The sequence below is a fragment of the Phyllopteryx taeniolatus genome, chromosome 7, assembly GCF_024500385.1.
Source record: "Phyllopteryx taeniolatus isolate TA_2022b chromosome 7, UOR_Ptae_1.2, whole genome shotgun sequence".
Classification (NCBI taxonomy): Eukaryota; Metazoa; Chordata; class Actinopteri; order Syngnathiformes; family Syngnathidae; genus Phyllopteryx; species Phyllopteryx taeniolatus.
In genome coordinates this window covers 28,294,550-28,366,638 of record NC_084508.1, presented here as the reverse complement: position 1 = coordinate 28,366,638, position 72,089 = coordinate 28,294,550, and the positions used below count along the sequence as shown (strand labels likewise).

Genomic DNA, 72,089 nt, shown 5'->3' with positions numbered 1-72,089 from the left:
GTCGATGAGGTAAAATGTCAACATGGTACAAAGTTTGTTCTGTGCATTCTGCAAGTCAAAATTTAAAATTTACACACTCAGCAGTACTTTGTGTAGCTTTCTATTTTTTTATACCTTAGGGTGTTGTAACTTGTCCAACAATAGTTTCCAGAAATTTATTGAAATGTTCAGACAAAACACCCATTGAAGTAATCCTTATGTGAGTAAGGTCCAACAAAAGAAGAATGTAGAAATCTGATCACCATAGTGGAGCGTATTGTCAAGAGTACTTAATAATTAATTATCTGATGAACATGTTTTTTATTGTTTCTGGTAGACTGTTATCGATTCTATTCTATTTAGACTATTATACAACCCCAATTCCAATGAAGTTGCGATGTTGTGTTAAACCTAAATAAAAACAGAATACAATGATTTGCAAATCATGTTCAACCTATATTTAATTGAATACACTACAAATACAAGATATTTAATGTTTAAACTTTGTTGTTTTTAGCAAATAATCATTAACTTAGAATTTTATGCTTGCAACACGTTCCCAAAAAGCTGGGACAGGGTCATGTTTACCACTGTGTTACGTCACCTTTTCTTTTAACAACATTCAATAAACGTTTGGGAACTGAGGACACTAATTGTTGAAGCTTTGTAGGTGGAATTCTTTCCCATTCTTGCTTGATGTACAGCTTCAGCTGTTCAACAGTCTGGGGTCTCCGTTGTCGTATTTTACGCTTCATAATGCGCCACACATTTTCAATGGGGGACAGGTCTGGACTGCAGGCAGGCCAGTCTCGTACCCGCATTCTTTTACTATGAAGCCACACTGTTGTAACACGTGCAGAATGTGGTTTGGCATTGTCTTGCTGAAATAAGCAGGGGCGTCCATGAAAAAGATGTTGCTTGGATGGCAGCGTATGTTTCTCAGAAACCTGTATGTACCTTTCAGCATTAATGGTACCTTCACAGATGTGTAAGTTACTCTTGCCATTGGCACTAACACAGCCCCATACCATCAAAGATGCTGGCTTTTGAACTTTGCGTCCATAACAGTCCGGATGGTTCTTTACCTCTTTGGCCCAGAGGATACGACGTCCACAATTTTCAAAACCTATTTGAAATGTGGACTCGTCGGACCACAGAACACTTTTCCACTTTGCATCAGTCCATCTTAGATGAGCTCAGGCCCAGAGAAGCTGGCGGCGTTTCTGGGTGTTGTTGATAAATGGATTTTGCTTTGCATAGTAGAGTTTCAAGTTGCACTTACGGATGTAGCGCCGAACTGTATTGACTGACATTGGTTTTCTGAAGTCTTCCTGAGCCCATGTGGTGATATCCTTTACACATTGATGTCGGTTTTTGATGCAGTGCTGCCTCAGGGAGCGAAGGTCACGGGCATTCAATGTTGGTTTTCGGCCTTGCCCGCTTACATGCAGTGATTTCTCCAGATTCTCTGAACCTTTTGATGATATTATGGACCGTAGATGATGAAATCCCTAAATTCCTGGCAATTGTACGTTGAGGAACATTGACCTTAAACTGTTTGACTATTTTCTCACGCACTTATTCACAAGGAGGTGAACCTCGTCCCATCTTTGCTTATGAATGACTGAGCAATTCAGGGAAGCTCCTTTTATACCCAATCATGGCACCCACCTGTTCCCACTTAGCCTGTTCACCTGTGTGATGTTCCAAACAGGTGTTTGATGAGCATTCCTCAACTTTCTCAGTCTTTTTTTGTCACCTGTCCCAGCTTTTTTGGAACGTGTTGCAGCCATAAAATTCTAAGTTAATGATTATTTGATAAAAACAAGGTTTATCTATTTTGAACATTAAATATATTGGCTTTGTAGTGTATTCATATATATATATATATATATATATGAACATGATTTGCAAATCATTGTTTTTATTTAACACAACGTCCTAACTTCATTGGAATTGGGGTTGTATATAATTTTTACATTGTTGATTTTTTTTTTTTTTTTTTTTTTTTTTTTGCCAAGTGGCATACGTTCCCAGTGCTGAGATAGGAGCGATTTATCATCTGGGAGCATTTACGTACATGGCACCCTGTTTTTAGGGCAGATTCTTGGCAATTTGTTTTTCTCTTAGAATGCTTATTTTGTCCATGTGGTTTGTAATACTGATGAGCTTTTGTGTGTGTGTGTGTGTGTGTGCGCATATCTTTGCAACGCTGGGACTTGACCTTCTGATTGACACGGCCTTTGTCACGTGGGGGGGAATTAACTCTGGAAAATGATGACCACTCCTCTGCACACTGTATCATCCCTCGTACGTGATCGACAAACGGTAACATTGTCTCTGCTCTTATCGGCTCATACATCTCTCACCTGCCCATTTCTTGGATTACACCACTTTTTCTATGGTAAATACATAACTGTAACTACCACCTGTGCAACCTTTTTGTTTGTGTTGCGCTGTACTTTACTCCTCCTACATAACGAATGGATAATTAAATGTCTTAATTCTATTTGCGGGGTCACTGTTGCATGTGATGTGCCATGGTGATATTGCGTTTCTCTATGGATCACCGTTGTTGTGCCTTGAATTGTCTCGCCTGGCGGCCATAAAGAATTCGATACGCCTGCGGGAAGAAGCGCTGGCTAAGGAAGGGGAAGAGAAAGCTAAGAGCAGTCAAAGCAGTGCTGAGAAATTGCGTAAGATCTTAAAAGAGGAGAAGAGGTGAGTTACTTCTGTATCTTTAAAAGGATGTTTATTAAGTATACTGCGACAGAAGGAATATAAGAACCATGTCTTAAGTATTTGGAGTAAATTAATAGTTCTCAGCGTGTTTCTTTTTGCCAGGATGAAACGGAAACGAAAGAGATCGTCCTCTTCCTCGTCATCCTCTTCCTCCAGGAAATCTTCCACTTCATCGTCCTCATCCTCTCGCAGGAGATCCAAAAAAAAGAAAAAGAAGAAGAGGAAGGGAGTGCGAGAAAGCAAGCGCCATCACAGGCTCTCTCGAGAGAGCAGCAGGCGGAGTGATGAGGGTAAGCATGTGAAAAAGAGGCAGGAGAGAGAGGATGAGGAGTTGGAGTGGTATCCGGCACCTCCCAATACCTCTGCCACCTTTCTTAACCAAAAGGCATGGGAGGGGTTCGGAGTGGTAGATGAGGAGGAGGGAGAGACGAGCAGGAAGGGTAAAGATGGTAATGGTCCAAGGATCTGTCTGTACTCTTTGTCAGCAACCTCAGAAGATGAAGAGTGTGAGTCGCCGTCCGACAGAGGAAGGCAAACAAAGGATAGAGAAGAGAGGAGAAGGAAAAGTAGTAGCATAAGTTCAGACAGAGAAGATGGGAGAACTAAGAGCTGGGAAAGTAGTCAAAGGAGCAACAAAAGAGGGAATGAGGATACAAGAAAGACCAGTGGACCCGATAGAAGTAGCTTAGATGAGAGGAAGCGCAAAGCATCCTGCTCGTCATCCGAGTCAGTGTATTCCAGAAAATCGTTTCAAAGTAAAGATTTTTCCACACGGAATTCCTTTAGAGGTGATGAAGATGAAACACAGAAGGAGAAGGACATAAGTAAGGGAAAAGCTGAAGAAGAGAGACCAGGTTGGAGTAAGTCAGATGCAGCTGAAATCCAAGATGAGCTGGATGGGGAGATCTCGGTACCAGAAGGAAAGGCTAAAAAAGACCTTCCTGCAAACCTGTTAGATATCTTTAACCAGATTGCCAAGTTTCAGAAAGAGAAAGGCATTGGACCAAAAAAGTAACAAGTTTCCATTTGAAAATGGAATATCAATTAGGAAGGTGTAGGAATGTCATGTTCAACTGTAATGGAAAGAACACATTGCACGTTTTCTTTTCTTTTTTTTCCATCTCGTGTTCAATTAATAAAGCACAGACGTTAATAAAAAGGTTTTTTTTTTTTTTTTTTTTTTTTAAATACAGTACACCCAATGATGGGTTGACCACAGTCTCTTCCAACACTGGAAGAGAGGAGCAACTGTTGTGAAAGAAAGAGAGTGAAAGAACTGCTGTCATCTGTGGCCTTAGAGCTGGCACACATATTGTTAGGGTCAGGTGTAATCCTCCATCTACATCTCTCACTTATCAGGAAACAAACAAACAAAAAAACAAAAAACAGCATGTTTGTTGCACCATGAACATTGCACCGTCAAAGAAAGCAAGCCATTTACAACACTTGAAATGGGTCAATAATTGTACAAATAACAAACACTTTTGGAGATTGACCAATAGTATATATTTGTGAAAAAATATGAAATCGACCAAATTTGGACATTGGAAGTTTCCGCCTGCTGCCAATCATATGGAAGAAACCCAGTGATTGGCGGACCAAGGAATAAGCAGGGATATGCCTGTCAAAGACACAAAAACTTGCAGGTACTGTATACAGTACCTTTCAGCATGAATGGTGCCTTCAATTTGTGCCGTGGAGACTGAGTTGAACTTGTGCTTTGCACACCTTTCAACTTGTATCTGTTTTAAAATAAAAGTATATAGGAAACTATTGCATGTGGTTCTCGTACTTTGTTTTTGAAAGGATGTGAATGGTTGTCTACATGTGCCCTACGATTGGTTGGCGAGGAGTCCAGTGTGTACCCTGCCTCTCGCCCAAAGTTAGCTGGGATAAGCGCCAGCTCACCCGTGACCCTAGTGAGGATAAGCAATACAGAGAATCATGGATTGGCATCACTTAGTGCATTCATTAATTTTTTATGTTTGATATTTGTGCGTCGTGATTATTTCTTCCCTGAGAGCAACTGTTGTGAAATATAGGACAATTTGAATAAAGTCTTACATGAATAGTTTGGGAGTACTGTGTATTGTTTTTACATTGTTGTGTATATATATATATATATATATATATATATATATAATAAAAGCTGCAACAGACTTGTTGTTTACCCTCATATATTAAGTATCGTAATGTAGGTCAGCCAGCCTAACAGCACAGGTCAAATGTTTGTGCACCCTTTCCCATGATATTGAATGTGTCAGGGTGTGTTAAAATTTGACTGTTACTGTGACTCTGCACGTGTCTGCATGGATTATTTTGCAAAACCGTGTGATTGTTTTTTTGTTAGCAAGATTATAAAAAAAAAAATAAAAAAAACATGCCATTTCTGTGAAACATTGTGTAAGGATAGGCCACGTGAACTCATTGTTTTGGTGAGGATCCAACTAAAGGTGCGAACGTGATCATTTGCAGTCTTTTCCCCAACGATGGTGCAACAGTGCTGAAAACCTGAGTCATGACGGAACTTCTTTGTGGATGTTTCTAGTGACTATCAAGAGTTCTAAAATTTCACTTGGATTTTGAAGATGTGTTCTCCCTTCTGGCGCAGCATGTGTGGAAGAATCCTTTTCAAGCAGAATATTGATCTGAATAAGCATGGAATTGAGACTGTTTGAAGTGTAGGAGGCACCGAATGCTCTGCATGTGCCCCATCCCGTTCTGTGTCAGCAGGCCTAAACATCTCACAAGATTGTGCTTTCAGAGGTTAGAAATGCAAAGGGCAGCAGCACACCACATTGGTCTGATGTGGGGGCTAGTTCAACCAAATTCGATCAAGCTGAACCTTTTTAATCCTATTTCACAGTCATGCAGATACTGTAAGTCTGCAATTAACCACTTGTGCATTCACACTTAAAATGCAGGTGAACTGGTTGCTTACCTTTAATCTTTTCTTTCTGTTCTCTGGACAGAGTTTCAGGTATTTGATATCAGAGGGTGTATTCTGAGAAACCAGAACAGATTTTCTGGTCAGGTATGTCACTGCTTTTCAATGCAGTGGTAACCTCGGCCGAACTATTACACTTTTTAACCACTTAGTAAAGATTCCCACGCTTTGTACACAACAGCAATTTACATGATGCCAATGATTAAAATGGAAATTGTGCATTCATTTGTGACAAATTACAGATGGGACAGCAGTGAAGGCATCTTAAAGGAATGTTGATGGGTTTACTTTTTGAAGGCCTTTCCATTTTGTACTGTATATGTATCATAGCTACAGTATATTAAAATTATTGCCCAAACATTTGTACACCATCCTCTATTGTCTTGTTTGAGTAACCCCAAATAGGCTTTACGGGCTTACTGGTTTCCTTAAGCCACTTGATGTCACATACAGTATTTGATTCAATAATGAAATACACAACAGCGCGCGTGTGTGTGGCCAGCTGTTTGCCAAAGTAGCTTACTTCAGGCTTAGCTGCCAAACCCTTCGCTCCATTCTGGATCATTACTGGGCCTATCATCAGTAATGCAGCATAGGGGTTTTGTGTTCCACTATATCTTGTATGGCAGATTAACACTAAGTCTAATACTGAAAACGCCGTCTAATGATTGTAGCTTCTGTCACATGAATTTTTTATTTTTATTTTTTTTTTAAATAAAACTTTATAAGTGCTTACTATCAGTCGATCCTCTACTGTTGGGTTTGACTGATACTCTGTAGGTCTGGAGGAGTATTCCCTCTCACTTATTCTTCTGTAGATGGAAAGAAATAAGAGACAAAATAATATCCAGTTTTCTGTCATCCAATTTCAAGCATACTGCCATTCTCAATACATTCTTCATTAGTGATATCGCTATACTGTGCCGTTGGAGTGAGAAGTTAACTAACATACATACTGTACACTTAGTGTAGCATGTGCAAAGACTCAGAACAATATACTGAATTGTTATAGCTGAAAGCCTTTTTTCATCATCTCAGGTTTTTAGGCGTGACAAAAGCTGGCTGGAGTGTACAGGTACAGCTCAATAAATTAGAAGATGGTAGAAAAGTTAATTTACTTCAGTCCTCATATATAGATTCATGAAATACTTGGGAATGTATTTTTCAAAGGGCAAATTCCTGCCTCATTTCTACATTCAAAATAATTTCCATTGTTTCTTGGTTGTTTATCTAATATTGTAGTCAAGAGTCAAGGTGAGGCTTTCGAACACAGTCCCAAAAAATGGCAAGCCTGGTGGTGGTAGCATCATGCTGGGGCTGCGGCTGCCAGGGTTAATGGTGCACTGCACAAAGTTGATGAAATACTGAATGAAGACGACTACCTCCAAATACACATCAAACATCAATGTTGGAACTAATGTTGGAATAGATAAATCAGCCCCTGGAATGGCCTTCCTCGAAACCCAATTATGGGTTTCTATCTTCACCTAATAAAAAACTTGAACATTTCATGCTGACGTCTCTCCTTACAAATAATAATAGAAAAAAAAATATTTTTTAAGAAAGCAGAATTCCCCTTCTTGACAATTACTGTATCAGAGCGCATCAATGATATAATGGAATGCATATCTACTGTTGTCCACTGGAGGGCAGTGCAACACTACGGGAACTTTACATTTTGTAGGAACTCATTACCTGTGTGCAAAAATGTATAACCACGTCACAGACACCGAGTAGGCTTTTCTTGCATTTATATACTGTATTAATATTATACATTGTACCAGCTTGCATGTTTTCAAACGTTTTCTTTAAGTATTCACAAGGTTTTCACACAGTGTTGCTGGTATTTTGGCCTATTCCTCCATGCAGATCTCTGTAGCAGTGATGTTTTTGGGCTGTCGCTGGGCCACAGACTTTCAACTCCCTCCAAAGATTTTCTATGGGGTTGAGATCTGGAGACTGGCTAGGCCACTCCAGGACCAGGATTTGATATTCTCCCAATCCACTTCTGGATCATCCAAATGCTCTCTAGCAAACTTCAGACGGGCCTGGACATGTACTGGCTTAAGCAGGGGGACACGTCTGGCACTACAGGATTTGAGTCCCTGGCGGCATAGTCTATTACTGATGGTAGCCTTTGTTACTTTGGTCCCAGCTCTCTGCAGGTCATTCACTAGTGCTGTTCTGGGATTTTTGCTCACCGTTCTTGAGATCATTTTGACCCCATGGGGTGAGATTGAGGGAGATTGTCAGTGGTCTTGTATGTCTTCCATTTTCTAATAATTGCTCCCACAGTTGATTTCTTCACACCAAGCTGCTTACCTGTTGCAGATTCAGTCTTCCCAGCCTGGTGTAGGTCTACAATTTTGTTTCTGGTGTCCTTTGACAGCTTTTTGGTCTTGGCCATCGTGGAGTTTGGAGTGTGACTGTTTGAGGTTGTGGTTTATACTGATAACGAGTTCAAACAGGTGCCATGAATACAGGTAACGAGTGGAGGACAGAGGAGCCTCTTAAAGAAGAAGTTACAGGTCTGTGAGAGCCAGAAATCTTGCTTGTTTGTAGGTGACCAAATACTTATTTTACCAAGGAATTTACCAATTAATTCATTAAAAATCAGACAATGTGATTTTGTGGGGGGGGGGGGGAAAATCTAATTTTGTCTCGCATAGGTGATATGATGAAGATTACAGGCCTCTCTAATCTTTTTAACTGGGAGAACTTGCACAATTGGTGGCTGACTAAATACATTTTTGGCCCACTTTGTGTGTGTGTGTGTGTGTGTATATAATATAATAATTTTTAGTATATTTTAAGAAAAAAAATGTTTGAAACAAATATGCAATACTTTTTTTTCTTACAAACCCCAGTTCAATTTCATTTTGAAAATAAACCTTAATGGTCAGAGTTTCGTAGTTTTTGAGAATAATTCAGAATCAATAAACAAGTACTTCATTAAAATGCACCTATTTTAGACTGGACCCTTGCTAGTTAACACGCATTAAAGGGTAGTCATCGTAACACATTGTTTCTGCTAAATATGTTAGGGTGACAGCTGAAATGCTGAATCTACTGTAGTACGAAGAATGCAGTAATTCATAACATGTTTAACGTCATCACGCTATGCATTGTGACACTGAATGGTTCCGAAAATTAATAAGAAAAACATTTTCGGGGCCGTTCTGTCACTCCCCGTGTGTTCCTCAGGGTCAGAAGACAAATGTAAGAGAATCGAAATTCTAGAACCCAAAAACCCAAACATTCATAACCATTTGTGTAAGAAGAGCAAAATAAGGTATTTTTCCCCCCAGTGTTGCATCTACTGTAATTGTATATTGCCTGTTTTGTCTATGACAATGAAGGACTTTTGTGTTTCCGCCTCCAACTTCATTCCGACAAGCTAATTCAAGAAGTTGTGCGTACTGTGTTCCAACTACATCGCTGTCATTTAATGCCGACCTCGCTTTATTTTCCAGGTAGGTTAAAATCCTGAATACGCTGAGCGTGTAAAAGTGGTCAAGGAAGAAAATAGGGAAGGCCAGAGGGAGGCGGGCTATTGTGACTGCTGGAGGCTGGAGCCAAAAGAATAAGAGCCTTTTGTCCTTGAAGGTGAGGGTCTCTCCGCTAGTTTGGGAGGTCAGCAGCAGCAGCTGTCCTGCTTGACCGACTCTGATGAAGCTGCAGATTCTAGCCTTCATGAATCATCCCGCTCCATCCTCCCCCTCTAATCCTCCACAGCTCCCACCTGAACACCTTTTCATAAAGAGGGATTCCTCCTCCTAGGTTTCTTTCTTCAGAGTCAAGGCAATCAGCCTGTTGAACATGCACAGGGAGATGAGACATTTTAAATTAGTGTTAGCACAGCGGTATGGTGAGAGAAGGGGGAAATGACATTTTTCATTTTCCACAATGAATGGTACTACATTGAATTCTGTGAGCATGACAATACAGGGAAGTAAGTAATGGAATAGGATCACACGTGCCGTCTATGTGTTAGACCATAATGAGGAATTTAAAAGTGTACGGCCCTCTGCCGCCATTCAGTCATTCACCCCGTTGCTGTCACTTTCTCTTGTCTCCAAGCTGACAGATTGCTGAAAAGCCTCTCACTTCTTCAGCAGACAGACAATTTGAGAACAAATTCAACAGACATGACTGACTGCTCAACCAAATAATTGTTGCTACGCTTCTTTAGCATAGCACGAAACGGTTTGGGTTGTCCTTCGAGGAGTCCTCAAAGTTACTCTATTCCTTATTTATTACTGGTTTGTGACCATTTTTAGTCTACTGAGGTATTTACTCGACTAAACTCCTGTAACAAAAATGACTCATAAACTCTCACGAGATCTTTTGAGGCCTTACTGAGAGTGGTCGGTGGCGGAGGCCAGCCAGCAAGGCCTCTGCTTGGCCTAAATATTATCAAAAGCACTGTCTCACCTTTACAACATAAATATAAATAAAGATTTGTTCCCTGAAATTGTATTCATTTACTCCCAACAGTCTACGGTCCTCTTGAGCTGTTCGTGGGGAATACGTACACAAACATTTATGTGTAATTGACGGTCACCCAAAAAGATTTGAAATTGCCTATAGATGCAACAAGATAGCGACAATGCACTTTTTTTCTTTTTGACAAGGCTATGGCCTGACTAAGTGAAGCTGCTCCCCTCATTTGAACATAGTTCCTTGGCGCCAAGATGCCACAAGATGGCGGCAAAGCATGAAAGCAACATTTTTAAATTAGACATGGCTTTGACCTGAGCGCAAAAACTCAACAACGGACGATTGGTTCCCCCCAAAATTGTGAATTTTCTTACCGTTTCTCTTGGCTGCACTGCCAGTGGACGTGGATGTTACATGTTTTTGTCCGATCAAATTTCAGTTTCAATGTGCTGCCATGTTGGTGTAATCTGTCCAAAGACTTCTAAATCAATAGTGCTGACTGATTCAACTACATTAGCAATGGGACACTTTCTTTTACGACGTAAATCAGAAATGCTATTAGATTTGTGATTGGCTCATCGAGGATGTGGAGGTGGAACTTCTGCCGAGAACGGATTTCTGCTATACGGCGCAGAGTCGACAACTAGTTTTCAGCTTCCGTCCAAGCGTTATGCACAAAGTCAATGTTCGTCATGCAGCGCGAGTAGAAGCACAACATACTGTAGATCCTTCTGTTCGTCCATACCAAACCCGCAAACTGAAAATAAAACGTAACTAGAGCTAAGTTTTCTATGGAAATTTGCTATGTAAACCAAATTGTTCGTGAACAGTCGTTTGTAACCGTAGGTTCCACTGTGTGTGTTTTAGTGTATCGCAATACTTGGTTATTTTAACAAAACGATCGGCTCCATTCTTGGGGGCATTGTGACTCTTTGCACTTTGTCCAGCCGACCTTTTGCTAAGACCCGCCCCCTTTCGTAAGTCCATCATGATTTCTGAACCACTTCCATTGTATGCACTCCCTGGAGAAATATTATCCATTTTGGAAAGCAAAAGGAATTTCAGAGTGAAACGGAATGAAGGGACTGCATTATGCCACACAATGTCAAACTGACTAGGCAATAATATAATAATTATAATTAATAATAATAGTCCTCCCACATCCCAAAAACATGCATGGTAGGTTAATTGAAAACTCTTAAATTGCCCATAGATGTGAATGTGAGTGCGAATGGTTGTTTGTTTATATGGCTAGCGACGGATGGATATAAATAATGCAAAACGCAAACAGATGATTATTTCCTCCACTGTAGATAATGCTCGGTTTTGAACGTTACAACTGCCACAGGGATTACTTTAACAATATATATTGTTTTCTATATGTTAATCCGCCCTGAATATTGATTTATAATGAGAGCTGTTCGTGGGATAAAAAGGGGATGACATTTTGAAATTGCCCTTTTTAGGTGTGCTGAAACACACACCCAACATCACTGTAAGCCTTCCATATGTCCATACATGATTAAATCCCGTATACTCCTGTCATATTATACATTGACAAACTATAGGTTGCAGGCATCAAATGGTGTAAAGTGTAAACACAATAATACTGTATGTCTTCAGAGGTTTTGTTCAGTCCTCGAACAGTAATAATGATAACAGTGGTATAGATGATGTAGCATATAATTCTATATATAATATATATAATAATAGAGACAATACATGGAGACATAATCACAAGATGCCACAGTCATTTCAACTTCAGCGCTCAGGCATAAAGCAAATCTGTCAAGTACTAGAGGGCCTATTTCCACAAAGCAGGAATACACCTTACTGTTACTACTATTAACACTATTTTGACATAATTGCAGACTTACGAATGCATGGAGTAGGATACTGAACTGCTCCGAGAAATACAAAACAAAACATTCTTGTGTGTACTGCACGTTTGACTTCATGAATTAGTTAAACTCAATAAATGTGTTCGTTGATATGATTTTTGAATTGCTTTATTAGAGCCCAACTTTAATGTTTTTCTATGTTGACAATATGATCCGTAAGAGTAGATAAGGTATGAATAGAGTTGACAACACCATATTCAATAGTTCAAATACTCCTCCCGCGATCACTTTTTTTTTTAAATCGCTTTTACACCTGACCTATACACTAAAGTATGTTCTCCATCTGTCTTATCAAAACAGATGCAAATTCCAATTATGACTGACTTTTCCCCTGCCTTCAGCATTTAGTTTTTGCGTCAGCTACTCTGAACATGCTGGAATAGACACATTGTATACTCAAAAGATGTTTCTTATATACAACACAAGTGTACTCTCTCGCTCGCTCTCTCTGTACTGTGGCGCGTACACATGCATTGTCCCCCTTGGTACACTAGTATTAGCAAGTAAATAGACACTCATAGGGGTGTTCTCAAAAAGCTCACAAATTCCATTACTCTATTAAAATCTCCCAAAAGGATTTGGTTTAATTTAGTAAACACAGGGTCATAGTTGTGACAAAAACTGAGAGGGAGCGAGGCTTGGCTGCATGAGCGTGTGCGTGTGTGTGTGTGTGTGTGTGTGTGTGCATGCAGGCACGTGTGTATGAGCAAGAAATGCTGACTGTGTGAAGCAGAGAGTCTTTGCTGCAGAGGCAGCAGCAGTCTTAAAGCCAGCCACTCTCCCTCCAGAGATAGCGCTTCTTTCTCATTTGCTCGGGCCCTATTTTAATAATAGCTGTGCATAAGTAATTTCTAAAAGGCCAAGCAGGCACATGGGCATGGGTGGGGGGAAAATTAAACTCATTTTATCTGTGAGCAGGTGGATTTCTATTTATCATTAACATGCATAGAATTTGTCATTTCTTGCTGCTGCTACTGATGGAACGTCATCCAAATAGTGTCGGTGGAGGGTCTGCCTTTTTTTCCCCCCCGTTTGCTTATGCAGGAGTGAAATTCTTAGATAAAAGTACTAGGGTTTTTTTTTCTTCTTCTTTTTTTTTTTTTTTTTTTTTTCCGCAAATGAAAACTAATTCTGGAAATCCTCTTATTACAGTGCAGGCTCATTTGGTTTGCATTAAAAGGGAAGAGGGGGCGACGTGAGGATTTCTGCCAGATTTCTGGGCGATGCTCAACATTTGCTCTTATGTCATTAGTAACGCCCCTCCTCTTACATGTGGAGGCCAGTTCCTCTTTTAACTGGTATTAAACAATCTGTGCTCATTACTAGTCCAATAATACAACTGGAATAAATTTCAACTTCCTTATTTAGATCGTATCAAAATATTGGAATGTACAATGTGTAATTTTAAACATAATATGGAGGTAATATTATAGTTATTGTGTGTCATTTTCGCATAATTCAGATGGAGGCACTATATACGTGCTGTTGCTGTTCCTGGTTTATACAAAAGGAGGCCTTAACATTATGTTGTTACTGTATTGTCATCATGTATATCACAATTCAAAACTCCCAAACCTTTCGGGCGTGATTTACGAAAGGTTTGCAGACTTGATCACTCACGCACCTGGATGTGGAAGATGAATTTTGCGCATTGTGCGAGGGGAATATGCAACTAGATGAATTTAGCATGCCCAGTGTGATGTATCAAAGACAAAGAGACAAATTGCACTGGCTAGCGCTAAGGAAAGATATTGCAATATATTGTATCGTCTATTCAGGGGTAACATTTGGGAGCTTCTGAATGACCGAAGGGCTGACCTGGAGCCAGTCACATGAAGGAGCCATGCCATATTGCCGAAGACAAAACTCTTTTCAACTGTGCATTTCCGTACGTCTGAGTCATTTCTGCGCACTGTGAAAATTGGATTGGATTGGAAATGTGATTGCTGGCTTCCCCAAAATTACCACAGCAATCGATTAGTAATATTTGTTTGCCTCTTCCTCTTCCACTTCCAATTCAACCACTTCAAACTTCATTTTGCGCTTGAGGTGCACTCTCCAAATTTCCATGGTGAAAACCATCAGAGCTACCTAAACACCTTTTTAAATATAGCAGTCTCCACGACTTAAACACCTGTTGCCAACAGCTTGCACAATATGTTAGACTGATTCATCCATCCATCCATTTTCTGGAGCCCATCCCAGCTATCTTAGGGCGAGTGGCGGGGTACACCCTGAACAGGTCGCCAGCCAATCGCAGGTGTTAGAGTGAGTAAATGCGCCATTCACTGCCCGCTATTTTGGATCTCTGTAAAATGTCAGTCTTAGTCAATCAGGTAATTTAGTGACCGCTATTTGTAATCCTAGTAAATCAGAACCATAGAGTTGAAAAACAAAGAAGAAAAAAAACAAAGCCCTAAATGTGAAAATGATGTGGTTATGAGCCTGCTGCAGAGCAAGTTGAAAATATATTATGCTTTCTTATTCTTTCGCCTACCCACCCCACCCCCTCAAAATACAGCACCAACCGTTTAACATATCTGCACAAATGAGGTATCTTTTTTATTTATTTATTTTTTTTTAACCATAGGGATGCAATTTGCGAAAACCAGCAAAATAAGTCCTATTGAAAATGAATGGGATCCTGTGTTAAAAGCAAGCACACGTGTCTCCGTGTTTCCAAGCTTTACCAATGCGGCTTTGGGACTTGCGAGAGTCAGCAGGCCCATTCAAAATTTCAGCTGGGAATTTCAAGCAATTTCTAAAATGTGATCATCAATTTGAGCTTTGTTGTGATATGATGTTACTCTTTGTGTAGTTTGCATTAACAGCTGAATGTTGCCTTTGGCGTTAAGGTGTATTTGCAGGTCAGAATTCTCTTGTGATTGTTGTGACTTTCAGCTTGTCCTATTAAGGGTTGCCACAGCGAGTCACTCGCAGTATTTGTTAGGCGCGGTTTTTATGTCGGATGCCCTTCCTGACATAGCTATATTTTTATCTGGGTTGTGGACCGGCAGTGGCAGGGTATTGCAGCGCTGGCCGGGAATCCTGCACGAAAGATAGCAGCATGTACCACTACCAGTACCCAGCTCAAAATTCAATACACACGAGTCAAGTTTAATTTAAAAAAAAAAAAAAAAAAATCACATTATAGGCTCGTTTCAAACAGAACTACACTTTTCAATGTAGTCCATTCTTATCCCTTCTTCTAACCTTTGCATACAGATCCACGTCCTGTTATGGTACAACATCACAAGGCACACTTTTCAAACGAGGATCATGGGAGATCTGTCTCCAGGCAGGATTAGACGCATTGTGACCAGTCATTCACAGCAGTGTTTATGTTGAGGAGCGAGACGACGATGTGTGTCTCTCCCTCGCCAAACATCAGCATGGCGGCTCATGGCAGCTCCCATCTCTGACAGGCAGCCAAGCAGGCAGGCAGTCAGCCATTGTTTTGTAATGTGTTTCACTCTGCCAGCGCTGATCCTTGCTAAGGTACTTACCACGCCATTGTTGTCTAAGTATGCTATTTTCTGGCTGGGCACCTCCACTATAGAATAGGCCGCTCCCCCCCCCAACACCCACCCCCCCCTTCAAAAGAGGGGTTTGTTACAGTGAGCGTCATGCTAATCCTGCTGTGTGATATGTATATGTGTCAACACAGAAAGAGAGAGGGCAGTCTGAGCTCAAGCAATAAAGGTAGTGAATGGCAAAAAGACAGATACACAAGTTCCATTCAGCCCTTGCTGTCCTCGCTGACACCAAATGACTATTTATCAAAATAAGACAAGACCTATATGAAGGACTATTTGGAGGTGTATATACTTTACATGTCTGTATAACTAGACACAAGGCAGAGCCAAACAATGACATGTACTGTAATTCCCTCAGTGATTGATCTTTATTTTTTTTTTTTTAAAAGATCATTTTGTTCACCCATTTACTAATCAGGCTTTATGTAGTAGTATCAATAATGTGTAAAAAAATAATAATCTATATCTTCAAAAGTGGATAGCACAGTGGCTCCAAATAAGGAGAGTCATGTCTCACTCAAGTGCTGGTTTGTGTCAGTGTCAGCGCTTACGTTACTGAGTTGTGTTGCGGCGCTTTTCACAAATTTCTTGAACGCTTAAATCACGGGTTAATTATTACGTAGTGACGTCATGTTATGTTTGCGTATTTTGTTTTAAGGTGTGATTAACCGTATGCCCGCAGGGAATCGAGAGCTTCCATTTTATTTCACCTTTAATCATTCAAATATCTTCAAACAATAAAACAGTCTTTAAAGACTCTTGACTTCAATGAAAAGTGATGAGGTGTGATAAAAGGCCGATACACCACGCACATCTGATTTGACTTGTTAATCTTACACAACAGTAAAATGAAATCAAGTGCTATTGTAATGTAAAGCCTTTGAACGTGGCGCACTCAAAATACTGAACCTTTTGAAGGGGATACTCCTCCTTTTTGCTTGATTGACTACCCTAAACAGAAATTATGAAAAGTGGCAAAACTTTGGTCACTGAAGTTGAACCTACCACAAATAAAAAAATATATATATTTCACTATAAGTACCAAACGCATCCGTGTAATTGATAAATTCATTCAAAGCAGTGCTAGTAAATACTTCTACAGCAAATGTACTTAACTACAGTATAAATGGCATTGTGGCCTAAATTGAATTAAATAAAAAAACATAATGAAAATAGCTGTATAATTTAAGATCATTAATTTTATGTCTAACTTTGCATAAAACCCCTTAAGTAATATGTTTCTACAGCATGTCTGTAAGATCTTTTATTTTCCAAATGCTGTGCGCATATTTCTTTTGCCCATCCTGAAGGTGGAACAGAAAATCTTTAGGAGCATTAATAAGCCGAACATAGAAACATATTTGAACCCTGGTCCTCCACTAAGTAGATTATAAACATTTATTATAGCTTGTCATCATAATATCCTGCACCCTGCAAAACTTCTGTGGGCCAGTTTTTCTCCTTGTGCAGTAGAAGAACATAGTTAATTCAGCAGCAGTATGGTAATGGCGAGGCCCCTATCGGTCCCAGCATCACACATACTAACAAGCTTAGGATAAGCCCAGCCTCGAATGGTATGAGGTTTGAGTTTCTGGAACCAGTGTGGTCTCTGCAGCCAAATCTCACTTCAGCAGAAACTGGTCGGGTGATTCCTCTGCTTAAAAAATTAGTGCTAGTGCATGTATATATTTTTTTTTTTGCAAGGACAGGAGGTTTGTACCTTGCAAGGGAAAATGCGCTGTATGTTCCAAAAAAAATAACAAAAAAAGAAATAAGAACATTTTAAGGTTGGCAAAAATCGTCTCGAGAAAGCTAATCAGCTGGCAGCTCTTAAAAGCTCGTAATGTGTATTAGGAGATTACGAAGAGCGACGCGTTAAAGCCTTACAACATTGTTGACTCATTTAAAGATGCCGGCATCTCAACTTTGTGCACTGTTAACAAATGCACACATGTTAAGATGGTGTACGCTGCACTTCTCCTCTCTCTGTAAATCGCGGTGTATCTGCTATAATCATGTTATGCCCCGCGGCTCATCAGCACCATGTGATCCCGGGCTGGGCTGCCACTGTGAGACAACATGCTAAATCCTGTTTGTGTGACTTGGCTGCTCTCAGCTGTAAAACTAATCTAACCAGCCTGAAAAAAAAATCGCACCGCAGAGGTGTCGATCCGTGAAGAGAGGGAGAAAAGAAGAGGGAAGAAGCTCTATTCAGTACGTGGGTCATTTTGATATAATTTCATCAATAACGGTAAAGATGTGGCCCACTGGATTTCTTTTTGAAAATCAATTAATTGTACTGATATGAGTATTTGAATGCTATGCATCCAAAGGTCATGATTGGTTCTCAGAAAAAAATAAAATAAATAAAATAAAATTCTAAAGTAATAAATGCTGAATGCTAAAATGATTTCATGATTTGGAACGTGTTTTCTGAAGATGCTCATTCCCTTTTTGGATATATAGGATTTTCCTCCTATTGCTTAATATGCCTTTTCCATTAATTTACCGTTATTGATCAAATTATATGCAAATGACCTGTATCTCCAAAATTCATTCATTTATTTACACCCGGGTTCATTTTTTATTTTTTTTAAAGGCTCATTGTAATATTTCTAGCAAATATTTGCAAATATGGCACCGTGTATGAGTGGTTAGCGCATCTGCCTAACAGTTCTGAGATAGACGGTTCCAAACTGGCCGTCTTGTGCTTGCGTGGGTTTTCTGTGGGTACTCTGGCTTCTTCCCACGTTCCAAAAAACACGAATGGGTAATTGAGGATTTATACTTAGGCGTGTGAATTCTTGTTTGTTTCTTGCAGCAAGGCACCTTGACAGTGTTAGAATTCTCCAACGTTTAGTAGTCGCCCCTTTTTCTTACAATTCTTCTTTTCTTATGATCATATTATCGCATTTCGGTCAAATCTGACCTAATTTGATATATGTATGCAGGTTCAGATGCTGTGAAGTTAAGCCAAATTTAATCCGCTTCTCATGCGGTCTATAATTAGTTTGTTGAATCTCATCAGATCCGTTTGTGTTTCTGTTCAAACAAACAAATGTGTTTCTGTTCAAAAGTATATAGGATATTTGACTAATTCATAAGTAGATCCATTCTTCTTGCAGCAGGAAAATAAATACATATTTACACTTGATAAACAATGATAGAAATAGATGACCAGTAACTGAAACTTCTTAGCTGTACACCCTCAATGTTTCAGCAAGTTACTTTTGTCTTCGGCCCTTCACGTCTGTCTCTTGTCTTCCTCTCGAAATGATAATTTAGACCATTACATATTTGGCATTTGTAGCAGGTCTTGGAGAAATACTAATTAATAGGTACTCCAAGTGCTTTTACGAAATTATACGTTTGGAGCTAGTACAGATACAGAGAAAGCAAGTGAGAGAGATGTGAGGATGTTCCGGTCTCATTAAGGCGAGCAGGCAGAGTGGAATTAGAATGAATATAATGGCAGGCCACACTATCTCATGTAAAAACAGCTCTGTTTTGCTCTCTCATTCATTGGCACTAGTAATTAGTTTTGGCCCTAAAACCGTCACCCTTTACTCTAGCAAAGGCAGATGTGATTTGAGGTGCAATTTAATCTTGCTTTAATGAAGAACTAGTGGATGCATCGCAAATTACTTTTTTTTACCCCCCCCTCAACCCTGCGTGTGATTGAACAGGGGCTTGGGAAAAAAAAAAAAAATCCATTTCCTGCTTTTGAAAAGATCAAGAGTATCTTTGATAATGGTGAGAGCGTCACCGGCAGCTTCATTGCATTGCGCCAAAAAGCTCTTTTAGCCAAATCACAATTCATTGGAAAGGAGGCCACAATTAGTGACAAAGCAAAGAGAGAGCGCTTCAGGGCCCAAGCAAGCAGAAAAGCCTCTCGCTGCTGCGGGCACCTTGTTAGAAACAAGCCCTGGAGGTGTCATACAGGAACAATGAGGCCTGATAAATTACCCTATGAAAAAAAAAAAAAAAAAAAAAAAAAAAGATGTACTACTAATTTTCAATTATACCTATAATGCATTCCCAATTGGAGAGTTCAATTGAACATGTGCAGAGGAGAACAAACAGAGCCGTAGACTCAATACACTTATGATATGTGGGTTGCATTAGCAGCAAATGACATGATGTTTATTCTTGCACTGTGCTGGTGATTTTACTCCACAAAGGCAGATGGAATGAATATTGATGCGAGATGATGTTCCACCATTATTCCATAGCCATTCATCCAGTTTATCCTCGCCACTAGGATTGCGAGTATGTGGGATTCTATCTCAGCAGATTTTGGCCAAGAGACATGGCGCACCTTGGATTGGTCGCACACAATCACAGCCGAAACCATCCAAATAGTTATTCTTATCTAATTGGAGCGATTTTCCAAAAGGATGTTGTCTATCAAAAAGAGAACAAACATTTGTGACATGCAAAGGAAGAAGCGCGATTGTGATGGATGCAAATGTGCATAAGTGCCTGTCTTCACCTTTGAGCCCCTTGAAGGACCCTTTGGTTCAAATTCGCATCACTAATTGATCATGTTGTTGAGAACTCAGAATATCAAGGCCAAATAATAGTCCTTGAAATGGGTGAAACGGGATGTGAGAAGTGCAGTTTCAGACATGTGGAACGTGTATCTGTGTTTGTGTGAGTGTGGGCGCGCAATCACGTGCGTGCGTGTCTGTGTGTGTATTTGACGACAGCGGGAGCAATGCAGCAAGCCTAATGTGTGTGAGCTTAACTTCACATAGCCTCGCCACATATCTGATTACTGGGACCAGTAATTTTCTATCCTCAATAAGGAAGAAATTGGATAGGATGAATGAAATTTGGCTGTCATATTGCAATGATGGTGCAGCAGGGAGATTATGTGTTTCACATAATCGTTCATCATTTTTTCAACCAGTGTTCAGGCTTAGCATAATGGAATTTGTAAACTGGTTTAAATCGGAACGTGAGGACCGACTATCAGGCAGAATGTGAGGGTCTGGAGTAATGTCTTCAGACTGAGTGGAATATTTTCACCCCAGTGACACACACACACACTCACACAGACACAAACCTACGCTACACAAAAAAAAATGCTTAATTCAAAGCCACTCTAGCTATATAAAATGCTTCTCGCCCACCCGGGCGGTATCTCCTTCAAGCTCGGGTCCTCTACCAGAGACCTGAGCGCTTGAGGGTTCTGCATTGGATCTTTGCTGTTCCCAGTATTTCACTCTTCTGGACGGAGATGTCAGATGTTGTTCCTGGTATCTGCTGTAGCCATCCTCCCAGCTTTGGGGTGACTGCGCCCAGTGCCCCGATCACTACGGGCACCACTATTGCCTTCAGCATCCACATTTTCTCGTTTTTCTTTCGGTCCTTGATATTTCTCCAGCTTTTCTTGCTCCTTTTTCAGCATGTTGCTATCACTCGGGATTGCTACATCTATCATGACTGCTGTCTTCTGATGTTTACCCACTACCACTATGTCAGGCTGGTTGGCCACCACTAGTTGTCTCGGAAGTCGTGGGTCAAAGAACATCACACGGAGAGGGAATAACGAATCTGACTCCCGTTACAACATATCCCTCCGCCAAACATTCCATTAGTCCCCAAAATGAAATAACAAAATAGGTCCACTCCATTCAAAAATACTGACGTCAATGCAGAAATAAATATTCTTACATACTTCCCTGTCTTCAAATGAAATGTCCACATTTCAGATGAAAACATTACAGAGGCTGTTCAGAAAAATAAATCATTTTACAATATCGCTAAGTGGAGGAAAATAAACGAAGTAGGAGTCCCATGATTATTTGATTTATTGTTATTGGGCGGTTTCTAAATTTGCGTAGACTTTAGGAGTGTTCCTGCGTTTCTTAATTGACCTGAATTTTTTAACTCAAGTACAGAAATCACTGTTAGTAGGCAGTGTCCAATTTACAATGTTATAAATAAAATATGACAATAAATATTGTTGTATTAATGAACAATTTTTCAATTGACAGTTTTGTTATTGTGAGCATAGTGTGATAATTGCTGCAGTAATAATAGCTTTTCGGAGGGACTGTATACAAATGTGAACATTGTATGGACGGGGATAGACGTTTCATGGTAAATGATTTGAAGATATCTTTTTCACAAAAACCTGTGGGAAAACACAGAGAAACTACTAAAGCCTATTGAAAAGGATTCGGCCAGCAAGGAAAAAAAAGGGTTTTCGCTCTCCTGCTTTCGTCTCTTCGCCCCACCTGTACTGTGAACCCTTCTGCAATCCCGTGAGCTTGCCCACAATATCGCAATAGTTATCGTACAGTGAGATTCTTCTTCTTCTTTTCCTTTCGGCTTGTCCCTTTAGGGGTCGCCACAGCGCGTCATCCTTTTCCATGTAAGCCAACTCCTGCATCTTGCTTTCGAACACCAACTGCCCTCACGACGTCCACCAACCTTCTCTTTGGTCTTCCTCTAGCTCTCTTGCCTGGCAGCTCCATCCTCATCATCCTTCTACCAATATACTCACTATTTCTCCTAAGTAAGTGTCCAAACCATCGAAGTCTGTTCTCTCTAACTTTGTCCCCGAAACATCGAACCTTGGCTGTCCTGCTGATGAGCTCATTTCTAATTTTATCCAACCTGGTCACTCCTAGAGAGAAATTCAACATCTTAATTTCCGCCACCTCCAACTCTGCTTCCTGTTGTCTCTTCAGTGCCACTGTCTCTAATCCGTACATCATGGCTGGGCTCACCACTGTCTTATAAACTTAGCCCTTCATCCTTGCTGAGACTCTTCTGTCACACAACACACCTGAAACCTTCCTCCACCCGTTCCAACCTGCTTGGACCCGTTTCTTCACTCTTCCCCCACCACCCCTCTCATTCGTGCATATATATTCTGTCGTACTTCGGCTAATCTTCATTCCTCTTCTTTCCATTGCATGCCTCCATCTTTCTAACTGTTCCTCCAGCTGCTCCCTGCTTTCACTGCAGATCACAATGTCATCTGCAAACATCATGGTCCACAGGGATTCCAGTCTAACCTCATTTGTCAGCCTATACATCACCACTGCAAACAGGAAGGGGCTCAGGGCTGATCCCTGATGCAGTCCCACGTCCACCTTAAATTCATCTGTCACACCTACAGCACACCTCACCGCTGTTCCGCTGGCCTCGTACATGTCCTGTATTATTCCAACCTACTTCTCTGCCACTCCAGACTTCCGCATGCAGTACCACAGTTCCTCTCTGGGTACTCTGTCATAGGCTTTCTCTAGATCCACAAAGACACAATGTAGCTCCTTCTGACCTTCTCTGTACTTTTCCATCAACATCCTCAAGGCAAATAATGCATCTGTGGTACTCTTTCTAGGCATGAAACCATACTGTTGCTCGCAAATACTCACTTGTGTCCTGAGTCTAGCCTCCACTACTCTTTCCCATAACTTCATTGTGTGGCTCATCAACTTTATTCCTCTATAGTTCCCACAGCTCTGCATATATATATATGTGGTTGTTAATCTATTAATTACAGGCAACAAATATACCACACAGCACCACATTTTGCTTTGGGATGGTATTTTAAACTTGTTGTGCTTCAATAAGAAGAGAGTTCAGCGTTGCATTATATGCAAATTACCTTTGTTTGGTTTTTTTAGAAAGTTTCCCTCGAGGTGACTTTTTGAAGCAAAGGTTGCCGCCGAGCACACACTAAGTCTCCTCACTTATCTTTTCAAAGGTGTAAGCATTGACCTGATCACCTGCACCGCATTTCAGATATCTATCCGCGGTTAAGGTAACGATGCATGTGTGGTCAGAATAAATTGTGTGATTAAGTTAGTACATGATTAATGCAATCATTTCTTTTGTCATTAATCATGAGTTAATGCTTCAACATCATCATCCCTCAACAACTTTCATAACCAGAATAAGTGTGTGTGAACATGGGGATATAAGAATGCAAATCATTGATGGGTTAATTTTACATTTTTGAATATTAATGTAAACGTCCTTTTACCCATTAACATAAATTATAATTAAAAATTTTAATTACAATCAGAACAAGAAAATATGATCATTAAATCAAACCATTTACTTACTTCACATATTCAAAACATGGATTTTATATAGTCCTAGTTTTGCTATCAATCACAGTGCTCTTTATAATTTAGTATGAAAGTTTTGATAAAAATACAGTATTGCAAGGCATTGAGCACAAATTCTGAACAGAAACTAAGGATTTGTTTGTTTCCTGCACGAAAATACGGTGGCTAGCAAGCAAGCTAACATACTGTAAGTAACAATACTAAGTCTTAGCGTGAGGGCTTTGATTCACATTACTGTATTCCCTCAAGCAAAAAAAAGCAAGCCACAGCAGTCCCACAGATTACACCTTTTACTTGATGATCGTGTATTCGAATAACTTGATCCGAAGGAACTGTGTATGATAAGGATAATGTGTATGATAATGACAATAATTACTAACTACTGATTATCCTTTCACGTTTATGTACCTCTTAATTTGTCAAATGACTACAATATCAAAGTGTAACAGTTTTACTTAAGTTACATTGCTTTTTTACAGGCTTGTTTGCTATTTTATTTTTTTTATGTTGCCATGGCCAGCATATGTGTGTCTGTCCGTCCGTTGAGTCTGTGTGAGTGATTGGATGTCTGAGCGCCATGACAAACTATTCAAGACGCTATCAAGAGCAGCTTGAAAATACATTTTAAAAACGCATTAAGACATCTTAATAAAAATGAATTGAATGGGTGGGACTCAAATGCATTAATCCTGATTAATTAATTACAAACAAATCAATCAGTTAAAAAAATTAACGCATTTTAATTGCATTTTGTGTTTCAAACAAAACGCATTCCGTGTATGATTTCCTGGTACACTGACGCACACGTCAGAGCTCAGCTACCGAAGTGAAGGAATTGGATGAAGCAGCGTTGCAAGGACTGAAAGGAGTCCATGTTAATTTAATTTTTTTTTTAATTTATTTATTTTTTTAAATACCAGATGGAAGCCTTGATAAGCGTGGTTTTGTACAAATTCTGCAAAAAGGAGTTTTCATACCACCGAAGCACTATAACCTTCCTGCATGCTATTCAACTTTTCAACTGCCATGCAGAAACCATTTAAGACTACAATAACACTTTAACTTTCGGTATTTTTAATTTTGGCCTGAGATTTTTTTCTAATAGTTTTTCGTCTGTTTTGTACTTGAAATGCAATTAAAAAAATTGGGGAGATTTAACAATATTCCTATCTCTGTCAATTATTTGATTCAGTCGCCCACTAAAATCCATTTAAATTAAATGAAAAAATATGTAAATATAATTTTTAAAATGTGTTACTCAAGATGAATGAATTACAAATCCTCTAAGTAATTAGATTAATTATTTAATCGCGAATCACCCCTAGTTTTAATACCTGTAAAAGTGCAATGGGACAGAGGGGAATGGTTGAGAAAGTGGAGGGGACATGTCCCCGCGGCCCCCTCAACTACGCCCCTGCTTGATACTTAGTTGCAACTTGCACATGTGTAAAATGTTACCACCTCTGGCTTATAGTACATCGATGCTCGTGCCTCACGATTGTACTCTACTGTATGTATTGTTGTATTACTGTCCATCCAGCCAGCCATCTAGCCATTTTCTGCAGCTTATCCTGTTAAGGGTCGTAGGTTTATCCCAGTTGGCTTGGGTAGTGGGATCACCCTTGACTGCTTGCCAGTCATTCACACCTATATGCAATGTGGACTAGTCTTCAATTTCCCTTACATACATGTTTTTAAAATCTAATACACAGGGGGGCAACTTATACAGGGGTAAAGAATGCAAACTCTAAGCAGAAAGATACATGCAAAGATGTTTTTTAAATTATTATTGGCATCATTAATTTGATGCCTCTGTATGTAAATTAGCTATGACGTTAAATGTTCTACTTGTGATTTCTGTGACCTGTCCCTTTAAAATAAAATTGCCTTTACTCTAAAATGGTTTGCTTAGATAAATACAATCACCCACGTTCAGCATTTGGTTATCAGGTCTATATTTACAGTCTTTGATTCTCGATTAATCTCTTGTGAGGTAAATACTAAACAAGCCCAATTGTATATTGGCCCATGTATCTAGATTTTATCGACATTCAGTGATATCAATTTTAACCAGTATTTTTGCTCTCTCGGTTAGTGTCTGAGCGGTGGCAAAGCAGGATAAACATTACTTTGGAGTCCCCAGAAGGTTAACTGTTGGCCACTAGGTGTCACAGTGGTTGTTTGTAACTGATTAGCAGACCGTGGCTTGCTTTCACTTCAACTACTTCACTCCATTTAGTATAAAGAATTGCTGCTAATTGTTGCGTCATTCCTTCTAAATATATTTTTTTAAACATAGTTCTCAATGGTTGTTGTTTCGTATTTCAATTACGGCAGCCTGGTGGTACAGTGGTTTGCATCTCTGCCTCGCCGTTCTAAATTTCAGAGTTCCAATCTCAGTTCTGGCCTTCATGTGTGAAGTTGGTATTTTCTCCCCTCGCTTGCATGGATTTTCTTCCACATTGCCCCCACATGATTTGCTAAATTGTCGATAGGTGTGAGTTGTTTGTTTAGATTTTCCCTGCGACTGGCAGACGACCAGTCCAGGGTGTACATTGCCTCTTGCCCAGCTTGCCCATCACCCTATTGAGCTCAATTGGCCGGTAAGTATATAGCAAATGGATGCATGATGCAGTCCAGTTCTTTTAAACATGCAGTTAATAATCTAAAGCGCTATTCAATTAAATGTATATGACATAATTGTGCACAAACTTGGCACATGTAGAACCATCTACATGACCATTCACAAAAAAATGCTACACTGTTTTTCTCTAAATCTAACAATCACCACTAAACATAAGTATCATCAGTGTTCAAAAACACATCACTCTCTCAAAGGATACACAAAGAAAATAAATAACTGAGCATTAATGACATTGCATGAAAATAATGTCATGCTTTAGGCGGTGTACTCTAAAGTAAAAAATGCTTACTGATTAAAAATATCTAATTCTGAAAATGCATTACACAGAGAAAATAATTGCAAATCAATCGATTCAGCAAGTAAATATGAAGAGGGAAAAGTACACAACTGCAGTGATAAACTTAATTTTGTCAGAAAAGGATTTATTTACTACAAATAATGTATCTTCCTTCATCTACAGTATCTATTTCAGTGATGCATAGTGACAGCCAGAACAATGAAATGCTCTTCCTCTGAAATAAGATCTTTGCGTTCAACTAAACAGGCCCACATTTTACACTGAGTCAGTAAATTTGTGGATAAATTGAGAAGGGGGTCATTATTTCACGATACTATACTGTGGTATACTGTATACTTTTTGTGACATTTTTGTTTGGTGGTGTGCCGTGACATTTTTTAATGTAAAATAAGTGCCTTGGTTTAATATATGGAAAACACTGGCTGTTGTACTGTATTGTTAATAGAAGTGCCAATTCAATGAGTCTGCATCAGCATGAAGTCATTTGATCTGGGTTAGGCCAAATAAAATCAACTTCACACTGCTGCCATGAGGGGGAAAACTCCATGTTCATGCATCTATGTCCATGCATCATTGAACATAATGTGAATGTTCGAGGGAAAAAAAACAACATAAAAAAAACAAAACATGTAATGATCTCATCTGTAAACCTGATGATTGTGGTAGAGACATACAGCATACTGTATGGGTCTGCAAGGTTTGGTGAAGAGGGAGTAGCGGAATGGACTCACACAATCATGTGCTATGCCAGTTTAACCTTAGGGTGGAAGAGCACTTGTGGTCAAACCAAACCTGTTAGTAACTGCTGGTTAGAAAGTCCAAACAGACAAGTCTTGGAACAGTACTCTGGCTCCTATTTTTGCAATAGGCAAATCAGTGGTGGTCCAACGTGGGGGGGGGGGGGGGGGGGGGGATTTGAGATATGTTAGGACCAGCTGTTTAAAACACTTGGTAATGATGGGGCGTAAGAGCTATTGGGCGGCTGTCATTGAGACATGTTGGGTTTAAGATTTTTAGCACTGGCACAATGGAGGTGGTCTTGAAGCAGCTCGGCATGACATCATGGATCAAAGACAGGTTTGATAAGTTTCTTGGGGCCTCTGCCATCTGCGCAGCACATTCTCTGTCCGCGGATGCCATCAGGACCTACAGCTTTGGCTGCGTTGATCCTGCACAGCATTGCTTTTTACATCAGTGGAGGATAATGTGAGTGTTTTTTTTTTTTTTACCTTTTCAAAAGTGTAGAAATTGTTCAGCTAATTGGGAAAGAAGATGTCAGAGGATGGGAGTGAGATGTTGCTGGGCTTGTAGTCACTGATGACCTGGATGCCATGCTACATACAGTATGTCGGGGGTTGGAGCTGAAGAATTGCTCCTCAACCTTCTGTTCATAGTAGTGCTTGGGCTTCTAGATGCCCCAGTTTAGATCAGCCCTGGCTATGCTGGAGGCAGCAGCGTTACCAGGGATTTGGTGCGATTCAGTGGTGTGAATGAATGAATGAATGAATGAGAGTGCGCAGTATTTTCATCATCAGTCATTGGCCCTAAGAACATCACTTTTATCCCCCTTTTGGGTACCCTGGCTATAGGCATGTATGGCTTATGTCTCCAGATCAAAAGGCAGTGTTGTGGGCCCTTCAGCAGTAGAACATTGAACAAAAAATCTTTAATATAAGCAGAGCAACACATCAATTGGATCAAATGTATTTTCAGTGTAAGTGAAAGCTTGTGTGCATTTTGAATGGCTGTAAACTGTGACGTTGCGACAGTCTGCACCCAAAACCAGTGGCAGACTGATCGGACACTCATGGAAACAGTTGCCGAACCCACAGTTCAATCGGGTTTGACCAAGTCGCTCGGTGTACGGCACCGTAGTCTTTGTGACAATTACTTTCATTCACCCAACCAATACGCCGAACTTTACCAAAAGCGGAAGTTGTATAACGTCACATTAGCATCATACCACTTTCCTGAAATAAGATCTAATCCCCTATGATAACTTTCCAAAGACTTATTAGGCATCATTTATTACTTTTAAGCCATATTTATGGTTGAAATGGGAATACTCCGGTCATCCACGTGACAGTAAACAGCTATACTGTAAATTGATTAGGGAGTAGGCTCGGTGTATATATATATATATAACGGCTCGGTAACCGCGAAGGCCGGGTTGAGAATAGACTCGGCTTCCCAGCCTACCCATGGGCCACTGCTAGGCGATCAGAGCAGCTACTACGAAGGTACCAGTTACGCTTACAGCCAAGCGTGATCGCTCTGAAACTGCCAGCAAGACACAAAAAAAGGCAGGAAGATAAACAGTCCTACTCTCCCTATGAGGCGTGACGACCAACCATTTTCGGCCTTCTGCCTCTTTTGTTTTGGTTTATTTTTCTACATCTTTTTTATCTTCAACCATCCTTGCTTCCTGAGACACGCCCAGAGAGAGACGACCACCCACCTGCTTGAGCCTATGGTTGTGAGTAGACACGACAACCTTTTGCCAAAATGTACAATATTAGTGCCGAATAATTTCGGGGAAATTACTAGCTTCAGACAAAATCTCAACTTTGTCCTCTCTCTCTCTCTCATCCAGAATGGACGCGTTAAATGCTCACGTTTCCAACTTTAGTCCAACACACAATGTTCTATTTCCCTTTTCGTAAGCCTATTTTCCTTCTTTTTGTCATTATTATTGTTATTTTCTTTCTTTAGTTAGACCCCTTTGTGTGTTTCCCTCTAGATCCCTTGTAGATGTCATTAAATATACTATAAAATTCCACTCTTGGTTGTATTTTGTGTGTGTTCTGAGTTTAAGTAAACCTCTGTCATCTAGAACTCAAACTTTCATAAAGTGTAGCAATCTTCAGATTACGAGACTGATAAAAAGCTTTCTCGTCACTTTCCCTAAAATCTATCCAGATAAAAAGTGATGTGGTGCCCCTTTACTAGATAAAATAGTTTGATTTTAACTAAACCGGAAGAAACGCAGGCGTCGCTTCCGGCTTATTCTTTTCTCCTAAATTAATTAAATGTTTTATTTAACCCATGTACGCTACAGATGTGATGTTTAATGTGTTGCTGTAATGTTGTTCCCTTCACATACAAGCATATTAAGAGTCAAACAAACAAAATGGTATCAGCAAAAGGCGCTGCCATCGGCATTGTCTTGGGCACCACGTACTCCTGCGTGGGTGTTTTCCAGCACGGCAAAGTGGAGATCATCGCTAACGACAAGGGCAACAAGACCACATTCAGCTACGTGACGTTTACTGACACAGAGAGGCTAATCGGTGACGCTGTCAAGAACCAGGTGGCGTTGAACCCCAGCAACACAGTGATTGATGCCAAGTGAGGGAGGAGGTTTGAGAATCCGGTGGTACAAGCAGACAGGAAGCACTGGCCCTTCAAGGTGGTCACCGACGGAGAGAAGGCCAAAATCCAGGTGAAGCACAAAGGTGAGGACAAGGCCTTCTACCTAGAGGAGATCTCCTCTATGGTGCTAGTTAAAACAAAGAAGACAGCCAAAGCCTACCTGGCTTAACTAGTGTCCAGCGCCGTAGTCACAGTCCCCGCCTACTTTAACGATTCTCAGCGGCAGGCCACCAAAGACATGGGTATCATTGCAGGAGTGAACATCCTGAGGATCATTAATGAACCAACAGCAGCCGCCATCGCCTACGGTCTGGACAAAGGCCAGTCCGGAGAACGCAATGTCCTCATCTTCGACCTGGGTGGCAGCACCATCGACGTGTCAATCCTGAGGCTGGAATTTTCTAGGTCAAAACCACCGCCGGAGATACGCATCTGGGTGGAGAAGATTTTGACAACCGCATGGTGGAGCACTTTGTGGCTGAGTTCAAGAGGAAGCACAAGAAGGACATCAGCCATAACAAAATGGCCTTGAGGCAGTTTGCGAACCGCCTGTGAGCGGCCCAAGAGGGTGTCAGCTTCTACACCTCCATCACCAGGGCTCGCTTTGAGAAGCTGTGCTCTGACCTGTTCAGGGTAACTCTAGAGCTGGTGGAAAGCCCCTGAGGGATGCCAAGATGGACAAGGGCCAGATCCATGACGTTCTTGTCCGCGGCTCCACACAGATCCCCAGAATCCAGAAGCTCCTGCAGGACTTTTCAACAGCAGGGAGTTGAACAAAAGCATCATCCCTGATGAGGCTGTGGCTTACGGCGCCGCCGTCCAGAACGCCATCCTCACCAACCATAAAGGCCGTCTGAGCAGAGAGGAGCTATATATGTTGGACGATGCCCAGATGTACAAAGCTCCTTCTTCACCACAACACAAAGTCTGCATCACTGCAGACGCTGCAGCGATTCGCCTGTCAATCTCCCGTTCCATTCTTCCCTCACTTGTGAACAAGACCCCAAGATACTTGAACTCCAACGCCAATGTGCAGCGTGTAGCACACAACAGAGACACATAAGGGTAAGTTAACTGTTTATTATGTTCGCTAGCCCACGAGCTAGCGAGCTAAGGAGCTGAACAGCTCGCTCCACCGCGATGATGTCATTTAAAATGTCAGCGCCTCACCGACGGGAAAGTCAATTGTTTATTTAGCATAACCTCAGTGGCACACAATCAGCCAGTAGTTGACTAGAGCGAACATATTTAATTGACAGGTGAAGGGCTCGTCTCCAGCGCCTTCAGCGGACCAACCACAAAGTCCTCCAGCTCGAGGGTGAGCTTTATTTTTCATGATTTGAGAGGCATATAAAAACAACAATGATATTATCATTTATCGTGATAGTCCGAAAAAAATTGTTATTGTGACAGGCCTACATTGTCATGGGTGTGTGTTCTGGTTGTTGTTTTCCTCTTGTCTCGTACACACCTGCTCCCGAGAGCATCTTCCCCAACTGTGCTTCGTTTACCCTAATTACCCCATGCATTTAACCTCCTGTCTCATTCTTTCAGGTCGCCAGTTTGTTGTACCTTGTTGTCACGTTCCATCATTCCTTGTTTCCACCTCACCGACTCACAGCAAGACTAGACCCTGTTCTGATTTTTGACCTTGCCTCTTTGCCTCACATTTTTTGGATACGGTTGCCTTTTCGGATTGCCTGCCTGTGTACCGACGTCTGCTCGTATATTAAAACTCTCTTTTTTGAAACTGTCCATCTGTATTGGAGTCGTGCATTTTGGGTCCTGTCCACTGTTCCGTTCATGACATACATAGGAGGTCATGGGTTCAATTGCCAGATGAGCACACTATTGGTCAAGAGCCAAACGAGTAGAACACATAAACCACACCAAGAGCAAAACAAACTAAGAGAACGCAACATCAAAGATAGAAAGAAAGATTTTGCAACCTTTTGAAAATGTTTAGTGGTGGTTCCCCTTTCAAAGCAAGAAATTCAGTCACAGCACTCTGCTTCTGATGGGCATCCATCAATGATGTCATCCCCCCCACCCCCCAAAAATAAAAATAAAAAAATCCAAAAAGAGGATTTAAACTACAAACCTTGAAAATTTCTGAAAAAAAATTAGTGGGTTAAATTAAATTTTAGTAGGTTAAATTAAATTTTTGACTGGCCCTCGTATAAACTCCTCCCACCTGAGCTATTGTTGAGGAGAACAATAGAGGAATAAGGAGGGACACATTTTTGGAGAAATTAGCCATTCGCCCCTCAATGTCATTCTTTCATAGAGATGCCAATTAAAGATTATGTCATGTCAGTGACACGTGTCAGAAATCAATCATCTTTGTGGCCAAATTATTTATATCATAAAACATGTCCAGTTCATGCTTTGTTTCAAGTAGAATTAAACTCAAATATGATCAATACTCATCCTCTTCACAACTCTGGATATGCAAGTGAGTGAGTGGGTTTTCACAGCACCTTACCAATCGCCCCTTCACTCGCAGCACAAATTTGTAGTGACGTTTAAATATGTTTGGTGTTGATATGTTGCTTATGTAACACGTGGAATACAAAAACAGTGTAGAACCATTGATCCAAACATTTAAAAATGTACGTTCTAATTATTACAGACAATCATTGCATTGTAACCATGAGTCAGTGTTATTAGGTGCAATTTCAGTATTAAATAATGCCCAAAGTAAAACAGAGACTGAGCAAAATATGTATCCATCCATCCATCCATTTTCTGAGCCGCTTCTCCTCACTCGGGTCGCGGGCGTGCTGGAGCCTATCCCAGCTGTCATCGGGCAGGAGGCGGGGTACACCCTGAACTGGTTTCCAGCCAATTGCAGGGCACATAGGAACAAACAACCATTCGCACTCACAGTCATGCTAACGGGCAATTTAGAGTCTCCAATTAATGCATGTTTTTGGGATGTGGGAGGAAACCGGAGTGCCCGGAGAAAACCCACCCAGGCACGGGGAGAACATGCAAACTCCACACAGGCGGGGCCGGGGATTGAACCCGGGTCCTCAGAACTGTGAGGCTGACGCTCTAACCAGTCGTCCACCGTGCCGCCCAAAATATGTATGTTTAAATGAATTAAGGAATGACAAAAACTAAAGATTAAATATTTAGTTTTAAGTCCTACTCTGTTAACGTCCAACTGTTACACAAACATTTTTATACGTCACTTTTGAGGAGCTAAAAGACTTCTGCAAAGTTCTTCGATTATAGCTCATCCGCTCTGTGGAACCTCGATGCTCGTTCCTCGATGGAGTTGTGTTGCAGGGCGCAACAAACAATCATTCACACTCCCATTCATACCTACGGACAATTTAGAGTCTTCAATTAACCTACCATGCATGTTTTGGGGATGTGGGAGGAAACCGGAGTACCCGGAGAAAACCCACACAGGGACGGGGAGAACTTGCAAACTCCACACAGACGAGGACGGATTTGGACCCGGATCCTCAGAATTGTGTGGCAGACATTCTAACCAGTTACCCACCATGTCGCCGCAGATGAACCAAATAACTTGGAAAAAAATGAAACATTGCATTATTAATGCACAAGAAAATATACATTTCTTTCTCAAGTGGCCATCTAATATATATTAAAAAAATTATAATTGCGTTGCATTTCATCACCTACACTGATGGATTTGTTTTTGTATGTTAAAAAAATAAATTGTCAAAGTGTCCCCTTGCATTCTTCTATTTTTCTGTATGCGGCCCTTGGAAGAAGTTTGGACATCACTGTTAATAAAACATCTAGTGTTGGCGCTTTAAGGAGCACCTGTCATCCCAGCATCCTTTGCGTGTCCAATATGGAAGAACTGGAGGTAGAGGTTCGTGGCTCCAACGGGGCTTATTACAAGGTAAATGCAGGCTTACTGTTCTTCTACCACAACATTACAATGCCGTATGTTTCAGAGCGTTAGCATGAAGTCAGAGGGCGGATTTTGCGACAGGTTCTAACTCGAAATGTTTGCTAGTAACCGGCATTAGCCAAGCTAGCTACAATTAGCTAGCTAAGCTAACACCGCCGCCGAATGTTCACCACTTCTTCGGGATCTTATTTTGGCCAGAGTGCAAGAAACGTAGTTATAGTCGAAAGTATCGCCTTCATTTATTCTGCTTAGCACTTGCTAAAACGTGCTATTAAACTGTGTTTTAAGTTACCCAACTTAACCGCTGACGTCAGGGAATGAAGTCACAGAGGAGTTTGGACATGCTCCGTATATTACTATATTTGTTGCTAACGGAAGCGGTATCATTTATTCTCCTGGGCGTTTTAATAGCCCAGAATGTGCACAATAGATTCGCTAAAGCATAATTATTAACTTCATATCAGAGTCATGTTGAAAAGCTACAGCCGCAGCCGTCTCTTCTTTAATACACGTCGAGGCTTTTTTTTTGTTTTTTTTTGTTTTTTGTTTTTTTATTTTTTTTACGCGTGAGCCAGTTGCTCCTTGTCAGTCATGAGCAGCTGACGGAAGAGGGCTGTGGCCACTGATACTGAAACCTTAAATGCTATTTCTAGACTGGCTGCCGGAGTATAATTGCCGTCTGTCTCCCCACTTTCATGGCACCTCCTACCCGTTCTGCTCTAACTGATCATTAATCAATGACGTTTTTATATCTCTCAACATAGTCACTTTAGAAGTAACAGAATATTCTTACCTCCTCCCACCTCATATTCCATGAGCAAAATAATTCACTATCAATAGTCCAGTATAGCAGACTTTCAGCAATTCATTGTTGACTCGCTAGCTTCCTACCACCTCCAAAAAACGTTTAAGAATCTCAATTGCCCTGAGGTGTAAATGTGATTTGATTTCTAAATCTGTATCAGAAATTGTTAGGCCAGTGTTTATTAAAGTGTGTTCCAGTGGTGATATGCATTAATGGTGTATGTTTTCAGGTTACTTCTTAACAATAAAAATGTACAATTTATTACAGAATTTCTAAACTCTAACTTCAATGAATACCAGTTTCCTTTTTTAGTTATTTTGTCATAATTACGTTTTAACGTTTATTTTGGCTTATCATCACTTTTTTGAATATGCACAATCACAAAAACCAGCATGACAAACACTAATAGTAAATAAAGAGTCGGAGGGATTCTTGTTATTTTGATATTTAGTCATAGTCAATATAGTTCATGTTGACCAATTTGCTGTGATGTTCTTGCTGAGGAACTTATTCCTGTCTGTTTCTATTTTGAAAGGGCTTAGTCAAAGACATCCACAATGATTCTCTCACCATTGCCTTTGAGAACAAGTGAGTGTCTGGGTTTAGACTGCAGTCAATTTCTATTTTAAAAACAAATGCTGCACCTTTACCAGCAATGTAATTGTTTCATTTTCAGTTGGCAACCAGAACGCCAGGTGCCCTTCAGTGACGTCAGGATGCCACCTCCTGTTGATGCCAAGAAGGAAATTAGAGAGGGTGAGGAGGTGGAGGTACGGATGGTTCACCTGTATTTATTTTGTTTCTTCCAGCTTTTACTGCCTGCAAATGTAATAATTTTGTTTTATGGTCTCGGCAGATCCTTTCTCGGGCCACTGAGCTGGAACCTTGTGGCTGGTGGCTGGCTAAGGTCTGCATGACAAAAGGAGATGTGAGTTTTGCCTTACCACACACACCATTTGCCTGGTATACTGATACTTCCTGCATTGGACCCACTTTGTATGTTAGCCCCAAACACACAGTAATTGACTAACTAAAATATCCATAAGTTGTTTTCTTTATTCACATGAGCTGCATTTTTCTTTTTCAGTTCTTTGTAATTGAGTATGCATCCTGTGATGCCACCTACAACGAGATTGTGACGTATGAGCGCTTGCGCCCAGTCAACACTAACAAGGCAATCACCAATAATTACTTTCACAAGTGCAGTATCGCTATTCCCCAAGATCTGCAAGAAGCGTGAGTACCATAGCAATGCATTGTTAGTCAGAGACAAATGTCTCCTTATGTATGTAAATGGAGACTTGCATTTACAGAAGTGATGCACATGCTTTAACAATTACCGTATTTTCACGACTATAAGGCGCACCGTATTAAAAGGCGCAGTCTCATTTACGGGGTCTATTTCTGTATGTAACACACACATAAGGCGCACGGAATTATTGGGCGCAGACATGGTAAAAAATACGGTAGCTTAAAACATACAGTAGCATGCATGCACGCTAAAACAATGTTTTTTTAAAAAGGCAGCGGGAGCAAAACTGAGTTCGGTTTAACAATGTACTCGTTATTTTTTGATAAATCCTCATCCACAAATCCAACAAAGTCCTCATCTTCTGTATCCGGAATGAACAGCTGGGCAAATTCTCCATCAAACACGCCAGGTTCCCTCTCGTCATTGTCTGAGTCAGTCTCGTTGCCGTGCGGCTCCTCAGAAATGATGCCGGCTTTTACGAAAGCTCGAACAACAGTGCAAGCAGACTCTTACACAAAAGTAAATGAACTGCACAGCAGACAATGAATACTTTTTATACTGTATATACGACATTTTTTGTTTGTTTGTTTGTTTAGCTTTTATATGGATATTATTTGTACTGTCTTTTGTATCACCGCGGGCCCTTGAGTACCATAATTTCAATCCCCTGTTTGTGTTATGCATATTGAAGACTTGACAATAAAAGTATGTTGTATTTAGTAGAAGCACCCTTTTGAGCTAATACAGCCATTCTTTTTGGGAATGCTGACTGTTTCACACCTGGATTTGGAGATCATCTGCCATTCCTACTTGCAAATAATCTCCAGTTCTGATGGTGAATGTTGTTGGACAGCCATTTTCAGGTCTCTCCAGAGATGCTCAATTGGGTTTAAGTCAGGGCTCTGGCTGGCCCATTCAAGAACAGTCACTGAGTGGTTCTGAAGCCACCCCTTTGTTATTTTAGCTGTGTCCTTACGGTCATTGTCTTGTTGGAAGGTGAACCTTCAGCCCAGTCTGAGGTCCTGAGCACTCTGGAGAAGGTTTTCGTCCAGGATATCACTGCACTTGGCTGCATTAATCTTTCCTTCGATTGCAACCAGTAGTCCTGTCCCCGCAGCTGAAAAACACCACCAGGGCATGATGCTGCCACCACCATGCTTCACTGTCGGGACTGTATTGGACAGGTGGTGAGCAGTGCCTGGTTTTCTCCACACATACCGCTTAGAATTAAGGACAAAATGTTCTATCTTGGTCTCATCAGACCAGAGAATCTTATTTCTCACCATCTTTCATGTCTTGCACTGAGGAGAGGCTTCCGTCGGGCCACTCTGCCATAAAGCCCCGACTGGTGGAGGGCTGCAGTGATGGTTGACTTTCTAGAACTTTCTCCCATCTCCCGATTGCATCTCTGGAGCTCAGCCACAGTGATCTTTGAGTTCTTCTTTACTTCTCTCATCAAGGCTCTTCTCCCCCGATTGCTCAGTTTGGCCGGATGGCCAGCTATAGGAAAGGTTCCGGTCGTCCCAAACGTCTTCCATTTAAGGATTATGGAGGCCACTGTGCACTTAGGAATCCTTAAGTGCAGCAGAATTTTTTTTTTTGTAACCTTGGCCAGGTCTGTGCCTTGCCACACAATTCTGTCTCTGAGCTCTTCAGGCAGTTCCTTTGACCATGATTCTCATTTTCTCTGACATGCGCTGTGAGCTGTAAGGTCTTATATAGATGGTTATGTGGCTTTCCTAATAAAGTCCAATCAGTATAATCAAACACAGCTGGACTCCAATGAAGGTGTAGAACCATCTCAAGGATGATCAGAAGAAATGGACAGCACCGGAGTTAAATGAGTGTCACAGCAAAGGGTCTGAATATCTATGGCTTTGTGATAGTTCTGTTTTTCCTTTTTAATAAATCTGCAAAAATTGTACCAATTGTTTTTTCTGTCAATATGGGGTCCTGTGTGTACATTTGAGGGGCAAAGAACTTAAATGATTTTAGCAAATGGCTGCAATATAACAGTGAAAAATTTAAGGGGTTCTGAATACTTTACGTACCCACTATATATTTGTGTTTGTGTGTTTTAGGGATGGAACAGTTCATGAAATTGCGACATTAAAAGTGCCTCTATTGTCGTGGTCTTGTCTCCGTATAAAATAATGAGCCATTGTGTTTAAATTTAGTTTTGGGTACATTTTCCCCAACTGATTGTTAGAGCATGCCTCTTCAGATGCCCTTCCCTCATACAAACATTGTTTTTAAAAACCGTGATGCTAGTCTTTGAAATTTCTCAAATACAATTATTCTTGAGTAAATTTGAGAACTGACTTGCTGACAGTAGCTTTTTAAAATATTGTTTATACATTTCAGGTGTCAGACTGATAATGCCCATAAGGACTTTAAGAAAGCTGTGGAAGCCTGTCAAGTCTCGTACTGCCCTGAGACCAGCCAGTTGGTCATTGTAGTAAGGAGCTTTCTTCTGGTCTGTGTATATCTGCAATTGCATTAATTTCACATGAAGTTGTCCCTTTCTAGTTTTAGTGCATTGACACCTTTCAAATACTCATCTACAAGAACACAGCGTAGGCTGATAATGTAGTTTTATTTGTTCTATTTCTAGTCCACCAATGACTCAACTGTGAAGCGTGTGTCTTTGCTGAGTGACATGCACCTCCGCAGCCTCCGAACCAAACTTATGCTCATGTCTCGCAACCAGGAAGCTACAAAACACCTCGAGGTCAGTTTGTTTCCAGTGTTAACCCTGTTAAAAGTCTAAAGTATTTGATGAACTTCACTAATGTTCCTTGTTGTTTAGAACTCCAGGCACCTGGTGTCATCCTTCCAGGAAGAGTTTATGGTGAGACCAGATTTGATGGGATTGGCCATTGGTAGTCATGGCAGTAACATTCAGCAAGCACGAAAAGTTTCAGGTGTCACCGCCATTGATTTGGATGAAGAGACTGGTACCTTCAGAATTTATGGCGAGGTAGTGTTCTTAACACAATCCACCTATTTATATATGAAGCTACCCATGTTTTTTTTTTTTTTTTTTTGCTGCTTATGGAAGAGTGTTGAGCTGATGGCTGCCAGAGGTTCCCCACATATTACCAAGCCAGTTTGGATATACAGTACAGTGCGTTCAAAAAGTATTTGCTCCATCCTGATTTCTCTCTCTCTCTCTCTCTCTCTCTCTCATATATATACATATAATTTCATACTAAAATGCTTCAGATAATCGAGCCGATTTTAATATTTCACAAAGACAACCCAAGAAGATGCGAAATGAGGTTTCAAAATTTGGATTTTATTCTTTTAAGGAGAGGAAGAAAAAAAATCCAAACCTATCTGGTCCAATGTGAAAAAGTAATGTCCACCTTTTTGATGAATTAGTTAACTGATAAACCACAATTTTGGGAAAAGTTAGTTTAAGTTCACTGGCCACACCCAAGCCTGATTACCGCCAGATTTGTTGAATTTAATTATTATTTTTTTTGTATCATTTAAGTCGTACCTGCCACTCAAAGTGAAGTAAGCTACAAAATATCAGAAAGATATGGCATGATCCAAAGAAACTAAAAAACAAATTAAATCAATCTGGAAAAGTTTACAAGGCTTTGGCACTCAATATAACCATGATCAGTTATTATTCACAAATAGGCAAAACTGGGAACAGTGGTGAACCTTCCCAGTAGTGGTCAACCAACCAAAATTACTGCAAGAGTGTAAAATGACGACTTATCCAGGAGGTCAGAAATGAACTCAGAATGACATCAAAGAACTGCAGGCCTTGTTCTGGTTTAGAACCCAAACTGCAGCATTCTGAAAGAGCTGCAGCTGTGTAATGCTCTTTTTGGGGAGTCCAGTCAGAAGACCATTACAATAGTCAAGTCTATTTGAGATAAAAGCATGGGTGAGCTTCTCCTGGTCTGCTTGACACATGCAAGCCTTCACTCTGGATATGTTCTTCAGATGGTAGAAGGCAGTTTTAGTAATTGATTTGATATGACTGTTGAAAGTCAGGCGGGAATCTATCAGAACACCAAGGTTTCGGACTTTGTCTTTGGTTTTTGAAGAGAGACTCCATGTATTTACTCAGAGCAAACCTCTTTTCTTTATTGTCAAAAACAATTATCTCAGTTTTGTTGGGGTTTAATTGAAGAAAATGTTCGCTCATCTAGTTATTTATCTGCATAGCCACGATAGTAAAAATTAAAGTTCTGAAGAATTAACCCAAGGGTAGCATATACAGGCTGAACAGGAGGGGTCCAAGAACTGACCCTTGAGGCACCCGTAGGTCATTGCTATTCGATGAGATTGAACACTTCCAACGGTTACAAAATAACTCCTTTCCTCCAGGTAGGACCTGAACCATTTAAGGACTGTTCCATTTAGTACTACCCAAGTTTCCAAACTGTCTGACAGTATATTATGATTACCGTATCAAAAGCTGTACTAAGGTCCAAATATACCAGAATTTACGCCTTTTCCGAGTCAGTATTATATCATTTAGCACTTTGATGAGAGCAGATTCTGTACTGTGATGAGTTTTGAAACCTGATTGAAATTTGTCAAAAAGTCAAGTTCAAGAAATTGATGGATTGTGTTTTTTCACTAAAATAACAAGCAAATTCCTTGCATTTATCAGCTGTTAGGAGTTATGGAGCTATCTCATTCAGGGGGGTTGTGAGCCTGTCAACCACAGCAAACAGAGTGCGAGTATTGTTGAAGTTCTTACTGATGATTTCAGAAAAGTGTTGCTGTCTAGCCCGAACTCTTAGTTAAAATTACAAAGACTTTGTAGAGGTCATAGTCCATTTGGAGTGTATTTTTTCTCCACTTATGTTCTGCTTTCCTCCACTTTGATTTTGAGGTCTTTACCATCATTGTGCTCCTCCACGGTGTTCTAGGTCGTCTCAAGATTGTCTTAGTTTTAACAGGAGCAACAGCATTCGTGACATTTGAGATTTTACAGGTGAAATTATCCAAAAGTTCAAAAACTGTCTCAGCATTCACAGTTATGGTCTCCCTAAATTTAGTGGCGGTATTCATTTATGGAGAACCCCAATTCCAATGGAGTTGGGATGTTGTGTTAAACAAATAAAAACAGAATACAATGATTTGCAAATCATGTTCAACCTATATTTAATTGAATACACTACAAAGACAAGATATTTAATGTTCAGACTGACAAACTTTATTGTTTTTAGCAAATAATCATTAACTTAGAATTTTATGGCTGCAACACATTGCAAAAAAGCTGGGACAGGGTCAGGTTTACCACTGTGTTAAATCACCTTTTCTTTTAACAACATTCAATAAATGTTCAGGAACTGAGGACACTAATTGTTGAAGCTTTGTATGTGGAATTCTTTCCCATTCTTGCTTGATGTACAGCTTCAGCTGTTCAACAGTCTGGGGTCTCCGTTGTCGTATTTTACGCTTCACATTTTGCGCCACACATTTTCAATGGGAGACAGGTCTGGACTGCAGGCAGGCCAGTCTAGTACCCGCACTCTTTTACTACGAAGCCACGCTGTTGTAATACGTGCAGAATGTGGTTTGACATTGTCTTGCTGAAATAAGCAAGGGCGAAAAAGACGTTGCTTGGATGGCAGCATTAATGCTAACGTGAATAATGGTGCCTTCACAGTTGTGTAAGTTACCCATGCCATTGGCACTAACACAGCCCCATACCATCACAGATGTTGGCTTTTGAACTTTGCGTCCATAACAGTCTGTATGGTTCTTTTCCTCTTTGTCCCGAAGGACACGGCGTCCACAATTTCCAAAAACAATTTGAAATTTGGACTCGTCAGACCACAGAACACTTTTCCACTTTGCATCAGTCCATTTTAGATGAGCTCGGGCCCAGAGAAGCCGGCGGCGTTTCTGGGTGTTGTTGATAAATGGCTTTTGCTATGCATAGTAGAGTTTCAAGTTGCACTTACGGACGTAGTGCCGAACTGTATTTACTGACATTGGTTTTCTGAAGTGTTCCTGAGCCCATGTGGTGATATCCTTTACACATTGATGTCGGTTTTTGATGCAGTGCTACCTGAGGGATCGAAGGTCACGGGCATTCAATGTTGGTTTTCGGCCTTGCCGCTTACATGCAGTGATTTCTCCAGATTCTCTGAACTTTTTGATGATTATATGGACCGTAGATGATGAAATCCCTAAATTCCTTGCAATTGTACATTGAGGAACATTGTCCTTAAACTGTTCGACTATTTTCTCACACACTTGTTCACAAAGAGGTGAACCTCACCCCATCTTTGCTTGTGAATGACTGAACAATTCAGGGAAGCTCCTTTTATACCCAATCATGGCACCTACCTGTTCCCAATTAGCCTGTTCACCTGTGGGATGTTCCAAACAGGTGTTTGATGAGCATTCCTCAACTTTCTCAGGCTTTTTTGCCACCTGTCCCAGCTTTTTTGGAACCTGCTGCAGCCATAAAATTCTAAGTTAATGATTATTTGCTATAAACAATCAAGTTTATCAGTTTGAACATTAACTATCTTGTCTTTGTAGTGTATTCAATTAAATATAGGTTGAACTGGATTAGCAAATCATTGTATTGTGTTTTTATTTATCTTAACACAACCTCCCAACTTGATTGGAATTGGGGTTTTACCTTTTCTTATGAGACATAGAGGTTGTCTGAACTTTTGGAAGAATCTGTTATTCAAAAAATATACAAAACAGGTCAGAATTGGCCATATCCCCCACAACATCCTTAGAGATGACCAGGTCTAAGATATGACCTTGAGTGTGGGTTGGACTCTTAATCTGTTGAGAGAGGTAATATGTGTTGTAGTGTATATTGTTTGAATAAAAATGTAATTTGGGAGAAAAGAATAAGCCTGAAGCGTTAATTCCGGTTTAGCGTAATTTTAAGTTTAATCGTTAAAATGAAACTAATCCGTATCGTAAAAGGGCTCCACGTCACTTTTTATGTGGATAAAATTTAGGTAAAGTGATAAAAAAAAAAAAAGTTTATCAGTCCTGGTAATCTGAAGGTTGCTACACTTTATAAAATGTTGAGTTCTAGATGACTGAGGCTTACTTAAACTCAGAACACACACAAAATACAACCAAGAGTGGAATTTTATAGCATATTTAACAGGTCCGCCCCGCCCCCATGCTGTGTTGCTTGAACGCGGCATGCTCCTCCTCGTGTACATTCTTTAGGTGCCCGATCAAATTTGTTGTTGAAGCATTTAGATGACGTTCCCTGTGATGTACTTCAGTTGTGCACAGACTGCAAATAACTTGCGTGTTGTTTGTCTGAGACACCCCAAAATAGTCCCACAAGGACGACATGTTTGTTCACTCACACGATTGGGGAAAAAAACCTTTCTTGGCCCTCAGATAGATACAGTACTACGCAACAAGACACGTGACAAGGCTATAAAAAACTAGCTTTTGGATTCATACGCGACGGTGACGCGGAGTAAATGTCTTTTTACGGAGCCGATCGATGATGTCATTGATCAGATCGGCAAATTATGTCATGAAAGCCGATAAGCATAAAATGCTAATTATCGGCCGATACTGATCAGGCCGATCATATCGGTGTAGTCAATTAGAATATCATGGAAAACTTTATTCATTTCCATAATTCCATTCAAAAAGTTAAACTTTCATAGATTATAGATTCTGGACCCACAATTGAAACAATTTCAAATATTTGTTTATTTTTACTAAATTCTGGCTCATAAAACCCACAAAATCAGGAATTCAAAAAATTAGAATACTGTGAAGAAATCAGCTCAGATTTTGGAGGCCATAAATGTTTTATACAGTGTCCCACACTAATCATCAACTTAACTCAAAGCACCTGCACAGATTTCCCCAGGTGTCATTAAGTTAACCATCAGTTTGGTTCAATTGTCTCAGTTGGGTTCAATATGGGGAAGACTGCAGACTTGACAACTGGCCAGAAGACTGTCATTGATACTCTCCATAGGATGGGTAATCCAGAAAAGCTCATAGCTAAGGAGGCTGGCTGTTCACAGTGCTGTGTCTGTGTCTAAGCATATCAATGGAAAGTCTAGTGGAAGGACAAACTGTCGCAGGAGAAAGATGCACCAGCAAAAGAGATGACCGTGGGCTTCAGCGGATTATCAAACAGAGAAGATTCAAGAATCTAGCAGCGATCCAGAAAGAGTTGAATGAGGCAGGATTCACAGCTTCAAAAACCACCACATTCAGACTCATCCGGGAGATTGGTTACAACTGTCTGGTTCCTCGGGTCAAACCACTTCTGAGCCCGAGCCGACATACGAAGCGTCTCAACTGGGCCAAGGAGAAGAAAGACTGGAGTGTTGGCCAGTGGTCCAAGGTCCTCTTTTCCGATTAAAGTAAAGTGTGGCTTTCATTCGGGAATCAAGGTCCAAGGGTTTGGAGCAAGACTGGTGCAGAAAATTACCCAAGCTGCTTGAGCTCCAGTGTGAAATATCCAGTCAGTCATGATTTGGGGTGCAATGTCCAGTGCAGATGTTGGTAAACTCTGCTTTCTTAAATCGGTTTACCAGAATGTTTTAGAAGACTTCATGTTTCTTTCTGCTGAGGAAAAAGAGGCCCAAAAAATGTCTTAAAGCCTGCCAAATTTGAATGAATTAAAAAAACACCATGTATTTGAAAGCATTTAGGCTTTATCACTGTTTTTAAAGCAGATGTCATACATTTTAATATCGTTATTTTCTAGTCTTTATTTTAATTTTATTTATTGTATTTATTGTACAATTATAACAATTGCATGAATTTATTTTATATCCATCCATCCATCCGTTATCTGAGCCGCTTATCCTCACAGGGGTTGCGGGAGCGCTGGAGCCTATCCCAGCTATCATCGGGCAGAAGGCGGGGTACACCCTGAAAAGGTTGCCAGCCAATCGCATGGCACATATAAACAAACAACCATTCGCACTCACATTCACACCTACGGGCAATTTAGAGTCCACAATCAACCTAGCATGCATGTTTTGGAGATGTGGGAGGAAACTGGAGTGCCCGGAGAAAACCCACGCAGGCATGGGGAGAACATGCAAACTCCACACAGGAGGGGCCGGGATTGAACCCCGGTCCTCAGAACTGTGAGCCAGACGCTCTAACCAGACGTCCACCGTGCCGCCTTTATATTATATATTGTATGAATTTTGCTATGTTTCTGCAGCCTCTTGGCTTTTGAAAAAGAGATTTTATCTCTCAATATGCTTTTACCTGGTTAAATAAAGGATAAATAAGATTTAAAATAAGGCCCGCCCTCGAGCTGCTGGACTGTGATGTGAGACATTTACCTGTCAATCCAGTGACGCTGGAAATGAGTTCGCTGTAAATATGCTAAACAAAATCTTAAAATCGGGAAGGGGGCAAATACTTATTCACACCACTGTATAATCTCTTCAGCATGTTTGTCCTATTCCAAACACCTTCAGAGATCTCTTGCATCTTGTCCAGTATGACCTCAACTGGCTAAACTGAGGAGCTGCGGCTCTAATCTGAGCTCCTCAGTGAGGATAGGGTGAGGAATCTATGAAGCAAAGGCCAGCCATCCTGTTTAGCAAACTCTTTCGGTTATCGCCCAAGGCTTACAACCATTTGCTCCCCCCTTCAATAAATTTTGGTATGGTATATGTATGTGGATTTAACATGGAACATTTTGTTTTCCCAAAACAATGTACTAATGTACAAAATGTGACTCAAATAAGATGCAAATCATTAGCTTTCCTCGTGAAAAAATATGATTTACACATCTTATATCCCCAAGTGGATCATGTACACATGTATATACTGTATGAGGATAAAGAGTCTAAATTTTATTAGATTCACAGTAATATGCAGTATGTATTCAATTCCTGCAGGTTTTGTAATCCCCCCACCCATTCATTTGTGCAAGCAGAGTGTTCTTATACTAAAGCTCTCCTGTGTCATGTTTTAGACAGCAGAAGCAGTGAAAAAGGCAAGGAACTTCCTCGAGTTTCTGGAGGATTCTGTCCAGGTACCAAGAAACCTTGTTGGTATGTACACATCTCTGGAAACGTGGATTCAACTACTCTTCTATTTACCTTAATTTCTCGTGTATCATGCACATTTCTCCCCCCCCCCCCCAAAAAAAAAGTCAAAAATCAATGGTGCGCATTATACATAGGTATAGGGGAAAATGGGGGGGGAAAACCTCACATTTTATCAATGTATGCAGCCATCTAGAGGTTATGAAAAAGCATTATACATGAGAAATTACGGTATTTAACTTTTAACTGTGCATATTTCAAGGTAAAAATCTTAAATGTATCACTCTGAAAACTATTTTTCAATTGCTGCAACACTTCGAAGCAATGCTCTGATATGGCAATCATTTTAAAATGCAGGAATATGTGCAATTGGTTTACCTGCTCTTTTTACCTAGGTAAAGTCATTGGTAAGAATGGAAAGGTCATTCAGGAGATTGTGGATAAGTCTGGAGTGGTGAGGGTCAGGATAGAAGGAGACAATGACAACAAGCAACCTCGACAAGAAGTAAGCTGCTTTTCGGTAGATTTTAATTTTTTTTTTCATTTTATTTTTTTTTCATTTTGTGGTGCTCATAAACCAATTGTCAAGTTTCTTGCCATAATGGATTTGGTGCCATTTACTGCCATATACTGACCTACAAATTATGTTTTTGTTTTGTTGACACAGGGAATGGTCCCCTTTACCTTTGTCGGTACTAAGGAAAGTATTGGAAATGTCCAGGTCTTGCTGGAGTACCACATCTCTTACCTCAATGTAAGCGCATAGTTGTATGTGTGCGTGAGTGCGTGTCTGAATTATACCACTGGCTCAATTCATATAATTTTCATGGATTCCTTTTAATTAACCCATTTTCGATGTAAAGGCCTGTGTCCACAAGTTGCTTTTTTGAGTGATATTTTCTCAATTCATGGAGTTCACCAATGACAGGAACTCCCAAATGTATCAACTATAAATCATAAAAATACAACTGTGGTGTATTCAGTGGTGATATTAACTCTGACATCACCACTGTGAGAAAAACAAGCAGGCTGTAGTGACATCCTTATAATAATTGATTACCTTTATCACTGGCTTTCATCAAGATGTTGAGTGTATTTGCATTATTTCAAGTGACTTAACATACATAATTTTTTCAAATGTTGGTTTGTCTTCACCACAAAGGAATATGTAAGGGGAAAGAAGAAGGATTTTATACCCTCGCAACCAGGGTGCCTTAGCTTTGTGGGCGTCTCTACAATTTTAGGGGTATGCTCGTGTGCATGTGCGTCAGTACCCATTACGTGCATGGCGTGCACACACAAATACCTTGATTAAGTATGACAGAACAGTGTACACCAAAAAAGAAAGGCATCGTCGTTCTGCTTACAGAGTAGACCAAAGGGGTCTGTTCTCAACAGACTGGTTGTAGTGACTCCTGGATCTCATGATATTGAAGTCTGAAAAAAAAGTCTGGGGGGGACAAAAAAAAAAAAAAAGGCCTTCAGGGTTCTAGACTGTTGCGTTTTCTGTGGCCATGTTAATTATTATATTTGGAGTTTTACAATCTTAACCTGTGCAGACGCACAGATCTTATATTTTTCTGCTGAATGTTGTCAACCAGTGAAAACAGTTCACTATTTTGTGTCATTTGTAGGTCATTAATACACACAGTATTTTTTACATGGATAGTGCAAATATTTTAAATATTGACAATCATAAAAAGACCCCCAAGATGGATGAACTTTTTCTTAATTTGAGAGCTCAGGCACCCTTAGCGGGATGATTGCTGCCTTTGGGTCCCATCCATCCATCCATTTCCTGAGCCGCTTCTCCTCACTAGGGTCGCGGGCATGCTGGAGCCTATCCCAGCTATCATCAGGAGGGGTACACCCTGAACTGGTTGCCAGCCAATCGCAGGGCACATACAAACAAACAACCATTCACACCTACGGGCGATTTAGAGTTGTCAATTAACCTACCATGCATGTTTTTGGGATGTGGGAGGAAACCGGAGTGCCCGGAGAAAACCCACGCAGGCACGGGGAGAACATGCAAACTCCACACAGGCGGGGCCGGGGATTGAACCACAGTCCTCAGAACTGTGAGGCAGACACTCCAACCTTTCTTCCACCGTGCCGCCTGCCATTGGCTCCCACATACCGTAATTTCACGTGTATAATGCGCATTTCCCCCCCCAAAAAATTTGAAGTCAATAGTGATTATCCATGGGTATTGGGGAAAATGGAAAGAACGTTCACATTGTATAAATGTATCCCGCCATCTAGAGGTTATGAAAAAGCTGTACATTTCATTCCAATATGCCACCGACACCTAGAGGTTATGAGAAATGTGCACACTTTTATTCTAATATGCCACCGCCACCTCGAGGTTATGAGAAAGGTGTAGCCTACACTTTCATTCCAATATGACTGGTACGTATGACTGCATAATATGTACAGGCGTGCTCATAAGTTTACATACGGAATAATTTGTGAGATGTTTTTTGTTTAATGCGACTGATGACTGAACAACAACCATCATTAATTTCTTTATGGTTATGTTTTGTGTAATGATAATGCTTTTCTGAAATGCTTGACAAGTTTAATTTGAATCCCATTAAAGTAAAATGTTTTCTTTAAAGAATTGTACCCATCTTACAAATTCTGTCTGGGTAATCAAACATATGAGGACAACTGTGTGTTTTCTCATTTACTAAATAAAAGTATGGCTGTGAATTTCAAAATAAGAGCAAGTAAATGGAAAAAAAGTATTACGTGTTCAAATAAAGTGCTTCATTTAAGAATAATTCTTTGAAAAAAATAAAGTACACAATACTTAGTTTTGATCATATGGGTAGAAGCAAAAGCATTCATTGTAAAAATGCATTATACATAGGTAGAAGGGTTTTCTAGAATTTTGAGGTCAACTTTGGGGGTGCGTATTATACATGAGAAATTACGGGGTAACTCAAACCCTGCTTGTAACTCTAAACATTTAAAATGGGTTAAGGTTCGTTTACATGTTCAAATTCAGAAAAACAATGTTGTGGATACTGGCCCTAGAAAGAATGCAGCATTCAAAGTCAAAGGCACACACATTTGAATCGTGTCCGTACATTAGACTTGATAAACATTTGCTTGCTTCCAGTACGTCAGCAAGGCTTTGCGACTGTTGCCAAGTGTCCACTATCATCCATCACTTAACCTTGCCAAATTGTGTTGCAGAAATCCAAAACTCTAATGAAAAAATTATTCGTGTTACATGATGAGGATGGCAGTATGTAACTGGCCAAATTTTGCACAGCATGACACTAATCACACATTAAATTAGCTACATTTTAAACAAGCATTATCCAAAAAAGTACACATGGCTGAAAAGTCATTTCACTGGATTTACAATCTGTGTTCATGTATTTTATTATTATACTAATTACATTCCTGCAGGGCTGTGATTGGATTAGCAATGTGACAAGTGGCTGCCGTCTTTGTGGAATTTTCTTAAAAACATGGAATGAGCACTTCAAACGCCTCTAAAATCCACAACAAATAAATTGATGAAAAAAAATCGATTACTGAAGTCTGACCTATTCACGAATAATGTTCCATTTGTACTATTTAAGTGGAGTTTTTTGGGCAAGTGATGCCGTTTGAAATGTCACTGCAATTTTGATGCATTGACTTGGATAACCCCTCTGGAATTTTGACCCATAGGAGCTAATGATGCATATTTTTCACTGAAACTTGTCAGCTAATCAGAGAAGGGATTCCCCGAGTAGCAGACAAAACCAAAGGATTGAGGAAATAAATTTATGTTGAGAAATAGTGAAGTTATATTGTTTTACTCTAATTTGAAGGCGTTTTTTAAATTTTATTTTTACCAGATTTCCTATAGACAATATCACACAAACATGTTGGCCAAAAATGGCATTTTTTTCCCCAACAGAATAAAACTCTCCAGAACATATCATCCGATTTTCTTGGTGCGGCGTGGCCATTCCAAACAGATGTCACATTTTGCCAGTGTCATTTTTGGGAAGTCTTGTCACATTGCTAAATGTATAGTGTGGTTTAAATGTGCCCTTGTGTGTGTTTTGCAATGGATTGAGTTCATAACATAACCTTTTGATTTTTTTACTTGGCTTTTTGATGCTTTGCTTTTTGCCTTTTGTTTTGTATACCTTTTGGCATTGTGTGTGTGTGTTTGTGCAATTTGCATGTTCTGTGCTGTTGGTTTTTCACTGTGTAGGACATGATGGAGCTTCTTGTGCAGAGCCAGCAGCTAGAGGAAGAGCTGAGAAAGCTTGGGGATAACGCACAGGGATGCAGCCTAGCACGATTAAGAATAAGTGGCACAAGGCACACAGGAAGTGTAGATGTGTGTATGATGAGTATAAATGTGAAAGAGTTCCCTAGCGTGTTTGCCTGATTCTCTAATAAGCAATGCAAATTTTGGCAAAATGCTTTTTTAAAATTTATTTTTTATTTGTTTTATTTTTTGTGTTTTTCAGTGTGTTGTCTCATTTTCCTTTTTTCATACATTGGACGTGTTCTATCCAACTAGGAGGTTGAACAGCTTCGTCTGGAGCGGATGCAGATTGATGAACAGTTGCGTCAGCTCACGCAGGGCCACCGACCAGGAGACAAGGAGAGAGGAGAGCGTGGGGAGCGAGGAGGAGGGGGATACAACATGGATGGCAGTGCCAATGCTTCGTCTTCATCGTCACATGTTGGGCGTTCCTACAACTGTCGAGGTCGCGGGCGCAGAGGCCACGGTTACAGTACCGGATATGGTATGCTCACTTGAGTTGGTTTTCTCTCTCTCTGGGTAATTCACTGTAATCAGTACAGGGTATACTCCACCTCCCACCGTAAATCAGCTTGTATAGAGTCCAGGGACCTCATTTATCTAAGAGTGCATAGAACAAGTTCTAAATTTCTTTGTACGACTGAAATTTGGAATGTGTGCACGCACCAAAAAATTGTGTTCGTCAAATGTGCGGGCAACTGTTGCACGCACACCAATAAGCAATGTGTGTTTATGAAGCCCACCTGCTCTTAATTGCCAAGCTTGTGCACGTCTAGCCTCATATGCATTGAGAAACGCCTCCAATCGACCATATTTGGTAGCAAAACTCCCTTTCTTAATGCGGGGCTTGACTTCCCTCTACAAAATGAGAATGAATTAAAAACAGGAATATCTCCATGAGACTGACATCAAACTTGTCAGAGAAGTCGAAATGTAACCCATCTGTAATTTACCGTAATTTCTCATGTACAATGTAATTTTGCCCCCCCCCCCCAAAAAAATACACGGGGTCGGGCCAATAATTGCTCGTCGGGGACCTGGCAGTCTCACTTACTTGCATGGCGGTGCTCCCGAGGCCGGGCCCCCCGGGCTGGATGACTCCTTGGTGTTGGGGCTTACCTCTTATGGCCCGGGGCTGTTCCTTGGGTCCCTTGTCCGGGCGCCTCAGAGGGGCCGGCGGACTGCCCTGGGTCCCTCGGTGTGGGACGTATCCCGTCCGCCGGGTTGCTCTCGGGTGGAACCCTGCGCCTGATCCCGCCCCTCGATTGATTTGGTAGGGTCCTCAGCCGCCGTGGTGTGGCCACAGTAATTACAGGACACTTCTGTCAGTCTTTGTGCATGTAAAACGGTATCAATTCACTTACATGAAGAGAAGAAGAAGAATCACCTTTTATTGTCATGAACATGCATGCATGTACACGAAATTTGTTCTCTGCATTTAACCCATCACAGTGAACACATACACATGTTAGTGGAACACACTGGAGCAGGGGGCAGCTTAAGCGCCCGGGGAGCATTTTGGGGTATCAGTGTCTTGCTCAAGGACACCACAGCCGTGAGTCCGAGGGATGTTGGCGGATGGTCCAGTCAGGGTCTTGAACCTAGGTCCCCCACGGTGGCAGACGACGATCTTAACCATTGGGCCACGGCTGCCCTTGTATCCGCAGGCACACACCCCTTACTGCAACAAATAACTCATGAATATGCAAATCGTTTGTGTATCCCCTCATTTATACTCTCGTCCTGTACACTTTTATAATTTACATAATTAATGCCACCACTCTTCAGTTGTACGGGTTCACGACCCTGGTCCTGCATGCTTCTTCTCCTGTCCTTGTCCTGTTCTAGCTTGTCCTGTCCTTCCCTCACAGGGTGTAGCACTACAGCCCCATGCAACACTCATTAACGTTTCATTGTTGTAGATAATGATTTACTTCCCTCATCCTGTTCATAATTAGTGGTTTGTCTTTGTTACTTTCTCCCTTTTAGAAACTTTGTTCTGTTCCACTGATCAAGTCTGATTCTCAATAAACCTCAATTATAATACCACAGCGGAGGCTTAAAAACTCCACTGTGACACAGTAAAACTGTTTCGGCATAAAAGGGATACAGATTTTCCATTCTGCTTGACCTATCAGCCGAACAGGAAAACAAAAAACAAAAACAAAAACTTTTTATCAGTCTCGCAATCTGAAGGTCGCTGCATTTTATGAAATTTTGAGTTCTAGATGACAGAGGCTTACTTAAACTCAGAACACACACAAAATACAACCAAGAGTGGAATTTTAATGACATCTACATGGGATCAAGAGGGAAACATGCAAAGGGGTCTAACTTAAAAAAGAAAATAACACTAATGGCAAAAAGAAGGAAAATAGGCATACTAAAAGGGAAATAGAACGTGTGTTGGACAAAAGTGGAAAACGTGTAAGTGTTTAACACGTCCATTCCAGATGCGAAAGAGCGAGGACAAAGTTGAGATTTTGTCCGACGGTAGTAATTTCCCTGAAATTATTAGGCACTAATATTGTACAGGCTGGCAAAAGTTTGCCATGTCTACTCACGACTGTAGGCTCAAGCTGGTGGTGGGTGGTCTCTCTGGGGGCGCGTCTCAGGGAGCACGAAGGCAGATTTGGTTGAAGAAGGGAAATGTAGAAAAATAAAGCAAAACAAAACAGGCGGAAGACGAAAATGGTTGTTCGTCACGCCTTGTTGTTCTCTTCCTGCCTTTTTTGTGCCTCGCTGGCAATTTCAGAGCAATCACGCTTGACTAGAAGCATACCTGGTACCTGAGAAGCAGCTGCCCTGATCGCCTAGCGGTGGCCCACGGATAGACTGGGAAGCCGAGTCTGTTCTTATCCCGGCATTCGTGGGCAAGAGGGATTGACGACCTGGAGAAGACCACACCTTTGACTTTAGTTTTGGCAAATCAACTGCTTATGGTTCAAATCAGAGTTCATGCTGCTTGGAGTCAAATCAAGACAATTGTCAAACCCTCGCACTTGCTCTTGTATAGTTGACACACTGACACAGACATCAACGCATACATCTGGAAAATTTCTGCAGAGTTCTTGAAATATCAAAACAGACATTTATCCCTGGTTAAACATTAAATGAGAGTCACCCCCGGTTTGACTTTGCAGTTCCTCTCGACGCCTGCGAGTGTCGTCTTGTCCCAGCAATTGTTCCTATTCCCAGACCGGTGGGTGAAACATCTGGCCTTTGATGCTTGGGAGTTCAGACTTCGAGGGTAGATGTTAATTAGTTTAGGGTCCACAAGGAGTCTCCTTGGGGGCAGTCTCACAGCAGGGCCGCTTGGAAGAATGCAGTTTATCATGCCGTGGGGAGTCACTGGGTAACCTCAGTTTGCGGGGAGCATGTCCGCTACAATTCTAAATACCACTTATCCTGTTCAGGGTCGCGGGATCCTGGAACCTATCCCAGCTGACTTCGGGCGAAAGGCGGACTACACCCTGAACTGGTCGTCAGTCAGTCACAGGGCACATATAGACACTGGCAACCATTTGCACTCACATACACACTGTCACTGAGCAGGAACTGAACCTGCGCTGCCTGCACCGAAGTCAGGCGAATACACCACCACCCCATCAGTGACTGTCTGAATTTCCATATTTTAAAAATTATATCAAGAATATTACCGCGGGATAGTTATTGCAGTATATTATTTAATTTCATTTATTTGGATCGCCATCAGCTTTGGCTATCGTCGTTATTCTTCCTGGAGTCCACATCAATCATTGCCATCTTTACATTGCAATACCAAATAAAATAACAGTCACAAACACTGTGAAAATAGGATAGAAAAACAATGCATTGTGTTCAATTTTACAACATAATTATTACTCTATAATGTTACTAAATTATGGCTTCGATATCTGTTATTTTAATGCATTTATTGCATCAGCCTTGTAATGCCGGACACATTTGCAGCCAAATGTCTTGTCTTACATGCTCTATTTCCTGTATCCACCATTGGTGCTGAAATGATGCAAATTTCTCCATTGTGGGACGAATAAAGGTTATAGTATAAAGGTTTGTTATATTAATGTACTTAAATTATAGGTTCATTTAATCAAGTGACATAGCAGAGGTGACGTACTAATTTGGTTTCTGGTCCCTGTACGGCTGCCTAGCATTGTATATAACAGTATTTTCTTCTGTAAGCACATACTAATTTGCCTGATATTTTGCTCTTCGCTGTTGGCTAATCTCCGCTATAACACGGTTCCAGTTAGACCAATGTGACAAGTGTATTTTGTTTTGCGATGTCATGTTATAGCATAGGGATTAGCATGGTCTTCCTGTCTTTCTCTTGTTTTGTCCTCCGCATGTACTTCGTTGTTACGATACTTAGTGTAGTTTATTTGCTGTCATGGAGGTGATGATTAGTAACTTATGGTGCGCTGACAACAGACGCGAGGCTCACTCTCTCCTGTAGCTTGGCATTATATTTAGCCGCGTTAGCTGTAGCTCTAAGGTAGCTGGGGCGGCTGCCTCAAAATACCCTGCAACAAGCATTCCCCATACTCAAAACAGCGGAAAGCAGTGCGGTTGGGCGACAATAGAGATGCTCCGTTTGGGCTAGTAGCCACTAACATGACGACGGAAAAGCCAAGCCGATCCGTAATTTCATCGTGACATGCAATTTTTAAGTATTACCGTAAAAAGCTGTTCATCTTTGTTTTTAATGTATGTTACCAGTAATTTGTTCAATAACGTTATTTAACTTTTATGATTAGTTCATTTTTATGGTTGATTGATGGCACTATTATTACTATTATTATTTACCATTATCAAACCTTGAGTGTAGGGTGTGTGTGTAATTAAAGTGACCTTCCAGTCAATTCAACTGGATATTCATCAGTGGCTCTATAGGGCATTGCTTTGTAATAGTACCTAAATGTTTCTTTACTCTGAAGTGTCCAAACTCGGGTGAGCCATCTTGTTGTAGGCTATATTTGAAGGCAGCCTTGTTACCTGATAGTGTATGTTTTAAAAGCTTGCTTCAATCTGCATTTCCTTTGGTGCGCCTTTAACAGTTGAAACAGACTTTTGAACAGATGAACAAGGTGACCAATTCAACAATTGTACAATTTTGTTTTCCTGTAATTTCTGGTGAATGTATGAGGGACCATGGTTCAAATTAACTCACAGAGCTACAATACAGTGCAAAGCATATTTTCTTCCTGATTAATGTCATTTGCATATTACTCCCTACCAAATAAATTAAATTAAACTTGATGATTCTGCCAGGCACCAACTCTGAGCACTCCAATGCCTCTGAGACTGATTCGGAGCGTCGAGATGAAGTCAGTGACTGGTCTCAGGCTGGTGAGGCGCAAATGAGGTGAGTACAAAGTGCTCTTCCACTATTGTTTTTGAAGGTGAGATTTTCCCCATGGTATTCAGTCGAGCTTCTGATTTTATTAATCATTCTGTTTGTATTTCATTTGGATTAATGGATACATACATGGCTGACCAACTTGCAGGGAGAGGGAAAGAGGTCTGCGTCCACAGAGAGATAGTCGCAGGCGGCCGGGACCTGGCAGAGGACGAGGAGGACGAGGAAGAGGAGGATACAATAACAGCTCCAGTAAATACGCTTTGACATTTGGTTAAAAGTAACAAGAATTCTAGTTTGAAAGCAATGACTTTGTAGCAGGGCCTCGGGGTGACACTACGGAGACAAACACTGAGACAGACCAGACGGCTGATACAGATGCGAGTGAGTCCAACTTGCTTGCCACCCGCCAGCGAAGATCACGACGACGTAGGACAGATGAGGACACCACAATGATGGATGGCATGAGCGAGTCGGACAATGCCTCAATGAGTGAAAATGGAATAGGTATGAAAGGCAAAACACATGGAATGATCACTTGGTCTTCACATGCTGTTAATTTTTATTTTTTTTAGGGGTGGGACTCTATTAAGAAATCTAATTAGAGGATTTGTAATGTTGATTAATCACATTTTTAATCATATAAAAATATTCATCCTAAAAAGCAACATGGTTTAATATAAAGGGATTTTATTGGACGACTAAATCAAATCATTAACATAGACAGGAATACTGTTAATGCTGGAAAAATGCATTTAATTGCATTTCAATGTTATACCGCTAACCGCAAAGATTGCCTGCTTAATATCTATCCATCTTTTTTTTTTTTTTCTTTCAAGTAACCCTAGTCCCAACCCTGTTCATAGCATAGAGATATAAAGGTATGAACAAAGTTAAAAAGCCAAGACTCTAAAGAGGATTGCATAGGAAAAAAAACTGTCATTCAAATAAAGTGCAATAATTGCAGTAGTAATGATTTGTCCACGTTCTGTTTGGGCCTATGATTTTAAATAGGTAAATTGGTTTGTTTGGCTCGTTGCATTATCTTGCGATAATGTGTAATTAAAAAGTCCCACCCTTTATTTTTGTAGACATTTGTATTCTGTACAATCAATTGAAAAAGCAAGTGCTTAGCCTACTGCATCGTTTGTAATGAACCAGCACAGACCAAGACAAATCCATAGCCTGAATACCATGTTTAGCCCCAAATCCCTCTCGCCAACCTTAGATGATGCTGAAGCTCAACCTCAGCGTCGTAACCGTAGTCGACGACGTCGCATTCGCCTGCCTGAAGAGAGGCAGCCAGGTAACTGGTGACTGCTCGTAGCAATGCTCACATTGCCTTTGCTCAGTTAGTCATGAGTTCTGTTTATTGTGTGACATGTCAACATATAAACCAATAACGAAAACACATTTGTGCTATAGATAGTGATGATAATAATTTGCTGTGTACTGATAAATTATTGAATGTGACTATTTTTTTTTTTACTTCTCAGCATTCTCCTCATCATTTTCTTTTGCTTTAAAATCAATACCATAGCAGTACAAGTAGACCTTCACTAATGTTGCAATGGGTTGTCTGGCTGCCATTTACTCTGACAGACGTGGTGTGTTTCAAGCGCATGTGCTTGTTATTGCCTTCAGGCTGCATGGGTAAAAATGTAAGAATCCTTCAGACAGTATTTTTGTGTGAAGTGAAGATTGTTTTATCCAAATGTATGAAGTACAGCCACTCTGGCATCTTGACATTTTGGAGAAAATCCTTATTTAAAGGTTTAATTTGCAAAACAAATTGATTACTTGATTATAACTTATTTAAGTTTCCTCACCCATTTTAAACTCTTAAATAAACATTCTTGTAAAATTGGCTGGTTGATAGAGTTGTCCATTACGTTAGGAAAATTACTGAAATAAGGTTCCCTTTCAAGCATGTTGCTTTCACAGCCAGCAGATGTCAAAAGAAATGCAATAACACTCCCTCCTTACTAGACAGTGATGGGCTTGTCTCCTCTGCTCTTCGCACAGTGACAGTGGCCGACTTCATGTCCAGGGCTGACTCTCAGAGCAGACAGATGTCAACCAAGGACGCCGAGATTAACAAGGATGAGGTATATACGCTTAAATGTTCTTCTCAGGGTTGTCACTGGGTCATGAAACCTCTTAGCCAATGTAGCTTAACAGTATAAAAATCTCGTGTGTGTGTAGTTGGCCACAACATCACGTGCGTTTATGTGGCTGAGCAGGTCCTTGTCACTGGGAACTAATCTGAGGGACCAATTAAACCTACGTAGTCATCAATCAGGAGCAGGGCGGATGGATTTGGGAAAATACTGTTCATTGCGAGTTTTTTTTGTTTTGTTTTGTTTGTTTGTTTCTTTTAAACAAATATTGCGATTGCGATTTAGCATGCGATTTTTTTTCTGGAGGAAGTTTATCTTCCGCATTATTTGCTGAACAGAAAATATTCTATAGTATGACGAGCACGATATTGGATATAGACAACAAATAAACAAGTCTTTCTTGTAGGCCAGGCCTAAATGTTAATGATGAATTGATATGAAGAACAAATCTTTATTTTACTATTGAATTGTAAAAAGAAAAACCTTCCATCACAGTTGATATTGACTTATTGATTTAACTTCATGCATGTAAAAATGTAAGACTGTATAATGATGCTCGTCAGTAGCAGTAGCACTGCTGTCAGTGTCAGCCGAGTATAGCGATAACAACCAAAGTGGGATTAGCGGCTCGTGCATTGATGAAGAAGGCAGCTAGCTAGCTGCGAGAACTAATGTGAATTGCAGGACACATTGACTATTGACACTTCAAACATGCGCAGGAATATGTCATTACTAGGCTTTACACGATCAGGATTTTTGGGGCCAATCACTGATCAGAGATTTAAAAAAAATGATAACTGATCACAAAATGGTGCAATGTGTCTATTGAAATTACTTGTTCATTTACTGTATATAGTTGTGTACTGTATACTGAGTATCTTCGATAGTATTCTCTAGTCAGGTCATGTATTTAATCAGTCAGGGCAAACCAACATTACAACATAACAGAAATAATGGGTGCTAACTTACTGTAATTAAATTCAACACAGCGAAACTTTACAGCATGATTGGACAGTACGCTGGCATGCTTACGTACAACCGTTAGGTAGCCTAGCAAGCTAGTGCTGGCACTAACGTTTTGTTGCCTGCTTGCCAGCCGTATCGTATTGAAAGTACCGTGTTTTCACGACCATAAGGCGCAGTCTCAGTTACGGGGTCTATTTCTGTATTTAACACATACATAAGGCGCACCGTATTATTGGGCGCAGGCATGGTAAAACATACACTAGCTTAAAACATACAGTAGCATGCATGAACGCTAAAACAATGTTTTTAAAAAGGCACCGGGAGCAAAACTGAGTTCGGTTGTACTTTATTGAAGTATTTAACAATGTACTCACGTTATTTTCTTTATCAATCCTCATCCACAAATCCATCGAAGTCCTCATCTTCTGTATCCGAAATGAACAGCTGGGCAAGTTCTCCATCAAACACGCAGAGTTCCCTCTCGTACTCGTCGGAGTCAGTCTCGTTGCCGTGCGGCTCCTCAGAAATGATGCCGGCTTTTACGAAAGCTCGAACAACAGTGCAAGCAGACACGTTAGCCCGAGCATCCATAATCCATTCAGACATTGTGGCGTAGCTCGCCCGGCGCTGCCTCCTAGTCTTAGTAAAGCTGTGTTCGCCATCTGTCATCCATCGCTCCCATGCCGCTCACAACTTCACTTTGAACGCCCTGTTTACACCGATTGGAGTTCCTTCGTCAAGCCTCCAGGAATGATGGCAAACTCAGAGTTATTGCACTCAGTCAAATGGTGCTTCTCCCGGCTGTTCTTTGCTCATTAATCCATTGCTCGAGTTGGTCTTCCAACTCGGGCCACCTCGCTTTGTTTCCGCGGAAACTCAGCTTCGTCTTCTTGACTTGGCGAAGCTCGTTTTCCTGCTTCTTCCACTTGCGAACCATGGATTCGTTGATCTTGAATTCTCTCGTGGCTGCTCGATTCCCATGTTCCTCCGCGTAACTGATAGCTTGCAGTTTAAACTGTGATTCGTAAGCGTCTCTCATTGTAGGTGCCATTTTCGGGGGTCCTTAGCCAAACCGATGTTTTTTTGCACAATGCACATATCGGCGCTATATACCTACTGGGGGCGTGACTTTAGCGTCCTCTTTCACACGCACCCTTCCCCCTTTAACGGCTGCATGTTGTCCTCACCCACGTCCGCTTTTCCTCTGTATAAGCAGCGTGTCGGCAGAAAATGCTCCCAGTCAGTCAAGCGAAGCGCTCATCACACAACATTTATAGATTTTGGAACTCGGTGCACACATAAGGCGCGCTGCATTATAAGGCGCCCCGTCCATTTTGGAGAAAATGTAAGACTTTTAAGTGCGGCTTATGATCGTGAAAATACGGTATGTGAACATACCAAGCAATCCTTTAATGAATTTCCTCTCCCGAGCACCGGTGACCACCAGCATACGTTTTTCCTCATTTTGTTCTTATAATACACGGGGCGCGAGCCATTGTTGTCGTTGCCATAGTAACGAGTGTATCTGGTCGCGTTTAAGTTGACAAGATAAGCCCCGTGATTGTGAAAGACTGGATGCGGTGGTATCGGAATACAAGATTTTATTGCAGTAGTCTGACATAGTGCAATTGCGAAAGACCAAATTTGTCTTGCAGTCTGATCCACGCATTACGTGCGGTCTGTCCCACACCGCCTAAGTTATTATTTTTTTTAATAACTTGGCGGCCAGATATTTACAGTACTATGTGAAAACACACATGACAAGGCTAAAAATAAACTGGCTTTTGGATTCAAATATACTGTACACGATGGAGACACGGAGTAAATGTCTTTGGTGGAGTCATTGATCGGATCGGCGAATTATGACAGTCGGTCAGCCGATCAGATCGCTGTAAAGTCTAGTCGTTACATAATAAATATGCTGGTTTCAATTAGGTGCCAAGCGTCATCGGGTCTTGTCTTCCCCATTGCCCCGCTCCCCGCAGCTAGGAAAGCCCGTAAGCCCTGACTGCTTATAGCCATCAGCGGCTGGACAGCGCATTGAAGGATTTTATCAAGCGAGGGAAAAACTATACCATACACACCCTTCACACACAGCAAAATGACCGCGCTCACTTCACCTTTATCAGGAAGGGCTTTTGAGTTTTGACGCAGGCGGTTTTGATTTGTCAACGTGGGTGATAATTCACTTTGCCACATTCTGTTTCAGTTAGCCATTGACGAGGTGACAAATGGGCACCGCAAACCCTGTCTTTATTTGTGAACAAATTGTTTCCAAAGCTGGTACTGAGGTTTGACCATTAATGGTTTGATTTCACTGTAACATTTTTGTCATGTAATGTTTTTTCAGAGTCAGGTGGATGCTGGAGAAGAACACAGCCCAGAGGCTCCCTCTGCAGCCACCAATGGTTCTGACAACAGTGCTGCAGACAGTGAGAGCAACAGTGCCACCCATGACCCCGGGTCCTCCACTGAGGGAGCCACTAAAGTCTGTAACGAAGGGGAGCCTGACCCTAAACCTGTTGTCAATGGCCTCTCATAGACCCCAAAACATGGTTTCAAATATTTCCGCTTATCTGGCTTTGTTTGAAATCTCACAATTTTGTGTGAATCTGTTTTTAATGCAGCAAGAACTTTAATTTTTTTTTTTTTTTTTTTTTTTTTTTTTTACTTTAAAATTTGAAACAGTGCACATTTTAGTAGTCTGTATTTACACCACTCCTTTACACTCTTGTCCTACTATCCATGCAGTTAGTCTTTTTACAGTAGTTCTTCCTGTATAAGCTGGCCAAAGATAGTCTAACACACACTATGTAAATGTTCATTTTCAGTTGAGGGATTGACTGTGAATGCAGTATTTGGAAAAGGTAGTCAGGGATTCCACTCAAACCCATACTGTGGTATTAATGCAGCTGTTCTTTTTGGTGACATCTTAGCAGGGGTTTTGTAAATGTCTGCCTTTGCCAGGTGAACTTCCAAAACATTTTCTGGATATTTTGTGCATCTGAAGTAGTTTGTACTTCCAATTGTTGTGCATGAGCAATACCACAGTGCAGGCAGATTTATTGGAAGCTCTGTGTACTTGACATTGACGTGATCAGCTGTCGTGCCTTGAGAATAGTTTGAACATGTTGCCTGAACCGCACAATACCCAAAATCCTTTCACTTGTTTGGTGGTTGTTTGCTCCGTTTCGGTTGGACCAGATGAGCTGTTTTTCTGAAATGCTCTCTTCCAACTGTGAACTGACAACACCAACCACTGAAGACCCTGAAAAGATGTTAGGATGCATATCTTTTAAAGTCAGGTGTGACTGTTCTTAATGTTTATCCTTTCTATATTTGTTGAGTTTGGCATAGCTGCTTTCTCTTTTTCAATATGCAACCACTTTGTTCATGAGGAAATGTTACAGCATACAGTGGGGCAAAAAAGTATTTAGTCAGCCAACAATTGTGTTCTCACACTTAGATGAGAGGCCTGTAATTTTCATCATAGGTATACCTCACCTATGAGAGACAAAATGAGGGGGAAAAAACCCAGAATAACATTTTTAAAGAATTTATTAGCAAATTATGGTGGAAAATAAGTATTTGGTCAATAACAAAAGATCATCTCAGTTCAATATTTTGTTAAATACCCTTTGTTGGGAATGTCACAGGTCAAACGTTTTCTGTAAGTCTTCAAGGTTTTCACACACTGTTGCTGGTATTTTGGCCCATTCCTCCACGCAGAGCTCCTCGAGAGCAGTGATGTTATGAGGCTGTCACTGGGCAACACAGCCTATCAAACTCCCTCCAAAGATTTTCTATGGGGTTGAGATCTGGAGACTGGCTAGGCCACTGCGGGACCTTGAAGTGCTTCTCACGAAGCCACTCCTTCGTTGCCCGGGCAGTGTGTTTGGATCATGGTCATGCTGAAAGACCCAGCCACGTGTCCTCTTCAATGTCCTTGCTGATGGAAGGAGGTTTTCACTCAAAATCTCACGATACATGTCCCCATTCATTCTTTCCTTTACACGGATCAGTTGTCCTGGTCCCTTTGCAGAAAAACAGACCCAAAGCATGAGGTTTCCACCCCCATGCTTCACAGTAGGTATGGTGTTCTTTGGATGCAACTCAGCATTCTTTCTTCTCCAAACACCCAAAAATTATATTTTGGTTTCATCTGACCATATGACATTCTGCCAATCCTCTTCTGTATGTCCAAATGCTCTCTCGTAAACTTCAGACGGGCCTGGACATGTACTGGCTTAAGCAGGACACGTCTGGCACTGCAGGATTTAAGTCCCTGGTGGCGTAGTGTGTTACTGATGGTAGCCTTTATTACTTTGGTCCCAGCTCTCTGCAGGTCATTCACTAGGTCCCACCGTGTGGTTCTGGGATTTTTGCTCACCGTTCTTGTGATCATTTTGACCCCACGGGGTGAGATCTTGCATGGATCCCCAGATCAAGGAAGATTATCAGTGGTCTTGTATGTCTTCTATTTTCTAATAATTGCTCCCATAGTTGATTTAGTCACACCAAGCTGCTTACCTATGGCAGATTCAGTCTTCCCAGCCTGGTACAGGTCTACAATTTTGTTTCTGGTGTCCTTGGACAGCTCTTTGGTCTTGGCCATAGTGGCGTGTGACTGTTTGAGGTTGTGGACAGTTGTCTTTTATACTGAAGAACAACATTCAAACAGGTGCCATCAATACAGGTAATGAGTGGAGGACAGAGGAGCCTCTTAAAGAAGTTACAGGTCTGTGAGAGCCAGAAATCATGTTCGTTTATAGGTGACCAAATACTTATTTTCCACCATAATTTGCTCATAAATTCTTTAAAAATCAGTGAATCCCCCCCCCCCCCCCCCCCCCCCCCTCATTTGTCTCTCATAGGTGAGGTATACCTATGCTGAAAATTACAGGCCTCTCATCTATTTAAGTGTGAGAACTTGCACAATTGGTGGCTGACTAAATACTTTTGTGCCCCACTGTATTTGGAAAAGAACCAGGAGTCATTTCCTTTGCACTGAAACGTATTTTTCTGTTAAGAGTTAATTGCAGTTGGAAACTGCCTTGTGTGCTCAACAGAGATGTAGCCATTTTTGTTTCCTCAGCTGGAAACTGATTGAGTGTTTCCCTAAAAGAAAGCTTATTTATTTTAAAAGTGTACAGTATTTAAAAAAAAATAAAAAATTGAAAAAAAATTTGACACTAAACATACATGAGGACACAAATGGCAAATTTTGACTACTGAGAGTTGTGACAACGCATGTTTTTCTGTTGAACTGACAACGGTAGTATTGTTTTTTTTTCTAAAGGATCATTCTGGTTGGTTGATGTGCAATATGTTTTGTATGCTGGTAGTTCTTAAATAAATTTGATCTTTCATATTAGATCTAAAACCCAACTGTTTGCTCTCATCTTCAAAAGAAAAACATTTGTGACATTGAGAACATTGTGATACTCAACCTAAAACCCACAAAACACAAAGGTTCAATTTACAATTTATACAATGTGATTTATTTGCAAACAAAATTATTTCTCATGTGTAACAAGATTAGTAAATTTGCTTGGGCCAGTCTTGTCACTTCTTTGCCTGGCCTTCAATTAGATCTTTAGCCTCATTAATCTTTGCTGCTAGGTAGGGAGAGCCACCTGTAAGAACACAAGAATATTTGTGAATTGTGCCCTGGATGCATTCTCCATAAATCAAGTTAACCTTTCCACTTACCTCTGTCTGGGTGGTTTAGTATCATCAGTTTTCTGTGGGCCTCTCTGATCTTATTCCAACTGGCAGTTGGACTGAAAGATAATAGAATCAATCATGAAGCGATCTTGGTTACACCCACAACTCTCCCAAAACAAACATGCAAAACAAGACTAAATACTACCAAAAACTTAACATACCTTACACCTAAAACCAATGCAGCTTCTCTCTGAGTCATCTTTGGTTCAAAACCACCTCGATAGTAACCCCCTCCGAAGGCCTACAGAATAAAGCATGAATTCAGTCAACTGGAGCCAACATCTTTGTGAACTTTGGAAGTAAACAAATACCGTAAATTCTCGTATAATGCGCCCCCCTCCAAAAAAATTGTCAAAAGTCAATAGTGCGCATTATACATAGGTGTAGGGGCAAATGGAAAAACATTTTATAAATGTATGCCGCCATCTAGTGGTTATGAAAAAGCTGTACACTTTCATTCCAAAATGCCACCGCCACCTAGTGGTTATAAAAAAGGTGTTGCCTTCACTTTAATTCCAATATGACGGGTACGTATGACTGCATATATGGACAGTTATGCTCATAAGTTTACATACCGTGGCAGATTTTGTGAATTTTTTTTTTTTAATATGAATGAACAACAACCATCAATTTCTTTGGTTATGTTTTGTTTAGTGATTATGATTTTCTGGAATGCTTGACTTGAATTTGAATCCCATTAAAAAAACACCTGGTCCATGTTTTCTTTGAAGAATTGTACCTATCTTACAAATTCTGCCTGGGTAATCAAACATGAGCACAACTGTGTCTTTTCTAATTTAATAACTAAAGTAGGACTGTGAATTTCAAAATAAGAGCAAGTAAATTTAAAAAAAAAAAAAAAAAAAAAAAAGTTCAAATGAAATGCTTAACTTCAGAATAATTCTTTTAAAAAACTAAGAAAATACAAATACTTTGTTTTGATCATATGGGTAGAAGCAAAATCATGCATTGTAAAAATGCACTACACATCGAAGGGTTTTCCAGAATTTTGAGGTCAACTTTGGGGATGCGCATTATACACAAGAAATTACGGTACTTCATTCCTGCTCAGGAAAAAAAGAACTGCAATGACTGAATCTTGACTTGTTTAGGTTTATTATGTGCAGTGCTGTGAAAAAATATTGGTCCCCTTCTCAAATTATATTTTTTCAGTTTCCCCACAAATGTTTAAGATCATCAAACATGTAAATATCAGACCGATATAACCCAAGTAAACTTAAAATTCTGTTTTTAAATGCTGATTTCATTGATTAAGGAGGAAAAAAAAACTTAAGTTACCTGGCCCTGTGTGAGAAAGTAATGGCCATCCTCAGCAACAACAACTGAAATCAAGCGTTTTATAGAACTGGCAATGAGTCTTTCACATCTCAGTGGAGATATTTTGGCCCACTCTTCCTTGCAGAATTGTTTGAAGTCAGCAAATATGGAGGGGTTTCGAGCATGAACGGCCTTTATAAGGTCATGCCACTGCATTTCAATTGGATTCAAGTCCGGACTTTGACTAGTCCAGTCCAAAACCTTCATTTTTTTTTTTAAGCCATTCAGAACTGACTTGTTGGTGTGTTTTGGATGGTTATCAGACTGCAGAACCCAAGTGCGCTTCATTCAGCTTGAAGTCACAAACTGATGGCTGAACATTCTCCTTCAGGATTTAATGTTATAGAGTAGAATTCATGGTTCCGTCAATCACACCAAGTTGTCCAGGTCCTGAAGGAGAAAAGTAGACCGACGCCATCACACTACCACCGCCATGTTTGACTGTTGGTATGATGTTCTTTTTCTGAAATGCTGTGCTACATTTACGCCAGATGTACGAGACACACACCTTCCATCTCGTCAGTCCATATAATAGCCTCTCAAAAGTCTTGAGAATCATTCAGATGTTTTTATTGCAAAAGTAAGACGAGCCTTTATGTTCTTTCTCGAACTTCAGTACGTTTTAGTTTAGTTCTTTTTTGCCATGGATGCCATTTGTGCCCAGTCTCTTCCTTATTGTTGCGTCATTGTTAACTGAGGCAAGGGAGGCCTGCAGTTCTTTAGAAGTTGTCCTGAGTTCCTTTGCGCCCTCCTGGATGAGTCATTGCTGTTCTCTTGGGGTAATCTTTATTGGCCGGCCACGCCTGGGAAGGTTCTCCACTGTTACACGTTTTCTCCTTGTGAGGATAATGGGTGTGGTTGGCTGGAATCCTAAAGCTTTCAAAATGGCTTTTGTGACACTTTCCTGACTGATAGATGTCAATTACTTTATTTCTCGACTATTCTGGAATTTCTTTGGAGCGTGTCATTTTGTTGCAGCTTTTTTTAGATCTTTTGTCCGTCTTGAATTTGTCAGGACAGATTCTGTTTAAGTGATTTCTTGATTGAAGAGGTCTGGAGGTAATAGGCTAGTGTGTGATCAGTGAAAATTAACCAAAAATTTGATTAGCCACAATTAATTCATGATTTAACAAGGGGAGTAATTACTTTGTCACACGGGGCCAGGTAAGTTTAAAACATGACTACTGATCCCACTCTTTCAGGAAATATACACAAAATGCTTAATAGAAAAAGATGAGCAGAGAGCAAGTCAAAATATACAAATCACAGATTATATATGTTAAGTACTGATCTATGGGGACGCCCTTACTCCATGTGTTTCGGTAGTAAATGTCGTGATGACGTCACCACGCTCGAGAGGTGGAACCGGAGCATGTCGTGTTGAGATGTGTCGGCACATGTGGTTCTGAAGATAAGTATGAGCTGTGGGAAACTAGATTCCTAGGCCACTTGCACATTCGTCAACTAAAAGGGACAATTCTGAATGATCCCGAAAGAGGCGCCAACGCAGGTCAGCTTGCTCAAGATGGGGCTAAAAATGCTGATTGTTGTGCTGACTTAATAAGACTGTTGGATGATAAGAGCCTATCGCTAATCAGACACGAGGCAGCTTATGACAGCTTATTAACAAAGCGGCAGGCCCGGACCACGTGTCCCCATCCTGCCTCAAAGTCTGCGCGGACCAGCTCGCGCCAGTCTTCACTCAGATCTTCAACAGATCACTAGAAATGTGCGAAGTTCCATCCTGTTTCAAACGCTCCACCATCATCCCAGTCCCCAAGAAACCTGCAATCTCGGGTCTGAATGACTACAGGCCTGTCGCTTTGACATCTGTGGTCATGAAGTCCTTTGAACGTCTTGTGCTGGACCACCTCAAGAGTGTCACAGGTCCCCTGCTGGACCCCCTGCAGTTTGCCTACCAAGCGAACAGATCTGCGGATGATGCAGTCAACATGGGACTGCACTTCATCCTAGAACACCTCGACAGTGCAGGGACCTACGCGAGGATCCTGTTCGTGGACTTCAGCTCAGCGTTCAACACCATCATCCCTGAACTCCTTTCATCCAAGCTTCTCCAGCTCAGCGTCTCACCTGCCATCTGCCAGTGGATTTACAGGCTTTCTGACGGGCAGGACACAGCAGGTCAGGCTGGGGGAGGCCACCTCATCCACACGCAGCATCAGCACTGGGGCGCCCCAAGGTTGTGTCCTCTCTCCGCTGCTCTTCTCTCTCTACACGAACGACTGCACCTCAGCGAACCCGACTGTCAAACTCCTGAAGTTTGCAGATGACACCACTGTCATCGGCCTCATCAAGGACGGTGACGAGTCTGCATATCGACAGGAAGCGGAGCGGCTGGAGCTGTGGTGCGGCCGACACAACCTGGAGCTGAACACGCTCAAGACTGTAGAGATGATCGTGGACTTCAGGAGGCATCCTTCGCCACAGCTGCCCCTCACGTTGTCCAGCTGCCTTGTGTCAACCGTCGAGACCTTCAAGTTCCTGGGAATTACAATCTCCCAGGACCTGAAGTGGGCGACCAACATCAACTCCGTCCTCAAAAAGGCCCAGCAGAGGATGTACTTCCTGCGGCTTCTGAGAAAGCATGGCCTGCCACCGGAGCTGCTGAGACAGTTCTACACAGCGGTCATCGAATCAGTCCTGTGTTCTTCCATCACAGTCTGGTTTGGTGCTGCTACAAAAAAGGACAAACTCCGACTGCAACGGACAATCAAAACTGCTGAAAGGATTGTCGGTACCCCCCTACCCACCCTTGAGGACTTGCACGGTGCCAGAACTAAGACAAGGGCGTGCAAAATCCTCTCGGACCCTCCCCACCCCGGTCACCAGCTCTTCCAGCTCCTTCCCTCAGGTAGGCGCTACCGATCAATGCAAACTAGAACTAGTAGACATTCCAACAGCTTCTTCCCTCTTGCAATCAACTTCTTAAACAGCTAACTTACAATTCCATTACAACAAGCTGGCAATTTTTTGACTTGAGTTCGTTGTCACATTTCTGTATTATGTATTACTCGTGCGCTCACTGTAGTTGTCTCGCCGTGCTGCACTATTTGCATATAGTGGCCACTCATGCCAGAGTAGCATCTGCTCCATTTGCACACTGATTGAGGAGTATCTGTAACATTTGCACAACCATTGTCCCAGATTATCGCAGTACTCGTCACTTTAAACCGCATACACTCCTTGAAGTCTCAGTGCCCTTTGCACAATGGTCATTGCATCGGACTATTGCAATATTAGCCATTCGAACTGAGGACTCTGCATCTTTTTGCACAATTGTTGTTTGTTGTTGTTTTTTGTCAATGTCTTTATGTCTCCAAAGTGTTCTGTAAATTGACTGTCTGTTGTACTAGAGCGGCTCCAACTACCGGAGACAAATTCCTTGTGTGTTTTGGACATACTTGGCAAATAAAGATGATTCTGATTCTGATGACAGCAGGAAAGCCCTGCAAATTCTGAGAGAACATTATTCAGGAAAAAAAAAAGCAAGCCAAGAATAATAAATCTGTACACATCATTGACCAAACTAAGCATGACAGTTAATGAAACTGTGACTGACTATATGATAAGAACGGAGAACCTCATTACTGCTTTGAGAGATGCGGGTGAGACCATGACTGATGGACTGACCGTAGCCATGATGTTAAACGGCTTACCAGATTCCTTCAAACTATTACGTTCCCAGACTTCAAGAGAAGGCTACGGATTTACGAAGAAGCGGAGAAGATGAAACCCGCAGAGCATTCAGATAACGTAATGAAAACCTGTGTGAAGACAGGCCGAGGTTTCAACAAGAAGTTTGTGGGAGTCTGTGACGTATGTCGTATAAGCCGCTAGGCTTAAGTCGAGAAAATGTGTTCAGAATTTGTTTGGTTCCTAAATGCATAGACTACAGGATGTATTTGCCTATGGGGAACCTTGTTGTTTTGTTTTCAGCTAACTCACTGAGCTTAGTGCGAGTGGGGGTGTTAAGTACGAATCTAAGGGTGCGCCCTTACTCCATGTGTTACGGTAAGTAAATGTCATGTTGACGTTCCGTATGCGACGTGATGACGTCGCCATGCTCATGCTGAAATTGGAGTCATCAATGTGTTCAGATGTGTATGAGTGAGCAATTACAGTCATGCAATAGTAATCCGACCTACCAAGTGGTCTTTTATTATACATGGATGCCTTGGACAGGTCACAATAAAAGGACAAGACATTTCAGAATGTTTGCAAACAACAGGCAGAGCTACATGTTAACATCATGTGTATTGGCACGGCGGTAATGGTCTTATCCCTAAAATGCTCTACTTGAAGCTCTATGCCAATGCCTGATTAAGTGTTTCTTTAATTATCGACTGCATAATGCAATAATTGTGCTCAGCCGCACGCTGATGCCTTCACCTGCCGTGGACAGACTATTTTGGGAAGATGAAGTATTCTCAAATCAAGTGAAACACATTTTGAAAGAAATAAGCTCATATAAGTTCTTACATTCTTTGGGAAGATCTGAAGGGCCTGTTTCACTTGGGGCTCCATCTGCTTCATGGCCCGCATGGCATAGCGACCTGGGTGATGGAGCGGAGAAGAGCATGCCAGGGTAGGGAACGCAAGGACAAAGACACCAAGAGTTCCAGTACTTGCCTGCAAATCCAGCTGCGGCCAAAACTAGCCCCGCTGCCACCATGGAGCCGGCCTGAGGAGACACCGGCAGCAGGTAAGAGTCACGACAAACGAGCTACGCCATGTCCATACGCGTGAACGGATTCTTAAGACGGAATGTCAGTCAACAACAAAAAAAAAAAAAAAAAGACAATTGACACACAAACGTTATTGTTCGCGTCGGATCGCTTAAAAGACGAGCTAATGCTAGCCTAGCCATCACGTCTTGACATTTTGTGAAGTTAAGAGAAAGTTTCTTTTCGTGCCATAACGTAATACAAACGTATACTTGCCATATCACTTATGTTTCGTTAAGAACAGATGAGGATAATAACTTTTGACCTCATGTTTACTGACGTCCGTGTGTTTATGTCGGAAATGGTGACAAATTGTCGTAAAAACCCAACAATGTCCAGGTCCGTCTGCGTTAATAGGATTCCCACGTAGTTTCCAGGCAGGACACGCCCTGCTCCAATATTATTGGCTCCAGTACACGCACCGCTGCACTATGATTGGGTGGTATATCCCTGTAGAACACGCCCTACTGCTTCCAGACTGGGAAAAATGTGAGTGTGGCGGCGTTAACATGTTTCCCACGAACCCTAACCCACATTAATCCTCACCTTAACCCGTCCAAAACCGCCTTACCCTAAGCATAACAAACGTCTTTGTTTTTATTTCGTACAAATGTGATACATGTTTGGGACAGTCATCTCGTTTCATTTGCGTAGCCTGCCCTTCCCGCGACGCAGGAACCAATCTTTTTGAAGTGACGTGCCTACTTGGCGGCCATGTTTGGGAGGTCGACGGGGCAACGCGTGGACACTGAAATTAAATTGTAACTTGCTCATTTCTCAACCAATTTTTATGAGGGCTACTGTTTTGTCAACGCCAAAGCGTATTCTACCAATACACAACATTTGAAAAAAGGGAAAAGAAAAAAAAGAAATGGTCGATTGTCAAAATAGACAATATCATTGGATAGAAACACGAATCAAATGAGCTGTAGTTTGTAAGAATCGGATGAGGATTAAGGATTTTCTTATCTCACATATCAGTTCAAATTTACCTGTCCAGAAATAAATGTATATCAATAGGAAATGTGTGACCGAAACCTTCACTCCTTGGTAGAAAAATGCCAGGATGTTTCATATTAGTTGAGACGGAAATGTGATGTTTAAACAGGCCATTTTCAAATTTTTAAATGGTTCCGCTCGAGCCATCTCATTTTCCGGGCCAAACCGAGAGCAAGCACATCGTCAGAATTACTTCAAACATCACAGAAAACAAGAATAATAATAGTTCATCACGTCTATATAGTTTTCAATCGTGTCCAGATCCTATGAACGTGGGTTTTTGGACGCCGAAATTGAGGAACATGTTCATCTTTGTCAGAACCACAGAAAATCTCATCTGAGTGAAAAATTTCAAAACTGAGGGGGTAAAGGGATTTCCCAGCAACGTCATTGGAAAAGAACAAGGATTACTGTCAAGGTATGTACCAAACAGTATTGGACTGGACCCAAAAGCAGACTGAGACCGAGGAAGCGGTTTATTAGGGAGAAGCGCGAGGTCAAGAATTCCAAGACGTCAGGGTTATCCGTAGGAGCAGGTAGCGTGCGGGAGACTGGAGCGGGAGCAGGTGAGTGAACAGGAGGGCACTGCAGGAGGAGGAACTACAGGGGGTAAGTTCGAGCACGGGTATC

At 41.0% G+C, this 72,089-nt stretch overlaps 3 protein-coding genes and 1 pseudogene across 3 annotated transcripts in view; 3 read left to right on the top strand and 1 right to left on the bottom strand.

The window, feature by feature from the left end:
• Positions 1–6,039, top strand: part of ttc14 (tetratricopeptide repeat domain 14) — a 25,593-nt gene extending 19,554 nt beyond the window's left edge. The window contains exons 11-12 of the mRNA XM_061779458.1: positions 2,591–2,700; positions 2,824–6,039. Coding sequence (XP_061635442.1) covers positions 2,591–2,700; positions 2,824–3,736 — 1,023 coding nt within the window. The 3' untranslated portion in view covers positions 3,737–6,039. The remainder of the gene's footprint in view (positions 1–2,590; positions 2,701–2,823) is intronic.
• Positions 6,040–27,510: 21,471 nt separating this feature from the next.
• On the top strand, positions 27,511–31,663 carry LOC133481215 (heat shock 70 kDa protein 1-like; annotated as a pseudogene).
• Positions 31,664–33,774: 2,111 nt separating this feature from the next.
• fxr1 (FMR1 autosomal homolog 1) lies at positions 33,775–63,499 on the top strand. The gene is given in 17 exon segments (XM_061778983.1): positions 33,775–33,835; positions 35,188–35,240; positions 35,329–35,422; positions 35,509–35,580; positions 35,740–35,888; positions 38,269–38,362; positions 38,519–38,635; positions 38,714–38,884; positions 45,845–45,923; positions 46,313–46,422; positions 46,585–46,671; positions 50,458–50,686; positions 55,477–55,570; positions 55,713–56,071; positions 56,793–56,870; positions 57,590–57,672; positions 61,001–63,499. Coding segments are annotated over 17 exon segments (2,112 nt in total). The 5' UTR covers positions 33,775–33,784; the 3' UTR covers positions 61,193–63,499.
• Positions 63,500–64,128: 629 nt separating this feature from the next.
• On the bottom strand, positions 64,129–70,826 carry dnajc19 (DnaJ (Hsp40) homolog, subfamily C, member 19). The gene is made up of 6 exons (XM_061778984.1): positions 70,677–70,826; positions 70,366–70,417; positions 70,216–70,289; positions 64,539–64,618; positions 64,363–64,433; positions 64,129–64,286 (listed from the first exon to the last, which is right to left on the bottom strand). The coding sequence occupies exons 1-6, from the start codon at positions 70,677–70,679 to the stop codon at positions 64,216–64,218; spliced, it is 351 nt and encodes a 116-aa protein (XP_061634968.1). The 5' UTR covers positions 70,680–70,826; the 3' UTR covers positions 64,129–64,215.
• Between the last annotated feature and the right edge of the window lie 1,263 nt (positions 70,827–72,089).

Bases quoted from the DNA above. Each gene is read 5' to 3' on its own strand.
- dnajc19 (XM_061778984.1), bottom strand. The intron at 64,434-64,538 runs GTATGTTAAGTT...ATTATCTTTCAG, and splicing joins GCATTGGTTTTAGGTGTAAG to TCCAACTGCCAGTTGGAATA. The intron at 64,287-64,362 runs GTAAGTGGAAAG...GTGTTCTTACAG, and splicing joins ACTAAACCACCCAGACAGAG to GTGGCTCTCCCTACCTAGCA.